Genomic DNA, 72,089 nt, shown 5'->3' with positions numbered 1-72,089 from the left:
CATACTTAGCCAAATTTTGCCCTACTTAACCTTGCTTAACTACATCTTTACCTATTACCCGTGTGCTTGATAACCCTTAAAGTATTTTCCTCCTTCTTCCACCATCCTCAAGCTTCTCCTTATAATCTTAACTCATAGTTAGACCTCTTTAATCTTAATTTCAAAGTTTGGCTTGATTTTCCTTTAACAAAACACGAGAGTTTATAGAGAGGCACCCTCAATGCATCATGTGGGGGAAGTTTTTCATCATATCTATACAAAAATTTAATACATGCAGGAACAACGAATTGTTAGAAAAATCAGGTTTGATTGTTGGAACTAGTTTAGGGTCCTATAAATTATGCTAGATCATTATAATCATGAATATGTGTTAATCTAATAGCAACATATTTAGACATTTTTGTTTTTTCAGAAATATACCTTGTCTTTTCTGGATTGAACAAGACTACGAGGCCATGCAACCAACATGCTAGTAGCTTTAGACATCTTCTTAATCTTACCTTTAACTGGTATTGGGATAGGCATGTCCTCTCCAAATGAGAGTTCGAAAAATACCTTTACGTTTTCTTATCCTAAAGGAAATCCATTAACCTTTTCATTCCCTTCACTTTCAAACACATTGCCAATTGCAACAATGTTCGAAAGCGAACCTACAGTAAATTGACATGCTTTAAAAGGTAGGTATGATTCTTAACCAGCTACAAGCAGTTTTTCCTTTTCAACTCTTTGCTCTAATAAAATTTCTAACTTCTCTTCTTTAACAACACCTTTATTTTTTTGTTCAACTGGTGGCAATGACTCTGTTGTGTTGTATGTCCTAAAACTTTCAGTTTGTAATTTTAAACATATTCTATTTGTAATAAAGTTGTTATTGAGGTTTATTCAATAAAATTATAATTGTTATTAAACATGTAAATTGTAGTTGTAAAGCCTAAATTTAATAAACTAAACGAACCTCTGGCTATAGCATGAATACTTAAACTTTATATAGAGACATAAAAGTTTGAGTATATAGTTAAAACAGTCTATAAGTGTAAGGATAAGGTTGGGTACTTATCTTGAGGATACTATGGATGCGACCCGCTTTGTACTTGATACAAATGATGTGATCCCAAAATTTTTCATGTGGAGACATACGAGAAAGGGCATCCTATGCAAAAGAGATTTGCATAAGACTGTACCACGAAATAATCACTTTTCTTTATAACGCCATTTACTGTTAAAGCTCACTATTTCAATTGATGATCTAAGGTAACTCAATTTTAATCCTGCACTAACTATGAACTCCTATTTATTTGGAATTATCCTTTAATCTGCATGGGTTAGAGTAGCTCAACATTGCCGTTCAATAAGCTTCCTATTTTAGGAGTAAGATCAGTAGATAGCTGGGGACATAGTCCTGCAAGAAGAAATTATCTCCTACCCACTTTAGGGGTAGTAGATAGGTTGTTCCCTTAAGTACTGACTCCTAGTCTTAAACAAGGGGCCCACCCTCTCTATGACTCAGAGGGACTCGGTTTATTGGTAAGATCTTAAACAATTGTTCATTGGTGGATCAGTGGAGACTTAGGGAGCAAGATGTATTACAGGGGTAAAACTGTAATTTTTATCCAGCTATAAATACAATAACCTGTGAAGGATCGACTTACTGATCATGGTTAAATCAAGTGGATAGAAATATATCTACAGTGAGAAGAGTGCAACTACTGGGCTTTAGTGGAGTGACCCCACTACTGGGCTTTAGTGGAGTGACCCCATAATTAAATGAATGTTGGTTAATTCGGTTGAAAGAGTATAGCCAATTAATCTCATATCGTTGGAGCTCATGATCTGTAGGTTCATTAGGTCCCTTTACTAGCTCGCAAATGGATTAAGCCTTAGAATAGTGTGTTGAGAGAATTTGAAATGTTCGAATTCGGATTAAGGATTGGAATATTATATACGATATAATTAATGTTTAATTATTGAATTAAACAAATTTGGAATGTTGAAAATATTTAAATTTGATTTAAATATTACATATATGAATACGGATTCATATTTGGATTAGTTGTTTTATTAATTTCATATTTGATATTAAATTAATTTTAATTAATTAAATTATTTATTTATTAAAAATGAATTTTATGGAAATTTGAATTTCTGAAATTCAAATTTAAAATTAATTTTATTAACATGATTCCGTTTAATTATTTTTTAAATAAATAAATAAATAAATGGAAAGCGGGATTATCCCACATTTCCAATTTAATCCACTAATCAAAGTTATTAGTGCAAAAATATGTGTCAATTTGTGGTGTTTTTAATTTGCATGATATTTTTCTATAAAATAGTAAGTTTTAATTAGATTAAAATCTCATGCAAATTCACAAATTGATTTTTTTTTTCTCTTTCTTCCTGAAATTTTTGCACATCTCACTCTCTAACTCCAAAATATCCAAAATCCCTACTCAATTTATATTCCACCATCCAATTTAAGGGCAAGAGGATAGTAAAAAAGTCCTTGTGGTAGTCTACAACTAGTTCATGAGTTGATAACATCGGTAGATTGGAGCAATTTGTGATTTTTTTCTAAGGTTGCCTTTCTAAACCCTAATTTCTGGAAAAATGGACTTGCATGTTTAATCACTAAAATTGATGTAATTAGAGTGCTTAGGATCCCAAATTACTTTCGCATGTTGAATGTCAACACCATCAGGCTCTTTGGTGTTTTTATTTTTCGGGATTATTGAAGGTTAATTTTGTTCTATTTTTACCTTTGGTCACACAATATTGAAATACTTTGTGGGTGACACAAAATCCCCAACTCCACGCACTTCGTCAGCATATTCGAGTGTCCCCAATGCTTGAGTTAAAACATCTTAGCCTTTATGAGTCTTTCGCAACTCTTCCTATAATGTTGCATATGTAATAATATATTTTTGTTTGAAAATATACATATATAACCACATAATATACTATTAATCTAGTTCATGAAACTCACAATTTTGTATGTGGAATCATAAAAAAAATAATTGATTTTCTTATTTTTTTTCTTACATGAAGCCATAAACCTACACGACTGAGAGACTTTCTAGTAGATTTCTGTAAGCAAAAGAATGATTAATGTACTTTATTTAAGTAAAAAACTTTAATCTAAGATCATGTCCTACATCAATAAATAAGACTTACCAACTCTTCAGCCAAATTCGCATACCCTCACACGTTATTTGATGATTATATTTGATTTTTGATTTTCGTTCTCTTTGCACGTTACTTAGTATCTAAAAATAAAAATAATTCACATGAATGTAATTAAAATTTAAAAAATTATGCAAATCAAAGCTTCAAAGAGGAATGTTACCTCAAATTCATCTAAGATTCTGAGTTGAACGAAGACATTTCAATCTACTTGTTCTATGTGGGAATACTTTTTTTGGTGGATTGACCAAACCAAGATAGATCGTCTTTGAATGGAAGAATGTACTTTTGAGTCGATTTATATTTGAATGTTCAGAACTTCTTACCAGCTGATTGTAATATAGAATACTTCAAATGTGGATCTAATTCAAAAGACATCTACAATAATATTGAAATTATGAACAAATCAAAATCACATATATACAACAACATAAATGCATTATTACGTAAAACATTTATCTCTATACACTCAAAGATTTTCTCCTTCATATCCCAGGTACGTGCTTCCATTGTTGGTACATAATAGGATTTAATTCCGCACACAAACCCCTATATAACTTTACATCCTTCTTGCACTCTCTCCAACTGTCTGACCATCCTCACTATAATAATCTCTCTGTTTTCCCCATTGCTTATGCGAATTAATCCGTGCATGGACGTGACACCCCTCCTAGCATGAATGACCTCATTCCCTTCATCGTCACTGCTACTACTAGATGAGGCCATGGTGAAAACCTGCATAGACAAAATAAGAATGATGTTTAGTAGTATGACAAAATAATAATCATATTGAAAAGAGAGCAAGTAATACATAAAGACCACGTACATATATTAATAAAGCTAACTATTGTCAATCCATGTTTCGTCACAAATGACATCATATGGTCAAATTGTCATCGTTTATAAAACGTCAACTGACATCTAAAGCCAAGATTATTGTAATGCAAGTACCAGAGCAAAAATTGGCCCCTCCCCTTCTCGGTCCATACCTAGACCGAGTAAGTACCCACCCCAACCTATCTGATCCATACCCAAACCGGGAAAGTACGTGCAAAAATTGGCCCCTTCCATTTCATCTAGCCTCGACCCTCCCTCCCTCGTTCCCAGCTAGCAGCTTGACCAAGTACAAGACCATGTTTTATGCCCTAAAAATAGTCTAATAGACTTTCAAATTTGAATGAAATCTGTCAAATTCGTTGAAGAAAACCGAAAATTAATGAAACTTGATGAAATCCAATCGAAAGGTTAAAGAAACATTGGAAGGACGGATGTGAAGAGTTTCTACCATTGGGGAGGGAAAAGGGAAATGAAGAAATAAGAAAAAGTTTTGAAACGTTTGACAATAAAATAAAGGGTCTAATGGTCTTTTCATATACCTAGTGAGGTCCAAAAAAACTTTTTTTTCCAAAAGATCCTATTTTCCAAATTAAAACTCAAGAGGTTCAAAAATGTCGACGTCCCCTTAGACTTTGATGTTTTTATTTATTTATTTATTTATTTTTAATTTGATTTTCAAATTGAAATTCTCAACCAACTAAAAGATGTTTCTATTTAATCAACTTAATTAATTATTATCTTGTCCTCTCTCTCAATGACTCTACAGCAGACTCATCACAAAGCCCCAAACGAAATCACTTTCCCTCAAGACCTTCCGACTTGCGCAACACTACGTAGCAGTTTTTTCCTCTCCAAGACATCAAAAAATATCCTCAACAGCAGCAACGACCACACTCACCACCATCTTGCAAAATCCATCTTAGAAAATATGGTTGTTGAGCGAAGTGGAAACATTTACAGATTATAGAATGACGACACTACATTGTTTGTGTACTTATCAACGAAGCTACGTAGGTCTATGCGATTGGAAAAATTACAAGAGTATGTTTGAGCATAGAAGAGTGCAGAGACTAGAAAATAAAAAGGGTTGACAAGATAAAATGTCATCCTCATTTGTCCAGACGTCCCTACTTATAATGCCTGAAATAAAATGTCATCCTCATCAGTGGGTCAGCTTGGCCAACCCAATCCTAGGAAATAAAAAGGGTTTGACAAGATAAATGGCAAAATTTAAGATTTTATTTGGAAAAATAACAATTTTTTTTTCTAAAATTGTGAAAGTGGCAAAATTGAATTAAATAATAAAGAATAATAATGTGAAATTGTCAAAACTACTCTCACTTAAAATAAAAGACCCAACGTTCACATATTAACGTATTACCACGGTAAACGATGCAACCTATCAAACTTCATATCTACATCTACCTGATATGATTGCTACACAATCTAAGGCGTGCATTCAAATTACAAAAAGAAAAAATAAAAAATAAACACAAAGAACTCTGATCTCACTCCTCAGTCAAAATCAAGATGCACCGGAAGCGTGAAGAACAAAATCACTCTGTTTGAGCGACCAACCACAACTTTTCTCCTCGAGCGACACACCACAAAATCTCTCTACCCACTGTGAGGAGATCCCTTCCATTGCCGCGACACTAGCAAATAGATTTGAGAATCCCTTCCATTGTTGCAAGGTAAGTGATTGTAAATCGTGGATGAAACTTTCACGTTCTCATGTATACTGTTCTCTAACCCCTCATTTATCTGTTTAAGGGACATCAAAACCAATCATATTGCGAGGGACTCTGAAACTAATCCACAGGGGTTTTTCACGACAATACCATAGAATTTTTCACGACAGTACCACAAGGTCTTTCAGGTAGGGAAACCAAAACCTTCCTACCATCTTTCTATTCGTCCATGCACAATCTATTCTATACATTTTTTTCACCATTAAAGATAAGAAATAAGTATTGAAAGAAATCTTTGGATATAATATATAGAGATGTTTATTTTTTTTCATAAATAATTAAAGATTTACCAAATTATTTTAAAATAATATTTTATTTTGAATTTGTAGGCAAATCAAATAGATTTTTGAAATACAAATATATTCCCCTACTTTTAGGATTCCAAGATAGAAACGGAACATTATTTGTTTATCATCATTTGTAAAAAATAATTAACCCTTTAAATGCATTTGAAGAAGGATTAAAGTTATGAAAAAGAGAAAACTGAAGGAAGAGCAAGAGTCGGTGAAACATTAAGAGCTGCTGGAATAACTTATAGACCAAAAAAAGCAAATAGAGACCCAATAATTGTCAACAGTAAGGATGAAGTAACTCAGTATTCAAATACACTATATTTTCCAGAAGCTTGGAAACCAATAATTTCAGTATTGCGATCAAACTATTAAATGGAATGGTCTATTCTGGCTTACTAATCACTATCTAAATATACTGTATTTCCAAAAGTATCAGACGGTATGGTATAAACAACTACACATAAATCATTTTGGGAGAAGTTCGTTAAGACTGACATCAACCATCAAACATCCTTATGTTCAACATCCAAATAAGATTCAAATTGTTGGAATCATCCCAATACAATGTTAAACGAGATGCAAAGAGACTGGAAGACGAAAAAAGCTTGTCTTGAATATAATCAATAAATTGTTGGAATGACGAATTTAATGGAATATAAGCCTCAACAACATGATAATCATGATATTGTGAACTTTCATCTCATCTACAGTTGAAAAGAATCTTTACTCGTTGTAGATCCATAGTAAAATCAGAAAGATTGAAACAGTGACTACTTACTTATTTGTAAAAAAGTCCGACTTTGTTTTTAGATACTGACAAAATGAAGTGTATATAAAATTTCTAAAATTATATAATAATACAATAAGATGATGAGTGATAAAACATGATAAGAAAATAAAAATGAGAAAATTTGAATGATTCAGTTTGTTTGATGGTAATATGTATAAGATGATGGATAAAATCTTAGTCGAAATGAAATATATTAATACAAATTTAAAATAATATAAAATTAATAAGGTAATGTAAAATTTGAAGATCTAGTATAAATTAAAATAAAAATAGAGATATACAAATTAGAGATCGATTCATTTTGAATAAATTTGAAAAGTGGCTATATCAAATCAAATATGATATTAAACTGCCAATTTGATATTCAAATTGGTAAAAAATGCACCAACTTTTTCTCTTGAATCTGTTTGGTTGAAATCCCATAACTAACACTTCCCATTTACAAGGTAATTCTATTTGAATTGATCCACATTATAACAATTATATTGTATTCAATAATATTGTTAGCGACCATACTAGGGACAAATTCAGTATTATAAAAGTGGACGTCACGTGAGTGGCACACGTTTTGCTTAAATTCTTATTATTTTTTATTTTTGACATAAATCCAAAGGACCTTCAAATTTTATCATTTTCTCTAATTTCTCAAATAAGAACTCAAGCTTTGCTCAGACTCAGGCTCTAACCCAAAAGCTTATATCAGATTGGATTTGGATCAGGTTAACCCAACCTTCAATTGTCAAGTCCATAGACAAGCCCTTGGACTTTGCTCATTAGATAAAGGTTTAAGTCAAGCTTGAATCTTACTTGAGTTAGCTACTGAATATTAATTATTTAATTTTTTAAAATTATATATATGGATGAAACATGAAAGAAATGAAAGAAATGGACACGTGATGTGTGTGTGGCATGAAGAATATGGAGTAAATGGTATTGGTGGAAGGATGCATGAAGGACACGTGGCAAAGGGAGAGGAGATGGAAAATGGAATGGAGAATTATGATAATGGAATGGAAAATTATGATATGTTATGGAATGGTAAATTATAATTATAGAATGGAAAATTATTATATTTTAATGAATGGAAAATTATGATGATGGGATGGAATGAGTATGTTGGTATGGAATGAGGCAAAGGTTTAATATAATATGTGATTGAAAGGATGATGAAAAGTTCATGTAAATTGACAGTTTAATAAAATAAAACTAAATTAATTGTTGAAATTGATAAAGAAAGATTGATGTAGGAAATATGAATTTACTTGAATTGTTTGGGAGAAATGAAGAACTTCTTTATTTTTCAATATATAGTACAGGTTCTCTAGAATTTCTCTCTCAAGGCAAAAACTAAAAATACAAAAGAAAAAACTTGGGAAGGAAAAACTTGTGTCCCTAGATTCATACTAAGTCTCATTTATAGAGATAGAAAGCTTAACATGCATTACATTGGGTGGACACATTATAAGACACATGACGCCTAAAATCTAAAAACCAACCATGCATTACATTGGGTGGACACTTATAAGACACATGACACCTAAAATCTAAAAACCAAACATTTGTACAATACATTGAAACTTAAGTTTGACGCGCATACAACGTTTTGTCTTCAATTAGAGTTTGTCGTCTACTTATTTGATTGAGTTGGTGTATGGATGTGACGCATAAAATTTGCAAATTCGTTGTCATCCTCTTCTTCTTGAATGTTTGATGTATTTTCTTCTTGGTTGGTAGTGGATGGAGACGAAATTTGTTGAGGAATAATGTTGAGCTCTTCTTCATTTGATACTTGTGTCATTGCAGCCATCAGTCTTGATTTTTGAGTAAAAAATGGTTGATTCTTTTGTAGGTTTGGCTTCATGTTGTGGGGATAGATGAAAAACTATTTTTCCACCACATTTTTTGAAGCAACAACTGTATTGAATTTGTCCCACCACTTGATTCTGTAACAGAATAATTCCAGAAAAAGATCCATGCTAGATGAAAGTAATTTGAAAAATGTAGAGCTAATTCAAAAGAATTTGAGAAAATATTATTTGAAAAGTATCTAGAACTTTCAAGAATTGGATATGGTAGGATAGCCTCATTAAGGCCAAATATATCCCACCAATCATTAAATCATAATGAAAAATTTTGAATACATGTCTTGTCAAATATTATGAACCAAGAATGATTAGAATTGTTTAACCAAAACATATTGTACCAAGCATTTTGATAATCGATGTATGAATAAGTTTGTGGAGAAAATTGATGAAAAAATCTTTTTTTGGTATAAATACTTTGATTCCATTTTGTTGGAGTTAGAACACGAAGAATTCTAACTTTTGGAAAGGCAATTCTATTTGGGTCATCTTTATTCTTGTTATGGGTGATTTCAATTGAGTCAGTATCAACAAGAATAAATTCATAGAATAAATGAATTTTTTTATGATGATTTGGAATATAATGGAAATTTGACGGAAATGTTTTTTGAATTGTTTCAAGCATAGATTTACCTATGAATTCTGGTTCAAGAGTTGTAATGTATGAGGTCTGGATTTTATTATGGTAAGAAGTAGATGAAGATAATTGATAATTAAAAGTTTTGTTTGAAGGTATAATTTCTCAATTTTGAGAGTTTGAATTTGTAATGGCTTGGATATAAGTGGTTAGAGGGGTGGATGACTCTTCAATTTTGATAGGGGAAGAGTTTATTGTTAAGGCAGAAGGCCTTGAAGGGATGGAAGATCCCAAAATTTGAAATTTATTTGATAACGGCAATGTTTGAGGAGTTTTTCCTTTTCGATCCTCCATTACCCGTGATGATTCTCCTTTGATAAATTGATACGCTTGAGAGTACGATGCTTTGGTTTGTGGAGATGTTGATCGTTGTTGTTGGTCTTGATCACGATCATGCTTTTCTTCTTTCTTGCAAGTGGAATTCATTCATTCTTTTCTTTCTCTCTTTCACTCTCTTCTTTAGTCTTGCCTTGAAGAAATTCTCAAGTGAGGTAATCAGGAAGGGAGTTTGCACTTTCTTTTATAACTTCAATTTTGAAATCAAAACAAGAAAGTATTGCTTGTTATCTGGCAAAAATTTGTCGAGAAACTAGGTTTTTAACATCCTTTTGTAAAACACTTTGCAATTTACGCATATTGAAAAACTTTTGTTGATTAAATCACTTTGGAATTTGTTGATACATAAAACGATTGATAAAATCTCGTTTTTTATGGTTGAATAATTTTTTGAGATCTTAGCCAGATACCCGAATGATACCTAACTAGTTACTTGTTACCATTGATGGACTGTTTGAGAATGCCTCCATATCCTATATTTGATGCATCTGTTTCTACAATGAGTGATACATGTGGGTTGATGATGAATAAACATGGAAGACTTTTGACTAGACCTTTGATGATTTTAATGATGCATGTATGTTGATGATTCCATGGAGGGATTTTTTCTGAGTCTTTGGTATAGAGGTTCATATGTTTGTCTTAAATTTGGAATAAAGTCTGATATATAGTTTAAGCAACCTAAGAATCTTTGCAATTGATTTTTATTGGAGATTTCATCTGGAAATTTGTTAACAAATTCTATTGATCTTTGAATTGGTTTTATTTTTCCTTGGAAAATATCTTATCCTAAGAACCTTATGTTTTGTTGAAATAATTTTATTTTGGGTAAAGAAATAACTAAACCATTTTGTTTAATTATTTTGTGAAATATTTTTAAATGTTTAAAGTGTTGTTCTATGGATTGTGAAAAGATTAAAACATCATCAATATAGACAATTATGAATTCTTGATATGGGTTAAAAATGTTATTCATAATATTTTGAAATTCAGAAGGGACAGTTTTTAGTCCAAATGGCATTACATTCCATTCGTATTGTCCAAATGGAATATTGAATGCCGATTTATATTTATCTTTCTCACCAATTTGTATTTGCCAAAATCCATATTTCATATCAAATTTTGAGAAGATTAAGACATTTTGTATTCGGTTAATTAGATCTTTTTTATTTGGTATGGGGGTAATATATCCCTTCTAAAATAGAGTTTAAGGGTTTGTAATTGATGACAAGATGAGGTATTCCACGTTCAATTTCTACTTGATTATTTACATAAAAAGCAACTCCAGGGTGTCGTATGAGTCCTTTTTCTAGAAGTCCTTGAATTTCTTTATGGCAATGTTTTAATAATTCAACATTCATTTGTATAGGTCTTGCTTTTGTAGGAATTTTTTATTCATGAAATTTTTTAATATATGGTAGTCTAACGATGTGTTGCTTTTTTTTCTCAAAAAGCATTAGGAATGGTAGCACATATATCTTTTTCAATTAATTCTTTAAAATGATTAATTTGATTTTGAATATAAGGGTCATCTAATTTTTTTTCGATTACTATTTCTTCTTTTAGAAATTGGATTTGTTAGGTCTTTCTTTTAATGGAGTTAATAGTTTTAAATATTGAGGAATTTTGAATTGAATTTATTAATTTAGTAGATATTGGATTTACAAATTTGAAAGTAATGTTTTGATTTAAAATTTTTGAATTTATTCCTTTCTCATTTACTGAGAATGGATAAAGTTGAGATAGGAATGAGGTTCCTAATATTATTTCTTCATCTAAGTTTTTAACTAATATGAAGGTACTTTTGAAACAATATTCTTGATTGCATATATGTACATTTGAAATTTTGTAATGAATTTTTAATCGTTGACCATTATCACCATGTAATTTTTCGGAGGTTTTTTCAAATTATTTGGTAGGTATTAAGCCTTCTGATCGGCTCCTGAGTCAATTAAAACCTTAGAGGTTAAATGGTATTCCTTATTTATGACAAGATCAATAATAGAGTACCATTTTTGTATTTGAACTTTAATAATAAGATTGATAACGATTCATGTGGAATTTTATCGGCTTCATTATCAATTTCTATGTTTTCAAGATTTTCAAAAGTGGAAGGTTGATCAATTATTTGTTGAGTTTGAAGTGATAAGAGTTCGAATTTTATTTGAGAATTTTCTTTTTTAATGTTAGAAATTTCTTCCTTTATTGTATTTATTTCTCTTTGAAGGTCGGGAATAGTTACTGGTTTTGTTTTTGGTTCGAAGCAAGAAATTATCTCTTTAAGATTGTAATGTTGGAAACTTTGTTGTTGAGGTTTTTCTATAATAAGATTTTTAAGTTTTTCAAAGTATTCTCTTTTAATTTCGAGGTCTTCAATTATCTCTGTCTCTTGAAATAACATTTATAGTTTGCTTGCATGCACATGTCTCGATTTGATTATCACTAGAGGATATTGATATTTCAGAATCAGAATTATCAGTATTTTCTTGAATTTCAAAAATTTGTTCATAGGAGGATTCTTCATTGTCATCTAATAAGGAAGAGGAGTCTGAATGTGTTAACAAATTTAATAATTGAATTTTGAAGTCTTCATCTATTTCTAAACTATTAATTTTTCCTTTCATAGGACAATTTGGAGCTATGTGTTCCTTTTGTCTACATTTATAACAAGTAATTTCATTTCTTTTAGTAGTTTTGTAATTTTTAAATCTTCTTTTTGGTTTATAAGTTTGTTTGTTTAGGTTATTTTGAAAATATCCTTGGGTTCTATAAGGTTTTATGTAAAATTTCTTTTTAAATTACTTGAGTTATTTTCGTGTTGAGGGAGTTTGTATTTTCTCATAACCATATTGAGCACAAAAAGATCCAAGTTCCTGTTTTTGCTTATGAAATTCATTTTTCATTTTTGTTCTCAATTTAAGGTATGTGCATAAAGCTAAACCTTCATTAATGATAAAGTTAATTAATTCACTGTAGGTTAGATTATCAAAAGGAATTGTACTGTGATAAGTTTGTCTTATTGTTTGGTGTACTTTTTCAGCAAATAATTTTGGCAGTCCTGAGAGGAATCTTTCTTTCCAAAATTGATTATTGTGATCTGTGCGGGTGTAGACTTTTCTCAAGAAAACATCTTTATACCATCTGAAATCTTGAAATTTTGGACAGGTAAGGTTGGAAAAAATTTCAGAATTTCGGTCTTGGAATTGAACGGGTTCTCCTATAAAGTTTTTGGTAATAATGTAAATCAAAGTTGCAACGGCGTCTTGTGTTTGACTTATTCCTGAACCACCTTGGTTCAACTTTAATGGCAGTTAGTATTCTTGTTTTGTCATTTGAAGATACACAATTATCCCACCATCCTTTTAAATTGTCAGTTAAACCGAAAATTAGCATTTGAGCAATTTGGTGGTCTGTATTTTGGTGTATTTTGTAAGCAGTGACTGCTAAGGTCATTTCATGCATTAAATTTAGAATTTGTTGTTCAGTCATGTCATTTATATTCCATTCATAGATGTCATTTCCTGTATATTGAGCCTGGGTTAATTGATGTCTCTCTTCCTATTGTATGTTAGGGAGAGATAGTCTGGAATAATAGTTTCTAAATTTTGGATACCTAAAATTTGTTATCTTTTGAAGAGTGAGATTATGAAATTGTTCTTCGTTATTTTGTAAGTCATAGGATTATCTTTTATTTCATATATGTCAGAATGATTTTGACTAGAAATTTCATTTATAGTATTAATTTTTGATGTTGATGTATTAAATTCTTTTGTGGAATTTAAATTCATGTTTTGTAATTGAAGGTTAATTTTATCTAAAATATTATTAGATTCTTTATTTTTTTTAATGAAATACTTTTAAAATTCTGTTCGCTATGTTTTTTTCTTTTTTTCTTTTTTCATTTTTTTTTTCTTTTTTTCTTTTTTTTTTTTTTTTGGTATTCTTATAACTTTTTCTAGATAGAATTATAGCATGAAATGAAACCTCAAAAGAGGATAGGACATTTTTCTAGGGAGAACAAGACAAATAACTAAGTTTAAATATCTATTTTGAAATTAGCTAAATAACTTTTTACTCCCACAACCTAACTAACTAAATCATATTTTAAACCGAAAATCTTGAGAAAAAAAAAAACAAATCTAAAAATCCAATATAAAGATTTGATATTTTTATGTTTCAACAATACAAAATATACAATTAAAAACTGTAAAATAAGACCCTGAAATATAAAATCACACAAGTACACTGAAATTCAAGACTTACAACCATAAAGGAGAGTAATTCAAACGCATCCAAAGGTGGAAAGGGGAGTAATTTCAAACACATCCAACGGCAGAAGGATCTGTTTGAATTGACTTAAGAAAAAAAGTATTTTTTTCAAAAACTAATTTTTATTTAAACATTTTTTATAAAAAAAAATGCTCAAAATACACCTCAAAAACTATTTTAAGTGGTTATCAAACACTTCATTTTTTAAGATGACTTATATTTTAAATTAAACATTTGAAAATGCATTCTAAACACATTCGAATACATAAAGATGATGAAGGATAATGTGTTGGAAATTTCTTATGGGCCCACATGTGTCATGAATGAATGAGTTTTTATTTTTGCTATCTAAATTAATAAATGGGAGTTAGATAATTATACATTTCAAAATAATATGTACTATAAACGGAACATCTCTACCTGAGAACTCACTTGGAAGGTGAATTTGGCAAATATTTTATAAGCATGCAACAGATGATTGATTTTATTAAAGAGGTTAATAAATAAAATCAAATATTGGTAAAACATTCACTATAAATATTATATTGAACAAATTAAGAGGGACTTAGATAGATTCATTAGCCAAAATTTAACTAATTATAGTAAAAGCCTAAATAGTAGAATATTTTAGTGGGAGAAAATTGACATATCATATATATCAATTTTTAGCTCTCACGTCCCTAGGAGTTCACTCTTTGAGATCCATGTTTGGCTTCGTATCGCCCTGGGTGCGACCTTCCTTCAGAAAGTATTTTGCATGGGTCAATATCAAGGTGAATAGAGAAAGTATTCATAGTAAGTGGGAGAAGGACACATGTCAACGTATCCTACGGTCTCCTCCATTAGGTTGCACTCTGAGGTTTCTATGGTTCGCCTGTATGTCGTCCTAGAGCGACTGTCCATTCAGATGGCCTAATCATGATTCGGAACAACGCAAACTCCAGTAATGGATAAGGTTTCTTAGGTTAATCTTCAAAAATTGTCTTGCCTTACGGTTGCTTGTTGAAATGTACCTCTAGGATCCGAAAATGGGAGGGTCATACTTACAGGATGAATTAAGCTAGTTAATAAATCCTTTACCAAAAAACGGTAGCTAAGAATTATAGGAACAAGAGTTATTCTAGTATTAGTAATTAACTGAGATTGTCTCAATTTAGGGGAGAGGTAGCCGATTACTCTTGGATGGCTGTTACTCTAAACATCTGAAGTATCGTTGCAAAAACTAAATCAATAGTTTAGTTAGGGTTATGTGATTGCTTATTTTTGCTGAATTGATTGGATACTTATTTTTGTGTAATGGGTTAAGACAAATATAACTAATACGGTCAATTGTATGTTATTTGTTTCAGCATGTCTTCCACAATAATTTCTTTGCTTAAGAATGAAAAACTAACCAGAAAAAATTATGCGACGTGAAAATCTAACTTGAATACGATTCTAGTTATAGATGAACTACGATTCGTCTTAACGAAGGAATGTCTTCCAATCCCCACACGTAATGCATCTCAAGCATTAAAGGATGTTATGACCGCTTGACGAAGGCCAATGACAAGACCCGAGTCTATTTCTTGGCAAGTTTGTTTGACGTTCTTACCAAGAAACACGAGACCATGATCACTGTACATTAGATCATGGAGTCCCTTCAGGAGATGTTTGGATAACCGTCCACTCAGATCTGGCTTGAGGCCTTTAAGTACGTTTATAATGTATGCATGAAGGAAGCCAGTCAGTAAGAGAACATATTCTCGACCTAATGGTCCACTTCAATATTGTCGAGACGAATGGTGGGGTCATCAACGAGCAAAGTCATGTGTCTTTATTCTAGAATCTCTTCCGAAGAGTTCCATTCAATTCAGCAGTAATGCGGTTATGAATAAAATTGAGTACACCATAACTACCTTCTTGAATGAGTTACAGACTTATCAGTCGCTTATGAAAAGTAAGGGACCGGTAGAAGGAGAGGCAAATGTTACCTATTTTAAGGAGTTCCACAAGGGTTCATCCTTGAAAACTAAGCATGTTCCCTCATCTTCTGGTTCTAAGAAGATCCAGAAAAAGAAAAGAGGGAACAGGGAGAATCTCGCTGCTGAGAAAGGTAAGGGTACGGCCAAGGTGGTCGACAAGAACAAATACTTCCACTGGAAGAAATACGGATGGTTACTGAAAATACAATGGCCTCAAGTAATTAGAATTTAACCGGTAAGAATGTAATCTTGATTTCTTTTATTTTATCTTTACTCCCCGTATTTCTTGTTATTTCTCTTTTATATCATATCTTTGGACATCTATCACTATTTTCCCATATATAATATTCCCTCTGCCTCTAGAAAAATTAGGGATTTTTTTTAAAGTTTTAATGTACCAAAATACCCCTTAGTTTAAAGGGGAGTTTTTAAAAAAATAATAATATAATTTAAATAAATAATGACAAAAATAAAACTATGATCGAGGACCTTATACATGATTTACACGTGTCATAATTTTCAAATATTAAAAATATTTTAAATAATATTTCTTAATTTGGCTCATTTGGCACATATAATTGAAAAAACACTTCAAATAAGGAAGAAATTGTCGCATGAAATTTACGAAATCTTCATAAATCTATTTGCAAAAATATTTCTAAATTTTAGCAATTCAATTTACCTAAATTATTCACATGTTTGAATTTTGAAATTTCCTTTTATGCTTATATGTTCTTCAATTGTTTACATTCATTAAAAAATTAAAAATTTGAAGTAGGATTTCACCATTGTCAACAACAACATTAACAGTTTTGTATAGCAGTATACATTTGTAAAAGATTAATTAAGATAATCTAGTATATATGTTAGATTGTATAAATAAAATAATATCACTTCTATATAATGGTTTATATTTCAAATTAAGTATGATAAATAAAAATGAGTATATGTGACAACAATGAGAAAAAAATTCAAAGTGAATGTAAAGGGTAAAAGAGAACTAGAGAATTGATGAAAATATATTAGAATTTTTTTTTTTTTTACATTTTCGTATATAAGATTTAATGAATTTTTCAGATTAAAATATCCTTAAGTGTGTTGGGTGACTCGAGATAGAATGTGGTATTGAAAAAAATTTTCTATATTTACAAAGCACCCTCAATGTTGGAGAAAGAAAATATATTTATTTGTTGAGATTTTATTCCTTTTGTTTAATTGAAGAGAGAAAATATATTTATTTGTTGAGATTTTATTCTTTAGTTAATTGAAGAGAGAAAATGAATTTAATGAGTTTTTTTTTTCTATTTACGTTGGTTTCACGTATCAATTTATTGGATTTTCTGACGGATACATGCTTATTTTAAATATGCCTTAGAACATAAGTACTTGAAAATATTCTAACAAATATATGAAATATATTACCACTTATAAATTAGAAATTGACTCAATGTTTGTCATAAAATCACAATATATATCATAAATTTCATTTATATCGCAATATATATATATCTTATCTACCATTTAAGTAGTAAAAAATCCCAACAATCAAAATTTGTATATAAATATATCATAATACATGAAGTCTAAATAAATTAAAAAAAAAAAAACCTCTCATTTATATCAAATAAATAAAAAGATATATCACAATATATATATCAAATTTCCTAGAAAAGTCACAAAAAAAAAAAAAAAGCTTCTGGGTTTACGTACGTTAGAACCCCAACTTCATCTCTTTTTCTTCTTCGTGAAACCTTACCACCATTGCCATCACAAACAAAACCATAAAGAGAAGGAACCCGATTGTGAAGAGCAATCCCAAAAACTGAACCTACTTAGAATCGTCCGTCCGCTCAAAAGGACCCTAATTCAGCCATTCATCATCTGTCGTTCGTTGTCAGTCGCCAGCCATTTGCCGTCTGCTTGGAGTCCGTTGTTTGTTCGCCATTGCCATTGGTGTGCTCCGAGTTGTTCGTCTAGTGTGGCTGTCGATGTGGTTGTCATTCGTGTGCTTCGAGTCGTTCGTCCATCCATCACCATTCTTCTGCTCCGAGTCATTCATTTAGAGTCGTCCGTCCAATATGATCGTCAGTGTGGTCATTGGTGGGATGCTGTGAAGATGGAAAGAACGAGAGATAGAGAGAAGAGAGGATGAGTGGGGTTTTGAAAAAAAATTGTTAAAATAAATTTTGCATATGAATCAAGGGAACTTTTGAGTTTCCTTTTTTAAAATATGTATAATTGATTATAAGATGAGGATAAAAAGGTAATTGACCCCAATTTTTGTACAGTTAAGAAATTATTTGGATATTTTCTAAAATAATTGGAAAGTTGGACAAAAATGAAATAGGGCAAAGGCATTGTATGTTGCTATCCTTTTTGTTATGAAAAGGAAATTATTGATAGGGCCCCTGTTACAGAAGTGTTAAGAGTAAATTGGTAAGTGGGCCCAAGGAGGAAGCTGCAGCCCGTGGGCTTTAAGGCCGAAATTATAATGACCCAATTAATTGAAGATTGATCATATAAGGTCCAATTTCCCTTCAAACAACTGGGTTTGTTTCAGCCCCACTTCTATAACAATTCGGGCAGCTCAAATACACTAGACAATAGAAATATAGAATTGTCGAAGAGTAACACTTTTAAGGTTAATAATTAAACGTATAGTAACACTCAAAATTGTAAATATAGAAAAATCTATTAGTGATAAATTGTATTGTTGATAGACTCCTATTTAGTGAAATGGTTTATCAAAAACTTCGAGAGCTAGATCTAAATTATGCTATATTTGAGAATTTTTTTACATTGTACTATATCTATAAATATTTTGAGCTTGATTATTATATTTGCAAGTGTCCTTTACCATACACTCTTATAATCCTATTTGAGAGTTCGTAAATTTAATTTTAATCCCAGCTCTTATGCCTCAATTGGTTCAACTTCAAGCTTTAATCCTTCCAACTTCCAACTTTAGACATCCCATTTTCTATTCATGGCTAAGCATGTGTGATTGCAATTAAAGTTTTCCTTCCTCTTGAGGTTAGACATTTTGTACGCCAGATTGTTCCTATGGAAGCTTACGTTTCATAAAGATGGATTCATCAGCAAAAGGGAAGGCTAAATAATCCCACAACAAAGTAGTTTATCAAAGATTAAACTTTTAGTCATGTAGATACCAATTCATGAATTTAGTTGGGAGGATTCAAACAACTGTGGCTTGAAAGTTACAGATTATAATGTCAGTTGAGGAGCTCTAGAGCTCATAGTATATGTGAATTCTGTTGCTTTAAACTATCACTACTGTTAGGCTTCTCAGCGCTCTGAAATTCGATACCGAATTCAGAGGCAACTAAACATTAACTAGCAACGAATTCCCTTTGGCTTTCTCTCCTGCAGTGCTTCCTCTGGTTTTCTTTTCTTAATTTCACCCACTAGTCTCTTGACATGGGCAATGTAGCCATCCACATCAAATTTCCTCTTGCACCCAGCGAAGTTCATGTATCGTATCTTCCCAAATACTGGTCGCTCTTTCCAACCCTAAACAACGAAAATTGCGAACATGAAACTGTATAATATCAGTTTCTCGTGATCAAACTGAAAAGATGACAAGGTAGTCACTTGAGAAATAATCAAACTTCTCATGTTGGAGAACAGAGAGAATATGCAAGAAAAATAATCCCAGCAACTTAAGGTTCATCAATGAGGACAAGTAACAAATGAAAAGTGAGTATAAACCTGGTCGTGAACGCCGCAGATTGACCACATGCAGCCGACGTATCCATTCGGATCCCTCCCATCGATTTCATACTGCATTTACCATATCGATTAGCAATTTTCACTACTTCAATAAAAGCGCATAAAAGTGTAGATTAGTAATAATAAACCTTATCATTCAAGTATATGCAGATTTCAAGGGCTTCCTCAGGTCCTCTTGTCCACTCCAAGATCTTTTTGGCCCAGTACATTCTGTACAATGAATTGAATTCTACTATGACATTCCAGGGCTTTGGGAGCAGAAAATTAACATAAGGACAAAGAAAGAGAAAACGAGAACAAAAATGTTTCAAGCGGATGATGCAGGATTTTAAATAACATAAGTTGACACAACTAATCACCATTTGACAATTATCATGAATCAATACTATGACTGAAAATGTTGAATGTTTTAAATTTGTTTGTTGGCATTTCAAACAACTAAGTAGAATTTATATTTAACATATTTATTTATTTGTAGTTATTTACGATTATGACTCTAGGGTTTAGAGTAGTGCGCTATATAAACTCTCTAACCCTAAAGGCGCCGTTGGTGTATTCTGAAAACATTCTCTCTAATAATATTGTTCTCCCTCTGCCCATGGACATAGTTAACATACTGTTAGTGAACCACATATATCTGTGTATTAATACTTTTACGTTTTTTGTATTATTTAATTGTCAATTTCAGAACAAACTGGTATCAGAGCCTTGTTAGGATTTTTCGAAATTTCGCATTTGTTCGATAATTGAAGATGTCTGACGAGAACGTAAAAATCGACAAATTTACCAGGAGGAACAATTTAAGTTTATGGCAGATCAAGATGTGATCCCTGCTAAAGCAGCAAGGGTTGTGGGCGTCGCTGATTGGTAAGTCAAAGAAGGTTGTCGTGAATGACGTAAAATGGCAGCCTCTTGAGGAGAAGGCTCATTTGACGATCATGCTATGTTTGGCTGATGACGTCATCATTGAGGTCGCTGATGGAGAAACTGTTGTTAGTCTTTGATTAGAGTTGGAAAATCTTTACATGACGAAATCTTAAACCAAGAAGTTGTTTCTAAAGCAACGTCTGTCTCATCTACATATGCAAGAAGGTACGTCTCAACAAGACCATCTTGATGTATTAAATAAAATCTTATTAGATCTACGTAACGTAGAGGTTAAGGTTGATGATGAGGATGCTATGCCCCCATCGTATCAAACTTTCGTTGACTCGTATATTGGGGGGAAAGAAACTTTGACCTTAGAAGATACAAAGTTCATGTTGCTTATGAGAGAGGACCAGTTCAAGTACAGAAAGTCAAGCATCTAGGTTAGCTGCTAAAGGAAGCAAGGGACATAGGAATTCTGGTAAGCAGAAGTCGAACTAGAATAATAAGTCTTTGAAGTGAAAGAGTTCTAGATCAGATAATGTTCGTCACTATTGTAAAGAAAAATGGGCATTGGACAACGGAATGTCCTTAGATAAAAATGTATCAAGAAAAGAAGAAAAATGAGTGACAAAAAAGGAAGCATCCACCTCTGTTGCACAAGTTGAAATTGATCTTGAAGAAGTCGAGATCGATTTTGAAGGAGATCTAGCTTTCGTTGTGAATGAACATTAACATTCTGATGATGTGTAGGAGTCTTGATTCTAGGACATCTTATCATATGTGCCCAAATAGAGAGTGGTTCTCAACGTATCAGGAAATAGACAGAGGAAATGTTAGCATGGCTAATGGTGTTGTGTGCAAGATAGTTGGAATCGGCTCAAGTCAAGATACGAACACATAATGATGTCTTATACACTTTGAACGAGGTTAGGCATGTTCTATTAATGACGAAGAGTTTGATATCCTTTAGTGTACTCAATATCAAGGGTTACAATTTTAATGGTAAAGGTGGAGCAATGTATGTCTACAAGGGTTCTAAGGTAGTTTTGGAAGGCATAAAACGTGCAACACTGTATTTCCTATCCAGTTCCACAATAACAAGTAATGTTGTTGTTACATCATCTGTCGTTCACAAGGATGATATGACTAAGTTATGGCATATGAGACTTGGTCATATGAGTGAAAAAGGGATGCAAATTTTGTCAAAAAGGAATCTTCTATGTGGGCACAAGGTGCAGGATTTTCAATTCTGTGAACATTGTATATCTGGGAAGCATCATCACATCAAATTTCCAAGAGGTGTTCATCGTACAAAAAGGACATTTAATTATATTCAATCAAACTGTTGGGGACCTTCTAGAGTTGAATCTATTGGAGGCAACAGGTATTTTCTGTCTATAATTGATGATTACTCAAGAATGACTTAGGTTTTTATGATGAAAACATAAAAGTGAAGATCAAAAGACTACGAACAGATAATAGTTTGGAATTCTGTAGATCTAAATTTAATGAGTTCTGTAAAGCTGGGGGATTGTTCGCCATCACACTGTCAGGAATACTCCACAATAAAATGGGGTTACAGAACGTATGAATCAGACGTTGTTGGAGAGAACAAGATGCATGCTCTCTAATGTAGGATTGACTAGAAGGTTTTGGGTAGAAGTAGTAAATACAGCATGTTATTTGATCAACCGTGGACTTCACACAGCTATAGATTGTAAAACACCTTACGAGGTGTGGTCTGGTAAGCCTGTAGATTATATTTATTAAGAATTTTTGGTTGTATTGTCTACTATCATGTTAATGAGGGTAAATCAGAACCGAGAGCTAAAAATGGTATATTTTTGTGGGTTTTAGGGACAAAGTTAAGGGATATAGAGTCTGGTCACCTTCTGATAATAGAGTTATACATAGTAGGAATGTGATATTTGATAAAAAAAATTCATGCTTAACTCAACTGTTAAGCGTTTTGTGATGTCTACTGATATGAGAGAAAGTAGTAGTATTGATAAACAAGTGGAGATAAAATTCACTTCAGTTGTGAATGAATGACAACATCAAGGTGGAGAAGATCAACACGTTACTATAGAAACTGATGTGCAACTAGAAACTAATGTGCCTGAAACATCAGAATTTGTTTTGCCTAAAAATTCTAGCTCACAAATTGATCAACCGAATATAGCTCGTGACAGAGCTAGAAGAGTTGGTGTTGGACCTCCAATGAGGCATGGTTTTGAAGATATGGTTACTTTTGCACTACAAGTTGCAGAAGAGGTGGATCCTCATGAGCCATCCACCTATAGAAAAGTTATGTCATGTAGTGAGTCTGCTCAATAGCTCGTTGCTATGGGGGATGAAATGGAATCTCTCGACAAAAATCAGACTTGGGAATTAGTTAAACAACCTAAGGAGAGAAAAATTGTCACTTGTAAATGAGTCTTCAAGAAAAAAGAAGGAATATCACCTTCAGAGGACATTAAATATAAAACTCGAACATAAGAGGGAAAAGTAACCATATCTATGATCTAAGTTCTAAAGTTCTAAAGCTCGAGTTCTTGTTAGAGGGTTCACATAGAGGAAAGGAATTGATTATAATGAGATCTTCTCACCAGTAGTCAGACATACTTCTATCAGCGTGTTACTAACTATAGTAGCACATCAGAATTTGGAACTTGAGCAACTAGATGTGAAGACAACTTTCTTACATGGAGAGTTGGAGGAAGAGATTTATATGACCAAGCTAGATGGGTTCCAGTGTCCACGTAAAGAAGATTATGTTTGTAAGTTGAACAAATTTTTGCATGGGCTAAAGCAGTCTCCAAGGCAGTGGCACAAACGATTTGACAGCTATATGGTTGGACTTGGCTATAGGAGTCTATATGATTGTTGTGTATAACACAATGAAGCTGATGATGGTTTGATGATTTATCTACTTTTATATGTAGATGATATGCTCATAGCTGCAAAGCCCAAGTCTGACATTCTGAAATTGAAGAACCTTCTCAGTGCTGAGTTTGTTATGAAGGATTTGGGTGTTGTTAAAAAATCTTGGGTATGGAGATTTATAGGGGCAAAGATGAAAATATGCTTTTTTTGTCACAAAAAGGCTATATTCAAAAAATATTGTCCAGGTTTGGTATGTCATCAGCTACGCCTATAGATACTCCCAGTGCTGTAAATGTTCGTTTTTCACCTGTGCTTTCACCACAGTCTGAAGCTGAGAAGGAGTACATGTCTTGAGTTCCTTATGCTAGTGCAGTGGAAAGTTTGATATATGCTATGGTTTATACTAGCCTGATCTTATCTATATTGTTAGTGTTGTCAGCAAATTCATGGGTCAACCTAGGAAGGAGCATTGACAAGCTGTTAAAAGAATTTTTACGTTTTTTGTATTATTTAATTGCCGATTTCGTAATAGGAAAATTCATCAGTACTTACCTCATAAAACCATGCATCTTTCCATGGTAGACCATCTCCAACTGAGAAGCATTCCAGAGCTGAAAAATATTAATCATAGCAAATGTGAGTTATTCAATAGAAATAACAGCAAAAAATTGAAAGCATCAAAGCAACAAGCAGAGAAAAGATAATAGTTCTATAAGTTCTTGTATTAACTGGGTCAGCAGTTTGCGCCTTCTCCAGTTGCTCCCTCCTGAAAATTCAACAGCAGCTTCATAATTTCAATACCAATTACAATTAGATAATGGTATGCCATTACAGCAAAAGCCCACCTACGTGTAAACATGTTCTCGCTTATCCGAAGCATGGTCCATCAAGGTTTTACGTGCCCATTCCCAAGCCCCAAGCAGTGAATCATAGTGAGGTTGGTAGTAGCAGTAATTATCAGCAAGTTCCCTTCTAACAATCAACTCTTCAAGAAACACATCAACTGCCTTAAAAATTATGCAAAAGAGAAGATAACAGAAGGATTAGACAAACTAAACTAATGATTTAAATGAACATATACTTCCAAGCTAACATTTGCCGCCACAGTATTCCATTAAACAATAAAAAGACACACTAACAAATCTTTTCTTTGGATTACCTGTGGATTGAGTTTTCGAACATTCTGTGCTTCCAGGGCACAACGTTGTGCGGATATTTGCCCAAAATGCAAATATGGGGAGAGGCCAGAGAGCCCCTTAGGTTTCAATGGATTGTTCCTATCTATCGCATAGCTCTTCAACCTCTTAGTCAAAAACCCATCTTTACTACCCATCAATACTTCCAGTGCAGCCTTTTCCCCTGGTTTACACCATTCAATTTCAGGAACATCTGCTCCTTTCCTAGTAATAGGGAAATGTCAACTTCAACACATTGGAAAGTCATAATAGAATGCAAAAGAAAACAATGCTCTAACCTCAAGTTATCATCGATAAGTTTATCCCAATCAATAAACTTATCGGAGGAAGGCCATTTTCTAGTTGGTATGACCAGAGGAGGGAAATCAATAAGATAATCCGGGAGCTTTTTATTTATCTTGCCCCTTAAAGTTTTTGCACTGTATTCCAATTTCTCGGATGCAACCCAAATGGGTACCACATTGTGGGCATCAACTTCATGTACTTTAACTGATTCCTCTACCCTCTTACAAATTTCCTCTTTACACTTCCGAACTTCTCTTAAGGGTGAGAAGTCTGTGACTAGAAGTGAAGCGCCACATTCTTTAATGAAATTTGGTATAGTCTGTTCAGCTTCCCCCTTAAGGAATGCAAACCCTGAAAACTATTAGTCATGGTGATACAAAACTGTAGCAATCTTTCAATGCTTTGATATCAAACTTTCAAAATCTCAAGGAAATTAATGACACAAATTTAAAAGTCGTGGTGATTTATAAAGCATAGGTATAAAGTGTGACGACATAAACATTCGACAAGGAAAGAATCAAATAAGAAGACATCGACACACAGATTTACGCAGTTCATCAACGGTGTGTTAACTACATCCACAAGTAGAGAGAGAAACTGTTTCATTATCTCAAGAAGGAACGTCGTACAAAATACAAAGATAACTGCAGGTAAAGATTAGAGGGTATGTATATACCACCCCTAGACTCTAAACATAATACGCCCAAAATGAGAATTGAAATAATAATCTCTATATAACTTAGACTCCGTTTGATAACCATTTGGTTTTTTAAAATTAAGCTTATTTCCTCTCTATTTCTTACAATGATTTGCAAATTTCTTAAGAACAATGATTAAATTCTTAGCCAAATTCTAAAAACAAGAACAAATTTTTAAAACTAATTTTTTTTATTTTTCAAATTTTGGTTTGATTTTTTAAATCATTGTTAAAAAGTAGATAACGAAGGAAGAAATTTGGAAAAGGGAGATAGTATCTATAGGCTTAATTTTCAAAAACAAAAACAAAAAGCCATATAGTTACCAGTTGAGGCCTTAGTCATTCAGAATGTCAGAAAACTCATAACAGATTCAAGACATTTCTACGTGATGCCAGATCCTAGAACCAAAAACTAGCAGGAAGGGAACACTCCACTCTATTCATTCACCAAAATGTAGTTAATGCATCGACAGTTGCACAAAGTGTATATTATGAATTTAAAGTAAATCAAGAATTACGTCTTCTCCAGATTCACTAAAAAAGGATAACGGTAACAGACAACACTAATACCTAAACATTTACAGTAAATTAACTTGCCTGGAACAAGAAGAAACGCATATGAAGCTTTTCTTGAAGATCATGTTGAAGTTGTTGCAGACCCCTAAGCATAAACCCTAATTGCCGAGATTTCGCCCCCAAAAATCGATCGAACAAATTGAAGGCAACAGCAACAGGGACATTGGCTCTGTTGGCTTCATCAACAGCATGTATCAACGCCCAATTATCTTTCACCCTTTGATCCCTAAACATCCAATAAACCACCGGGCCCACAGAACCCGTTCCATCTTTCAGAACCCGAATCCGACCCGACTGAACAGGATTCGAGAGGGTTGAGACCATTTCTGTACGAATTACGGACAGGGCAGGGAACTGGAAGAGGAGACTAAGTTGCCGGTAGTTTGACCGGAAAAATGGAGCGGCGGCGCGACGGAGAGAGAGTTGGGCCAGAATGCAGAAATTTCGAACCTGCGTGAGATCATCGGAGGCGAGGAAAGAGAAGGAAATTGGAGGGAAATTGAGGAGCGAAGGTTGTGGTTTTGATGACAAAACGTGGAGAGTTCACTAAGGAACACGTGTCTGGTGGACGTTTTTATAGTTGAGTTTCATATTTTAAATTATAGAGGATGTGGATTTTTAATTTTTGGATATATCAATAAAATATTGGTATTGATGGATAGTTTTGTAGATAAAAAAAATATAAAATTATTTAAATTAATAAAGAAGTTTTTACTCTCAAGCTAAATTATAAATATTGTTATATGTATTTTTTTTCATATTAAATTAAATAGATGATATGTTTTTATGTTGTATGAACACTTATAAAAGATATCAATGAAATATCAATAGATATTTAATAATATATATTGAACTCTGTGATTTATTGTTATATAGACATATCGATAGATATTTTAATCTATTATTATTTATATGTAAAATTATAGTTTTATCCTAATAAACTATAAAAAAAACTTGAAAAAGTAAAATGACTAGATCGGTTTGGAGTTATGGTATATTTGAATTTTTCTTTTTCTTTATTCATAAACAATGACAAAATAGAGGATTGAGTCTTCAACCTTTTGAGATTGTAACGATAGTCTTCTCCACTAATTTATGTTCAAATTTAAATAATATCTTTTGTCATTACATTTTTAAATATTTGATAAGTTTTGCTAAATTGAAGTTTCATTTTGGAGAAATAATGAGAAAGTTTTAATTCTGAAAGATGAAAACATATTTGGTTGAATGTTATACAAATTCCCATTTATTATATAGTAAATTCTACATCTATAATTTTACTATAAATAGGTCTGCCACTCTGCCCAAAAAACCACACCCATTAATATTCAATATATCTTTATCTTACTTTCTCTCATTTGTCTTTAGCAATTGGCCAAAAAGGATGGTGTTTTAGTTATAGAGCTTTGAGTTCAACCTTTCAGTGTAAAGTGGTTTGAACTACACAACGAATCAGTTGGGTTGTTGTATCTTGGAGGGAATAGGCCAGAGAATATTTGCTACACCGATAGTTGATATAAAGAAATTCAATACACACTGCAGAAGGCTTGAATCTCCTTAAAGACAATGAGGTTTTCGTGCCTCGACCTAATTGTTTATGTGTTTATTTCTTAATGTTTACTCCATTTTCCTCTGTTGTTTATAATTCTCCCATCAATTTAAGGAGATTCCAAGATGGAGTCTACTATTGAGAAACCAAATGAGAATGTAGGAGATCTCAATAAGTCATTTTGATTTAAGGAAGCACACTTTAGGAGATGGAAAGGAAAAGTGTTGTTCTACTTTAATCTTCTCAAAATGACCTATGTTCTCACATAAAGAAACCCAAAGAAGATTGATATTAAAAGTATGGACCTTAAAGAGTTCATAGGACACCGAAAGAAAATTGAAGTATGAGACAGATGAGTAAAAATGTCTGTATTATCTTTTAAATTGTCTTGTTGATCATTTTTATGATTATGATGATACAACATGCACATCTATCTGCCAAGAATATATGAAAAAATTTGCTGAGTAAATATGATACTATAGAAGCAGACGCAAAAAAAAAGAAAAAAAAATATTGCAAGTCATTTCTTTCGTTTTCAAATGGTGAATGAAAATTTTGTAGTAGAGCCAACACAAGACTTTCAGATGATAGTGGCTGGAGTAGAATCGCAAATAATTAAGATTGGAGATAATCTTATTCTTGCCGGCATAATTAATAAACTTCCACCATCATGGAGAGAATTTAAAAAAAAAATGTGTCATAAGCAAAATTGAAATCTATTTGGAAGTATTAATTACTTGCATTTGTGTGGAAGAAGAGACAAGGGAGCAAGATACTTTGATTCAAGAAGGCAATGAAAATCTAAGATAAACCTAATATCTTATAATGATAAATAACGGTCAAATTCCTAAGAGTAGTCATTTAAAGCCAAAAAATAATAATGTGAAAAGAAAATTATAAATCTGAATGTTCTAATAAAAGATATTCAAACCAAATGAATAAGAACCAAACATATCTTCAACGCTCCAAACTAATTTGTTTTGTTTGTGGCCGAAGTGGCCATATTGCTCGAGTTTGCAGACTTCAAAAACAAGAATTTCTGCCGTAGGCCAATGTTACTGAAGAGCCAATTGTGGTTATGAGAAGTGATATATGTATGGTTCAAAATGTTGAAGGATCATGGGTTGACTTTGAAGCCAATAGACATGTTTGTTATGACAAAAATTGGTTCAAAGTTTATACTCCTTTTGAGGAGCCTAAAATAATAATGTTTGAAGGTTCTTATACCACCCTGGTGAGGTTGGGTTAAAATTCACGTCTGGAAGGATTCTAATTTTGAAAGACGTGCTTTACACACCCACCATGAAGAAGAACTTAATGTCAAGTTATCTTCTTAATAAAGTTGGTTTTAAACAGACTATGAAATCTAACCGGTATGTGACAACAAAAAAGGAAATTGTTGTTGAGAAAGGTTATGCCTATGATGGAATGTTCAAATTTAACATAGAGAATATCAATAAAGCATCTACCAGTTCAGTTTATATGCTCTCTTCTTTAAATTTTTTGCATGCTCGTTTATGTCCTATAAATTGTAAATATATGGGGATAATGAGTAGCTTTGGATTAAATCCTAGCTTAAAAAATAATGTTAAGAAATGTGAAACATGCCATAAAGCTAAGATCTCAAAAGGACCTCATAAAAGTTTTGAAAGAAATAATAAATTAGTAGAATTAATTTACACATATTTGTGTGAATTTGAAGGATTTTTAACTAGAGGAGGAATAGATATTTTATCACTTTTATTAATGATTTCTCAAAATATACTTATGTTTATTTATTTAAAATAAAAGTGATGCTTTTGAGAATTTTAAAAAATTTCTCTTCAAAGTTGAAAATCAATTTGGTAGAAAAATTAAAAAAAAAAAATAGAAGTGATAGAGGTTGAGAATATGAATCATTTGAATTCAATTTATTTGTTGAATCATTAAAAATAATTCATGAAACTACTCTCCCATATTCACCTGCTTCAAATGGGGTAGCAAAAAGGAAAAATAGAACCTTAATTGGTTTGACAAATGTTATGCTACTAAAATCAAGTACATCTTTTAATATTTGGGGTGAAGCGGTTTTGACTGCTTGTCATATGTTAAATAGAGTGTGCCACATAAAAAGATAAAAATTACACATTTTTAATTATGGAAAGGGTATAAGCCAACGTTGGGATATTTAAAAGTTTAGCGATGTTTAGCTTTTGTAAGACTAATAGATCCTAAAAGACCAAAATTAGGATCTAAAACTACCACTTTTTTGTTTCTTGGATACGCAATTAATAGTACAACCTATAGATTAATTGATATAGAATATAATGTGATTTTTGAATCAATGCAATTTTTCATGAAGGAAAATTTCTTTTCAAGTCAAGAAATAGTGGGGTCAAAGAAGTGAACAAATTTTTAAGTTTGGTTCCTCGACTCTTAGTGATACTAATGACAACAATTCTCCAATTGACTTGAAGAGGAGTAAAAAAGCTAGAATTGTGAAAGATTTTGGTTCTGATTTTTATGTTTATAATGTTCAGGAAACATCAATTTCTTTGCAAAAAGTTTTAAAACCTTCATATGTACTTTTTTTAGAAAGAGGCTGTAAATAATGAGATGGAATCATTCATTTCTTTTCTAATAAAACCTGGAAATTAGTTGATTTACCACTAAATTATAAAACTGTTGGGTGTAAATGATTCTTGAGAAAAAAGTTGAAATCAGATGATAGTATAAATAAGTATAAAGCTAGACTTTTTGCAAAAGGGTTTAAATAAAAGGAAGATTTAGACTTGTTTGATACTTTTTCTCCAGTAACAAAAATCACATCCATTAAATTGTTATTGCAATTGCTGCAATTTTTTATATAAATATTCATCAAATTGATGTGAAAATAGCTTTTCTAAATGGTGACTTAGAAGAAGAAATTTATATAGACCAACCTGAAGGTTTTATAGAGCCTGGATAAGAGAGCAAAGTGTGTAGGCTTACTAAATCCCTATATGGTTTAAAGCAAGCTCCAAAGCAGTGACATGAAAAATTTTATTCTTGCAAGCTAAATATTGGTTATAAACCAAATGAATGTGACTGCATCTATCATAAATCATGGAAAGATTCTGATCATGTTATTATTAGCCTATATGTTGATTATTTGTTGAACTTTGGCTCAGATAATTTTGTTATTAAGAAAACAAAAAAAAAAAAAAAAAAATTGAGCAGTCATTTTGATATTGGTGAGGAAACCTGGCTAAAAGATTTATTATATGAAATTCCAATGTGGGAGAAACCAATACCTCCAATCTTGATAAATTGTGATAGCATTGCAAGAACTAGTAGAGTAAAAAATTATTTTTACAATGGTAAACTCAAACCTATAAGAAGAAAATACAGTACTTAGAGATCTTATTTGAGTAATGGGATCGTTAATGTAAATTATATTAAAATCTTGTGATAATCTTGCAGATCCATTAACAAAAGCCTTAACTAGAGATAGGGTCTAGAACACATTGAGGAGAATGGGGTATATTATGTTATAGGAACACATTTGATAAATTTTACCTATATGAGTGTGAGAGTGGGGGTCGCTCTCTATGAGAATATGAGGCTTATTTTCTAACACATTCATGAAATACTAGGATCAACACAAGACCTTAAAGTACTAACCAATAAAGCTCATGTCAATACCTGGAGAATTATGTGTGGATAATAAGTTTTTTATTTCCCTTTAACGTTATAATTCAAGTCAGAGACCACTACTAACGTTGGAATAGAGATTATTATTTCATTAGTAATGGTTCAATGCAGAGTCACACCTTCATGATGTAAATTATTATTTTGCTCTAAAAAACACACCAACCAAAACTCAGTATATCTCTCTCTTTTAGTTTCTCATTAGCTCTTGTAAGTGCAATTGACCAAAAAGAAGGGTGTTTTAGTTGTGGAGTTTTGAGCACAATCTTTCAGTACAAAGTAGTTTGAGCTACACAACGTATCAGTTGGGTGGTTGTATCCTAGAGGAGACAAGTCAAAGAATATCTGTTGCAAGGGTACTTGATATAAAGAAATTCAATACACACTGCAGACGACTTGAATCTCCTTAAAGAGAGCGAGATACAGTGCTTCAACCTAATCGTTTAGGTGTCTATTTCTTAATATTTGCTCCATTTTCCTCTAATATTTGTAATTCTCCCATCATCTTTGAATTTAAAAGTAAGAATATTGAACTCTTTTTTTATTATTTAAATTTATATGTATTTCATTCTAATCAAATCAACCCCTAAATAACACTTGTACATATTTTGTAGCCAATAATTTAGAGGATAACTTTTTTCATCTTATTTAGTGTATACACATATATAACATGGATATAATAGGACGAAAAATCTCCAACTTCATTTTCTAAAAACGTGGTAGTTACAAGTCCAAAGAGTAAAACATTCTTAGCCATTTTTCAAGTTAGTTTTTTTTTCTTTTAATTATTATTCTCAATTTCCCTAGAAGTTTTTCCTTCCCAATGAAAGATGACCCAACAAATCAAAATTCAAGTTTAAGAATGTTCAGAAAAGGGAAATTATGAGAAATATATGTTCAGAAAAGGGAAATTATGAGAAATATATCTAAATAAGGCATTCTAATGAGAAATACTCATTTTGAAAGTTAAATTGTGAAAATGCTCAACACATTTGTAGGGGATGAGAATGATTATTTTAGTTTTGGATTATATACACCCCTTAAATATTTATGTAATTACACTCAAGTCATTGCGAATCATTTTTAGGTTTTATTCTCTGTTATAAAAAAATATCTTTTGTAGACTAAATAATTATTATTTTGTTTTCTGGAGTTTTCTTTCTTTTTTTCTTTCTTTTTTTTTTCTAAGAAAAAGGGATAAATCTCGTTTGAATTTTGTTGTAGATAATTCGTGCTATTGTATCTTAATACAATTAGGGGTCGTTTAGTTTAAAGTTTTAAATATGCCTAGAAATTAAGTATGTCTGGAAATAAAAAAAATTATTGTTGAAAATCAAGATAACTGTGTTTAGTTGTACATGAGAATGTTATCAAAATTGTATGGTAGCAAATTAAGTTTGTATTTTATTTATAAAATTAATCATGGAAACCTCTATAAAATTTTGATAGATTAATTGATAAACAATAAATTCAATTCAAGGTCTTGAGCAAAATTAATTATTTAACTATCAAATAATAATATTAATTAAATTATTAATTATAAATATTTATAAATGAGTATTTTAGAATTAAAATTATTTTGATTACATAATTTATGTATTAATTTGATTAATTTATATAAATATGATGTATTAATTAAAAAAACAATCTAACATTTTGTGAATAAAAGACAATGAATTATAATTAATTAATGATAAACTAATTATAATTACTAAAAAACAATCTCATAAAATATTGATCATAATGACAATTAGTTAACTACATATATAATTTATTAATGAATTAATAGTATTAATGTTCTCGATTCTTTATGGTTTGTTATATAATTAATTAATTAATTTTTAAATATGGATTAGTTAAATTCAAATATTATAAAATATAAATTTAATGTAATTTTCTAAATTATAAATTTAATATTCATTATATAATTAATTTTAATAATATAAAATAAAAGAATAAATTCATGTGTTAAAAGAAAGAGAGGCTGGGCATTAAAAAAAACTGTCCTTTTGGATGGGTATGATCTATGGGTATAAGTAATACATGGGAATAGCTTACTCTCATTCCTAAAGCTTCATAACTTGTACCAAAGGGATGTATATCTCTTACCCATTTCTACTTTTACTCCCATCCTAATTCCTTCAATCAAACACTCCTTAAAAGACATTTTTGCGACTAATTAATTATTATATTTTGTTTTCAAAGTTGTTTTTATTATAAAATAAAATTATAATAAGAAAAAAAAAAAAGAAAAGGATCTCGTTTAGTTTTTCTTCTCTATAATTTGTGAGTCTCATTTTTACTCCCCATATATCTTAATATTTTTAGATGAACACTCTTTAATAAAAAATTATATATTTTGTATTAAGATAGTACTTTTACGCAGGCATAAAATTTCTATCTCATTACTATTTCCTAATATGTTTATTTTTAATTTAGCAAAATCTCCAATCATATTGTTCCAGCGTAATTTTTCCTAAATAACAATACTCAAATCTCAATTGAATTAATAATTTGTATTTTTTTTTAAGTCATTGCTACATAAATATATGTTTTGTTTTTTTAGGTTTGGTTATGCACCATTTGAAACTCTTGTAGCCATCTATTCCATGATCAACAATTTTAGCAATGAGTTCTCGATAGACTTTCATTGCATTCGATGGTGTATGCAAATGTACAAATTTGTGATGTCCTCATTGTCGGTTGTAAGCGCTAGCTAGAGAGTTGTGGGTGCATTTCTATCTCAACGAAGAAGGATGCAAATGAAACAAGTGAGAGATTTTCTGTTTCGATTGGGGATTTTAGATGAAGAGTTTTACGACAGAACTCAAAATGATGGGGTTCGATGATAATGATGGTTGAAGGAGGTGGTAGAGTGATTTTTTTTTTTTTTTTTTTTGTTAGGTATTCGAAGAAGATTGTACACTTCACAAAGCTAGGGAAATTAAGCATTTTAATTTTGCATGAAAACTCATCATTATTTTTGCATTGAAAATCATATTTTTCCTTATATTCTTTCCTTTGTTAAGATAGGTCTCATAGACTCCATGCATATACTCAAGAGCACTCAAATTATTTATTGAATACTAGTATCAATTTACATGTAATCCGTATATTGTTGAGAAAATGGTATATATCGAACTGAATACACTAGCAAACTGATTATACCTCAATTACTAGAAACAATACATTCAATATATAATATTCAAACTCAAAGAAAGCCATATGATGTGACAATGCTTAAACATGAAAATAACCAAAAACTTCAAAGAACCTCAAAACCTTTGGAGACTCAAACCATAATCTAGGCACACGTCTGGTAAGCAATGTCTTAAAGACAACTATTCACTTTACACATGTTGCAAGCATACTACAGCGATCGTCTCAGCAAGATACAACGACTAACTCCAGTAAAAATGCAACTTCAAATTACTCGAATCTAGCAGAACTTTTTGGATAATTGCCTTCAACTCAATTCAACTCAAGAACAAAAGAAAGAATAAAGAAAGAAAGAAGAGACCTCTTCACTTTGGAATGAGATGTTTCAAATGAAGAACCAAGCTGCTATTTACATACTAGCAACTTAGCAACTCACTAAAATACAACATAAAATCAAATAAATACAAAAATTGAAACATTCGTCAATATTAACTCAATTGAGTTGTTACTTGAATAAAATCAAACATAACTCATTCAAAGTGAAGAACCTACAAATTCAACTTTTATACATGTTAAATGTGTACATGAAACATAGTTTTAATTGGAAGTTTCAATCCAATTTGAAAGTTTCTAAACTATGAATTTAATCTACACATCTAAATCCAATTTTATGTTTCAATATTCAATTGCTTTGCTTTATTGAGATTTACTGTTATATTGTAGTTAGCTGAGTGTTTTCTACTGTAATTAGTGGCTCGCACTCACAACAGTCGCANAATCCCCCACATGAAAGAAAGTGAGAAAAATCAAACAAAAACCATTGAGAGCAAATAAACCAAATTATGCATCAGGAGAGGTGACTTCTGGACTTGAATCTTCCTTAATGAATATCTATCGATTCTACTAAAGAAATAGTGAGATTGAGCTCTGAACTATCCCTCTCATCGATGAATTGAGACAAAAAATATCACAAACAACTCGTCTTGTATTTTTGAGCTCTATACGTTTGTGTCTATTTTGGTCCTGGACAAAATCCTGAATTCATGAGAGCTTTAAAGAACATAAGTTATTTGAATGGTTCTCAGAGAAGTCACCCCACTTCTACTCTTATATAGGTGATATTGATTAAGAGCATTTTGTCACTACTCCTCTTGTAAAACAAGATATCAATATAACCTTAACATCAACAGATCACAGACTCTATAACATCATAGAAATAGGAAGAAACTATAAGTTTGTTAGTGTGTCAACTATGAATTATCAACTAGTTCGTCTATTGAACCTAGATATTGGGATCTCTAATCAATTAAGTTAGGTTATCATCAAATAACTCATTTCATAGGCTTTAGCCTCATTTTTCTCGATGTATATGTGATTTGCTCTCTTGACAACCTTTTCGATAAAGGATCTACAATATTCTCTTTCAACTTCACATAATCAGTGGAAATTATTCCATTAGAGAGCTGCCTTATCAAATTATGTCTACGTCTAATATGTCGTGAGATGCCATTATAGACATTATTCTTGGTTTTCATAGAAGCCGCTAGATTGTCACAATAAATATATATTGCACTTGTAAGCTTTGGCCATAATGGAATATCTTTAAGAAAATTTGAGTGTTTTTCAACTTCTTCTACTACTTTATCAAGAGCTATAAACTTTGATACGATAGTAGATTATGCTATACACGTCTATTGTGAAGATTTCGAAGATACAGTAGCTTCACCTAAGGTAAAAATATACCCACTGCTTGATTTAGTCTCCATGCTATTAGAAATAAAATTAGCATCACTAAATCCTTCTAGACATGTGGATATGTCGTATAATGCAATCCATAGTCTAGAGTGTACTTCAAGCACCTTAGAACTCTGACTAACCCATTCTAATGATCATGCCTAGGATTGCTGGTGTATCTTACTAACCTTCCTATTGAATAGGCAATATCAGGTCTTGTACAATTCCTTATCTACATTAAGTTACTAATAACTTTAGAATATTCTAGAAAAGATATACCATCATCATTATTTTTCTTCAACTTACAATTTAGATCAAATGGAACAACTGGCCTACTCTCAAAATCATCAAATTTTCTCAGCACCTTCTCTATATGGACTTCCAATTCCAGAACTATATGATAGAACATGGGATTGCGTCCCAACTCTCAGCCTTTGGTACACCTCAGCAGAATGGTGTATCTGAAAGGAGAAACAGAACCTTGTTGGACATGGTTCGGTCTATGATGAGTTATGTTCATCTTCCAGACTCGTTTTGGGGTTTTGCAGTGGAGACTGCATGCTATATCCTGAACAACGTTTCCTCGAAAAATGTTTCTGAAACACCTTTGAGTTATGGAGAGTCCATAAAGGTAGTTTAGGCTACTTTAGGATTTGGGGTTGTCCAGCACATGTGCTAGCAAATAACCCAAAGAAGTTGGAACCACGTTCGAAGATTTGCCTCTTTGTAGGTTACCCCAAAGAAACGAGAGGTAGATACTTCTATGATCCGAGTGAGAACAAAGTGTTTATTTCTACAAATGTTATCTTCTTGGAAGAAGGCCACATGAGGGATCATAAGCTACGGAGTAAGCTTGTTTTACATGAGATCTCTAGTGAGAATGAGACTGCTGAGGGTTCAACAAGACTTGTTGAACAGGCCGACAGATCAACAAGAGTTGTTGAGGTCAAAATGTCTAGTCAACCAGCTCAAGAGTTGAGACTGCCTCGACATAGTGGGAGGGTTCTGAACCCATCGGATCGCTACATGGGTTTGACTGAAGCCCAAAACATCATTACAAATGATGGGGTCGAGGATCCATTGTCTTTTAAGAAACAATGGAGGATGTTGACAAAGATGAATGGGTTAAAGCCATGAATCAAGAAATTGAGTCTATGTGCTTCAATAATGTCTGATAGCTTATTGATCCACCTGATGGGGTAAGATCTGTTGGGTGTAAGTGGATCTATAAGTGAAATAAAGGTGTAGATGGAAAGGTGCAAACCTTTAAGGCTAGACTCATGGCAAAGGGTTATACCCAGGTTAAAGAAGTTGACTATGAGGAAACATTCTCACCTTGCTCAAGTCTATCAGGATTCTCCTGTCCATAACCACATTTTATGATTATGAAATATGGAAAATGGATGTCAAGACTACCTTTCTTAATGGTAATCTTGAGGAGACCATCTATATGACTCAACCAGAGGGGTTCGTAGTTCCAGATCAAGAGTAAAGAGTTTGCAAGCTTAATAGGTCCATTTATGGGCTGAAACAAGCATCTAGATCTTGGAACATCAGATTTGACACTGTTGTCAAGTCATTTGGATTTGATCAAAACATTGATGAGCCTTGATCAGAAGTTGTCAAGTAAATCGGATTTACTAAGCGACAACTTGATTTAGTAAACGATCATGTAGTGTCTTGTAAGCGACAAACACGGAACTAAGCGATGAGCTAAACGATCGCTTAGCTTTTGCTAGATGATCGTTTAGCTTTTACTAGACGATTGGGCATCAACCTATACAATAGTTTTCAACCGTCTTCCACTTGCTCAATCGTTTGCACGATAGTGGAATCCTCCATCTACTGCCTCAAACCAAGTCCAAACAGAGAATACCAAGGTAGCCTTCTTGGTGGTGTCATACTCAACTTGACGCCGTCGAGGTTCTATGGAGGCCGTTCGTGCTATTGAGGTGTTCATGACCGAGGCGATCGCTAAGTTCAAGTTTGCGGTGTACGTGCTGCGGAGCGGTTGTGTTGTTCGAGCGTTCGAGGTTGCTGTGTTCAAGAGTTCGTGAGCAAGGAGCGTGGAGATGAGTCGATAAATGTTTGTAGAATTTGTCCTTGTTTATTTGTATTTTCATGCTGTAATTTCTGTAATGAATGCATAACCGTCTGTTTTGTTTTTTACTGTAATTTATAATGATCTATTCCGCTGCTCATGTAAATCCTCGTGTTCGATTTCCTTGATCCAGGACTTGAACAAAGAGCCTTACTCTCTTATTGGCTCGAAAGGGATTTCTGTTTATTGGTTGAACTATAAATAAGTTCTTCATTAGAGGAGCACTAGTACTTACGGAGTCAGAGGTAACCCAAGGGTAAAATGGTAATTTAGCCTAATTGGAGTTACGAACATTCATGAAGCACTAAGTTATTGTTATTTGTCTATATCCATGGATAGAGAAATATATCTGTAGTGAGAAGAGTGCAGTTGTGGATCTTTAGTGGAGTGTACCCACAATTAATGAATATTAAATAACTTGGTTGATGAGTTTAGCTAATTAATCTCATATCATTGGAGCTTTTAATCTACAGGTCCACCAGGTCCCTTTGTTAGCTCATTAGAGGATATTTAAGATAGATGATTTGAATTGTTCAAATTAATTTGAGGAAACCATATATTAATGTGATTAGTATATAATTGATCATGGTTATGATTATAAATCAAATTAAATTGGAAAGTAATATTTGAATAAGATTGAATTAATTAATTCAAGAGAATTAGGTTCACAAAGAATTAATCAATAGTGGGGTATTGCACATATACATACGATGTTTAATTGATGTGCAAATTAAATTAAATAAGTGTTATTTAATTAATTAATTGTGGAAAAGGAAAATAAGAAATGGATGAGGAAAATGGCTTGGCACTTATCTATATAGAAACCTCCCTATAGCCCCTTTAGGAGACACGGACATTGACAATACATAACATACAAGTGTTATTGTGCAAAATTTTCCCTGAGCTACAAAGAGAATCCTCTCTACTCTTCAAAACCCTTTTCTCCTCTCCCTCTCCAAATTGTTGGATAGCATCTATCTCTCTATTGGAGTCCTAGAGATAACAAGGTTACTCTCATGGTAGTGTTTGAGATTGTTCAAGAGATCATTTGTAATCAAGGTCGTTGGAGATTCATTCGTTGGAACTTAAAGAGTATTGTTCGTGAAGCTTGGGAATCTACAAAGGTAAGAGTAGTTCTAATCTTTTTCCCTAAAGTATGCTAGTTTACATGTTTATATTCTGTTTTAGTATAATAAATTTTCTTATGTTAAAATCGAATTGTGGGATGCAAGGCATTCTCACATAAACACTTCCTCTTTGGGATTCGATAGCTTCCATTAGTATCAGAGCCAATTTCTTGCATTTTCGTTCTTCATATTTTTTGAAACAAAATCCGATTAGAGGTGTGTTTAATATTCTGCACTTGGAATGTTTGAATGTCAATTATCAAGATTGGATGTTTTCGATTTTGTATCAGAGCCCAAGATTTTAGGAGGAATAGAGAATTCATGCATTAGTTTAGGTCCTTAAAGTGAGTCCCTAACATGTGTACTTATTAAATAGGTAAAATGTCGAGGAGAAGTGGCAGGCTGAGTAAAAAGATAGTAGAGGGGGATTTTGACCACTAGAGACCTTGAAATTAAAAGGGATCCAGACTCCAGTAGAAGAATACGTAAAGGTTCAATGATTCCAGAAATGACCTCAGAGAGTGACTCGAGTACCCCATAGGTGGGAACAAATCTTCATCTAGAGGATAGGGTGTTTGATAGAATCGCTCAGAGGTTGACGGCAAGTGTGGGTTTGGTTCAGCCAGACCTGGAGAAGAAGAACGACATTGAAACGCTAAAAACCTTAGGTGCAACGACATTTGATGGTGCCACTGATCCAGTGGATGCTGAGGTCTAGTTAGATCTGATCGAGAAATTTTTTAGTGTCATGAGATGCCTAGATGACCGTAAAGTCGGGTTAGTGGTGTTCCTATTATAGAAAGAAGCCGAGAGAAGATAGAAAGTAGTAGAGGCCAGGAGGGGTAGTTCAGAGGCTATATCTTGGCCGAAGTTCAAGAAAGTTTTCAAAGATAAGTACTATCCAAGTTCTTTTAGGGAAGCTAAGAAGGACGAGTTTCTCAGGTTAGTTAAGGGATGGATGATGGTCGCTGAATATGAGTAGAGATTCACGGAGTTATCACAGTACGCTATTCCAATCATAGTGAAAGAGAATGAGAGATGCAGAAGATTTGACAATGGAGTTATCACAGTACGCTCTTCCGTACTCTAGTTATTTCTACAACTAATTGGGTGGACTTCACTCAATTAGTTGAGACGACTACTAGGGTCGAATGAAGTCTAGCTGATGTAGACCAGTCACAGAAAGGTAAGGATGAGTAGCAGAGGATTCCAGTAGAATCGAGAGGTAGAAGTTTTAAACATCCATTCTCTAGACAGTTAGCTCTAAGAGGTCAGGGTGGTGCGAGTAGAAAGAGATCGAGACCTGTAACAGGATCAGCTAGTAGATCAGTAACTAGACATACTGACGAGTCAGTGCCCAGTAAAGGTAGGAAGCCACTTTGTGTGAGTTATGGTAAGATTACTCAGGGATATATTACAGCAGAAGGAATGTCTATTTTCAATGAGGACAGACGGGACATTTGAAGAGGGATTATCCCCAGTTAGCCCGTAAGGCTCAGACAGAGCAAAGAATAGTCTCCTAGACTGTAGATCAGCCTAGAGCAACCAGAGTGAAAGGTGAGGGTTTCAGTGGAGCCAAGTAGAAAGGCGTAGCAGGACGACCCCAACAATAGGGTAAAGTATATACAGTGACCCATCAGAAAGCTGAGGAATCTCCATATGTCATGACTGGTATAGTAACTTTATGTAAACAGTTTTCTTATGTATTATTTGATCTTGGTGCTACACACTCATTCGTATCTAGCATGTTTGCATTGCATATAGATAGAACGCTTGAGAGTATGCCTGATGACTTGTTTACCTCTACGTCTGTTGGTGATGTTCTATTAGTGTATGAATACTACACGAATTGTGAGTTGGTTATTGGAAATAAGAGTTTATGGGTTGACCTGATTTCATTAGAGTTATTGGAGTTCGATGTTACTCTAGGAATTGATTTCCTAAATAAGTATTATGTTGTTGTTAATTGTTTCAAAAGGGAGATAATATTCAAGAGACCAGATGAATAGGAAATATTATTTGTAGGAAGTAAAAGAGCACTTCTACGAAGCTTAATATCAGGAGTGAATGCTAGGAAGCTGTTAAGCAAAGGATGTAAAGCCTATCTAGGCCATGTATTAGTTTCACAGGATAAGAAGCTGAAACCCGAGGAAGTACTAGTTGTACACGAGTTCTTGGATGTATTCCCTGAAGAGTTATTGGGTTTGTCGTCTGACAGGGAGGTTGAGTTTACTATTGATTTAATTCCATAAATAACTTCTATTTCCCAGGCACCATAAAGGATCGTGCTAGTAGTGCTGAAGGAATTTAAAGTTCAGTTAGAGGAACTAGTAGATGAGGGGTATATTAGACCTAGTGTGTCACCTTGCGGAACACCGGTCATGTTTGTCAAGAAGAAAGACGGTTTGTATTGATTGTAGATAATTGAATAAGGTGAAAATTAGAAATAAGTATCCATTGTCCCTATAGATGACATCTTTGACCAACTGAAGGGAGCCACGGTGTTCTCTAAGATAGACTTGAGATTGGGCTACCATCAGTTGAAGGTAAATGAAGCGAATGTTCTGAAAACCACGTTCAAGACTAGGTATGGGCATTATGAGTTTCTGGTGATACCATTTGGTTTGACGAATGCCCTTGTGGAATTCATGGACCTTATGAATAGGGTATTCCTCCCTACTCGGATCGGTTTGTGATAGTCTTCATTGATGATATTCTAGTATATTCTAGTAGTAGGGAGGAACATGTGGAACATCTAAGAGTAGTATTGCAAATGTTTCAAGAGAATAAATTATATGCTAAGTTTAGCAAATGTGATTTCTGCTTGAATCAGGTGGTTTTCTAGGGCATATAGTAGTAAAAGCAGAAGTTAGTGTGAATCCCTAAAAGACGAAAGCAATAGTTAAGTGGGAACGACCCATTACTGTATTAGAGATACATAGTTTTCTGGGTTTGGCAGGTTATTACGGGAGATTTGTGGAAGGTTTCTCCAAGATAGCCCTTCTGTTGGCGTACCTAGCCAGAAAAGATGTGAAGTTTGAGTGGTCGTCGAAGTGTGAGCATAACTTCCAAGAGCTGAAGCAGAGACTAGTATCAACATTAATGCTTACTTTACCTACTTAAGGTAAAGAGTTTGAGATCTATTGTGATGCATCCCGACAGGGGTTAAGATGTGTGCTGATGTAGGAAGGAAAAGTAATAGCTTATGCTTCACGTCAGTTAAAGAAGCATAAGTGCAACTATCTTACACATGACCTAGAATTAGCAGTGATTGTTTTAGCCTTGAAGCTGTGGATATATTACCTGTTTGGAGAGCTTTGCCATATATTCACTAATCATAAGAGTCTTAAGCATATCTTTGATCCGAAAGAATTGAATATGAGACAGAGAAGGTGGATCGAGTTGATCAAGAACTATGATTTTACGATTGAGTATCACCTAGGTAAGGCGAACGTGGTGGAATATGCTCTAAGCTGGAAGTCAGGAACAACTAAGGTTGTTATCTGTTCAGTAAGAGGTTTGTTATTACATGAATTTTGAAGTGCCAAGGCGACTCTAATTCTTGGCCAGTCAGGAGGTTTATTAGCTTCATTCCAGGTATGACCTACCCTAGTTGATGACACTTTACGTGAGCAGTTAGGAGATTATGATCTCCGAAGGGTAACAGTAGAGGTAGGAAAAGGCCTAGGACTGATTATCAGGGAGAGCGGATGGAGTGCTACTCAAGGAAGGCAGGGTATGTATACCTAATGCCTTAGCACTTAAGCAGACAAGTCTGTAAGAGGTGAATAGTTAAGCTTATGCTGTACATCCAGGCAGTACGAAGATGTATAGATCATTGAAGAAGTCATACTGGTGGCCTTAGCACTTAAGCAGAGTATGTCAATTCATGTTTAATATGTCAGCAGGTTAAACCTGAGCGACAGAGGCAAGTAGGATTATTTAATCCACTCTCGGTACCAGAATGGAAATGGGAGCATGTCACGATGGATTTCTTGTTTGGGTTACCCAGGACACCAGCAGGTTATGATGGTATATGGGTGATTTTTGATAGATTGACAAAGATAGATAAGTTTTTACCAGTTAAGATTACTTTCACCCTATACAGGTTAGCCTATATGTTGAAAAATAGTGAGCTATCCAGATTTGAGGTTTACATCAAAGTTCTGGACTAGTATACAAAAAGCTTTAGGCACCAAGTTATATTTCAGTATAGCTTTTCATCCGAAGATAGATGGACAGTCGAAGCGAACGATACAGACGTTAGAAGACATGCTGAGAGCATATGTATTGCAGTTCAAGGGTAGTTGAGATACACATCTATCAGTGATTGAATTTGCGTATAACAATAGTTATCATTCGAGTATCGAGATGGCTCCATACGAAGCTCTATATAGAAGGCCGTGCAAGACTCCAGTTTGTTGGAATGAAGTAGGAGAAGGGAAGCTATTAGGCTCAGAACTCATTCAGCAGACGTTTGATAGTGTTATGTGTATCAGAGAAAATATTAAAACAGTTCGAGACACGTAAAAGAGTTATGTTGATAAGCAGAGAAGAGAGTTAGAATTCGAAGTTGGTGATAAAGTATTCTTTATGTTATCTCCATGGAAAGGAAAACTTAGATTTGGAAGGAAAGGAAAGTTAATCCCGAGGTATATCAAACCTTACGACATAGTTTAGCGTGTTGGTCCAATGACTTATAGACTAGAGTTACCTCCACAGTTATCTTGTATCCATGATGTTTTTCATGTATCGATGTTGAAGAAGTATGTGTCATTCCTACCCATGTGTTACCTGAACAATCAGTGTGATTGAAGGAAAATCTATCAGATAAGGAAGAACCAGTAGAAATTCTTGACGGAAAAGAGCAAGTGCTGAGAAACAAGACAATACCCTTAGTAAAGGTGTTATGGAAGAATCATGGCATTGAGAAAGGGAAGCAGCAAAGCAAATGAGAATTAGATATCCCCAGTTATTCAGTTAATATCCTTGTAGCAAAGTTTGAGGACGAAATTTCTGAAAAGGGAGGTAATTGTAAACCCCGAACCCTACTTTCCCTACTTAAATATGTTTTATTGATGTGATTGTATGATAAATGGGTTAACTTATGAGTTAATGTCAGATTGTAGGGAAATGGATGAAGAATAAGGAAGTAAAGAAGGAAAAATTAAGTATTGAAACATGACTCTCAGGTGAGGTTGTGTTAGCCTTTCAAGAGGGAAAATTTTGGTTAAGTGTTACCATGGGCGTTGATGAGGCTAGGACAGTGAGCGTTGGCTTTTCTTATTCAGGTTAGGTAAGCTATTGTGGTGACCAAGTGTGGTCGAGTGTTGTCTGCTAGACGTTGGAACTGTGCAAACCATGGTGGTCGAGATGGGCGCATGTGACCCCATGCGTTGATAAGGGTGAGCAGTAACCAAGGGATTTTTTAGGTTAATAAAGCATGCGATCAAGAGGATGCTAAGCGTTGGCAAGACAAAAATGCAAGGCAAGGCAGGCTGTCCAGGCATTGGCATAAGGCTAAGCGAAGATCTTAGTGCATACGTTCAAGAGAAAGTGTTGGACGAGGGCTTATTGCTTGTGGGCAACACGCGAAGAGAAAAAGCCTTGAAGGTAAGCATGCGATGTGGGCGTGTGAAAGCCTTAGGCATTAGCATGAGGAGGCATTGGCCTAATCACTAGCTAGGTGTTGTGCAACGGCCAATGGCTTGACGTGAAATGATGAGGGGCTGCGTTGTTCGACTCTTGCAAGGCTAGGAGCTAGGTGATGCGTTCGTGTTACAGACTAAGAGGCCAAGGCGTCAACCTTAAGCAAGATGTTGAATGAGGCATGATATGGCAAAAATGTTGGTCTTAATGTATGCGTCATTGGGATGGCATGGTTGTAGGGCTATTGTGTGTTGAAGCTAGTTGAATTCAATGCTTGTGTTGATGACAAATGAAAGGTAATCAAAATTAAGCATCAGTTTAGGAGGCCAACTGTCCTAATTTAGTGGATTAAGCCCCCTTACAGCTTAATGTGGCAGCCTATTAAGTGACACGTGGTTTGCAAACTCAAGTATAAAAGGAAATGCTAACTTCAAGCACTTGTTTTAAGCAGACTACTCGAGTAATTGAAGAATTCCAAAGCCATCTAAAAGTTGAAGGAGTAGTTGATTAGGTAGGGCTGCTGGAAGAAGAACCAACAGAAACGAGTTCAGAATTTTAAGAAATTGCAAAAAGGTTGAACTTTTGGGTAATCCAGGCCAGCGCTAAAAATTTGAAGTTTCCGACCAAACCACAAAGAATTATGAGCTCAAATTTTAAGATAAGAATGCTAAGACGATTTTGAACAAGTTTATAGAAGGAAATTTCTTAAGAAAACTCTAGAAAATGAGTTGTTTAACGAGTAAATCAAATCTGGAATTCTTTGAATAAGCAGGCAGCTACTTGAGTTGAACAAGCTAGCAGCTCAAGGTTGGATGCGTGCGCTCGGGCAAAAGCAAGCCTCAACGTGCGTTGGGCTGTGCGTGGGGCTGTGTTGGTGACCATAGGTGTCTTAAACGCCCAAGGGAAGACATAAGTGTTGGTATGAAGCAAGTGGGACTCCTAAGACAAGACAAGGTCGAGTGAGGCATGCATTGACAATATGTGATGCTGCCTAGTCAAGCTTGAAATCTAGAAATTTTTCTAAGTGTTCAACACCTAGGAGATGCGTTGGGAGGATTGACACCAATAGGGGAAGCTTATCATCCATTAAGAAGTTGTCAAAATTCGTGAGTGACTAAGAGTTTATGATGTTTTTAGAATTTCATGTTTTAAATTAAAGATTAATCTCATGCTAGTTATTTTACAAAGAGTTTTCGAAGCAAACTTATGAACTTATGATTCCAACATATGCTAGTTAAAGAAGTTATGAAGCATGAAGTATTTAAACGCATACTAGCTTTTTAGGAGAAGTTTTATAACATTATTTAGTTAGAAACTATTTCAAAAAACTGAAGCATGCATTGGTAGTTATGTTTAGAGCATGAATGTTGAACTTAGCTCATGTTATTATGATTTAAGCATACATGATTTAGTGAAAGAGATTTTTTATACATCAAGCTCGATACTAAAGGACTTGGAGAAGGTATAAAACCAGTACTACCTAAAGTATGACAGTATTTAGTTATAACCACGTGCACGTAAGTAATTTGGTGTCGAGGGATTGAGCAAAAAGGTTCTCTCCCGACTAAGACTTGATGTTAAGGGTTTGAGCAAAAAGGTTCACTCTCAACTAAGGATCAATTTAAGCTATGTGGCCAAACATGTTATGTTTAAAAGTTTTTCATGTATAGCTGCTTGGAAAGATTTTGTATTTCACTATACAGTCTTCTAGTACAATTTCAAGCATGAGAACTATGTTTAATTATGTCACTCACTAGGCAAGTAGCTCACCCCATTTTAAATGTTTTTCTTTCCTCAGGTAGCAGTCAACTCCCCAAAAGCTAACTCTACTACTGCTCTGCCACTCAAAGACAAAGACTCTAGTATCTTAACAATTTAGGTGGTTTTCTGTAAATGTATGTACACATGTTTGTGCATATAGGGACTAGGTTAACTAGTTAGGGCCCACAAGACGTTGTGATAAGTACATTATGTATATGTTAGTTTTGTGTGAAACCTGATGGTGAGCACAAGTGTACAATCAAATTATAATATAGTAAAACAATCAAGAGACCAAGTATCGTCCTCTGAGGAATCGGCTTGACTTTTTTAGCTATTCGGAGATTCTTCTGATTTTACTTAAGGGACCGGACCATGATGAGAACCTACCTAATCTAATCCTAAAAAGAAAGAAAAGATAAAACTAGGGTGAAACTAGACAAAGACACGTCCTAGGGTATGATATCGTCAAACAGATTAACTAAATTAATTATTTTGACCTTAGATTGATTCATGCAAATTATAGATCTAGGAGTCTTTTATCTAGGAATCCTCTCTCCAGCTCAACCCTTTCTAATGACTAACCATCGATCTAAATCTTTTCTATAGCTTGGCTAGCCACAACATTAAGTTCCTCCGTCGACAATCTCTATTAATCTCTGATCACTCTCGTGCATACTCACTTAAAAGTTTAACATGCTAGATCCAACTCAACACCTTCTCTCTCGAGACAGACATTCAGTAAAGAACATTTAATTAGTGATCAGTTAGTCAAAAGCATTAAGAACAAACGTGCTAAAATAATTACGCATAAATTCAATCCAAGATATAACCAAATTAGTTTTCACAATCCATAAAACTAGATCAACACCCTAGAAACACAAATCAGGCACTCGTGGCTACAACACAAACATTGACCATTCATGAGGTTTCCAAACACAAAGGATAGAAAATAAAAGAGGGAAAAAATTACAAGTCGTGTTCTTGACTCTCATCCTCGACTCCGGAATCGCAACTCAATGATCTTTTCAAATCTCTGATCCTCTGAAGCTCCGAGATGCCGCCTCTTTTCAGAATTACACTCCCCAGGAAGGCCTCACCGAAATATTCCTTTAGGCTCTCAAAATAGCCCTAAAAGTGCCTCAATATGCCTCCAATCGTCCTCTAATCGGCCCCCAATTGGCCTCTAATTGGCCTCCCTTAATCATTTTGGCCATAAACTACTTATATAGGTGGTAGTCGCAACGTTGCAACGCTCCAAGGCACTGTTGCAATGCTGAAGTTAAATCATCCATAGCACGCCTTTTCTAATCATAACGTTGTAATGCTGCAAGCAACAATAAACTACTTCTAGCGTTGTAACATTGGCATATTTCCATGAGCTCTCTGCCTTACAGCATCATAGGGTAGCGTTGCAATGCTTGTTCAACACTGCCCTGCCCTCGAATTTCGAATTCTTTCCTTTTTCTCCATTGATCAATGCACTAGGTCGAAACTTTGACCTTCTTAGGGTATTTTGGTCATTAATCTATCAAAATTTCTTGCTCTCATCCAATTGCTCAATTTCCTACAATCAAACAATAAAAGCATCAAAGATCTCAAATTAAGCATAAAACTAACTAAATTCTAAGTGCAGAAAATGCACTTGTTGAGTATTATATACATGTTTGTTGTTATTAGGGTTTCTAGACAAGTTAAAGAGGTTAATAGGCAGTAAGGTGCCAACAAAAGTGTTGGTAACTATCGTAGTCATATCTTTTTTCAGGTTAAGTGGGTAGTTCAAGAGGGGATATGACATTTTGACACTAGATTTACTTTTAATTTAATTAAATTATAAGGGTTTGTTGTATTTTTTGGGAAATGTAAGTCTTGCTTCAAGTTTGTAAGTCCGTGTTGATCAAAAGAGCAATGGTTGCTGAAGAGATCGGGAAGAAACGAAGGTGTTCAAGGAAAGTTTGAAGCCAAAAATAATGCAGAACAGAAGCATTCTGCTAGTCAGCATCGCGACGCTTTTATCGCATCATTGCAACGTTGAAAGGCAGACGCATCTCGGAGCAATCGCAGCGTTTCAACGCTCCGAGGTTTGATAGGGTGCAGGCGGCACACACGAGGACCTTCTGCTACATGTATTATTTAATGTATTATTAATTAATTGAGTTAATATAATATTTGTATTAATTTAATCAATTAGTTTTGCATTAGGATGCCAAAATTGGTCAATTTTTTTACTGTTTATTAATTTAAATATGCATTGGATAGATGTTTAAATTAATATTTGAATTCATATTACATAATGTAGTCATTTAGATTAAAAAATACTCACCTTAGATAAACATGTACATACATCATAAACAAATATAAAGGGTTATATTTTATAGATGCATGCTCATATATCATGATATAAGTGTTATGTTAATGATGTATGATTAACCTAAGCATGTCCATGCATCATACTATATATTAAAATTATTATAATAAATAATGGAATGATGTACGTGAATACTTGTTTTTCATGTATGATATATATAAGTGTTATATTTATGAAATGAAAATCAAATCTACATTAAGCATGACATTATTGTTGGGAATGTCCTAAACTCACAGTTCATAAATATTGTTAACATATTCTATTTTTCAATGAAAGTATTATTGACTATTTTATTCAATCAATTGTTGTTGATATTACTTTCTATTATAATAATCCAATAAATTAATTCATGGCTATAATATGAATACTTTAACTTTATGTGGTGACATAAAAGAGGATCAAGTTTTAGTATACAGCCAAAATAGTCTATAAGTATATGGATGAGATTGGGTACCTCATCCTGGTAACACTATTGTAGCGACCCATTTTGTAAACTGATACAAATGATGTGATCCCAAAATCATTCATATGGAGACATATGAATGAGACATCCTATGGAATGACTTTCATAAGACTGAACCTCGAAATAGTCACTTTTCTTATAACAACTGTTTAATGTTCAAACTGACAAATCTAGGGTATTCGATCTTATTCGGGATTATCTTTTGATGTGCGTAGGTGAGAGTAGTCCAACAACAATACTTAATAAGCCTCCCATTTTGGGGATAAGACCAGATAGATAGCTAGGGACATAGTTTTTCAAGACGAAATTCACTTCTACTCAACTTAGGGTTAGCAGATAGGTTGTTCTCTTAAGAGCTTATTCCTGGTCTTGAACAACAGGGCCCCGCCCTCTCGTGATAGAGAGGGACATGGTTTATAAGTTGGACTATAAACCAATTGTTCAAATGGAGGATCAGTGGGAGCTTAAGGAGCAAGATGTATTTACAAGGGTAAAATGGTAACCTTGACCTAGGTATAAATATGAACGACCTGTGAAGGATCGACTTACTAAATATGGTTAAAAATAGATAGAAATATATCTATAGTGAGAAGAGTGCAACTATCGAGCTATAGTGTTGTGTCTCGCTAGTTAACAAATAATGATTAATTCGGTCAAAGAATTTAGCCAATTAATATCAAATCGTTGGATCTCATGATCTATAGGTATATAACATCTCTCTACTAGCTCATAATTCATCTCCTGGATTAATGAATTGAACCGATTTGAAATGTTGAGATTTGAAATTAGCGTTTTGAATTTGAAGTGTTCAAATTCAATTTGGGTTTTTTAATTAATTGTATTTGATGCAATTAAAACGTTGGATTTCATTTCAATTAAACGAAATTGGACAGTTAAAAAATATTCCAATAATGATTTAAATATTTGGTGAGGTGAAATATAATATTTAATATTTGATATTAAATTTAATTAGTTTAATTAATTATCCAATTTTATCAAATTTTTGAAATTGTTCAAAATTGATAATTTGATTAATTAAAATTTGAATTTATTTAAATTAAAAATTATAAAATTGAAGTTAAAGTTGATTTTTAAAATCAAGCTTTAATTAAAATTAATTAATCAAATTAAATTGATTAATTGATTAAATATATTTTTTTGGATTTTTCCGTTTAAATAACACCTCATGCTACTGGAAATTGAAGTGACATAAGCTATATTAATCCTTAATGCACAGTTTTTAACTATGATTGAAGTATTGTTGTCAATTATTAGCCAATGCAATTAGATTTTGTGCTGAAAGTTTTGTTGTACCAAAAACCCTTCCAACCCTCTTCACTTTCATCAAATTCAACTCAAATTATGAGATTCCACCTCTCAATTTAAGTTAGAGAATAGAAGAGAAGGTCTTTATGGTGATCCATATCTGATTTGAAGACTTAATTCATGCAGAGAAGTTCGGATTGAAGAGAATCATCAGAGGTTGTAGTTCATGAAACCCTTATCTCTGAATCTTTGATTTATAGCATGTTTTGAACTCAAATTATGTGTAATTAGAATGCTTATTGATTTTGATTTCTTCCACTGTATGTTAGTTTACTTTATCAATTACTTAGATAAATATAATTATTGTATTTAATAGAAATCATTAGATGTAAATTTATAAGTTTTAATAAAACATTAAAATATAAAGAGTTATAGTTTTAATGAGATAGATTAAAATCTATAATTACGAGTTGCATGTAAACATAGGTCCAAATTTAAGTTTAAATAGTTTAAAATTGATCAACCTAGACTTATGTTTTTTCTGATGGGATTAGAAATAGGTTAATATTTTTAATTTGTAAAAGATTAAAATGAATTTAATTACAAGATTAAATTTATAAAATAATTGTCCATAAGGGATCTTTGTCTAAGGAAGATTCTATCTATGATGGGGTATTTAAACTGACAGAAACAGAACACCTCAACTTGGGAATTGACTTGAAAGGTAAATTCGGCAAATGTTTTATAAGCATACAAAAAATGATTGATTTTATTAAAAGAATTAGTATTGTTAAATTATTCAATATAAATGTTACATTGAGCAAATTTAAAATGACTTAGATAAATTCATTAGTCGGGTTTTAACTAAGTATAATACAATCCTAAAAATATTAGAATACTTTAGTGGGAGGATATTGGTATATGTGATATTTCAAATCTCAGCTCTCACATCCCTAAGATTTCACACTGTGAGATTCATGCTCGATTTTGTGTTGCCCTGGGTGTAACCTCCCTTCAAAAATTGTTTGCATGGGTCAATAACAAGGTGAATGGAGAAAGTGTTCACCTTCATTAGATTCTTGATAACATGCAGAAATGCATGCCATCTTAGTCCTTTTACTTAGAATTATGAAGGTTGTTAGGCAGAAATTGCGTCGATCATGCTAGGAATTCATGAGAAAAAAAGTTTGCGTCGATCAGCATGTCGAATCTCAGCAAACCCATTACTTTGCGTTAATTGTGCGTTCAATATTCTATTTTTGTAGCCAATATAGGAAATGAATGCAAATGCGAAAATCGGACCATCGCATAGACGACCGCATTCCAAGAAACACTCCATCACAAGGCAAACGCATCGATCAACACATGGATAATGCGGTAAGAAGCCATATGCGTCCATCACATGGGAGTTGTGCTCGTCAAGCGATTACGGTCATCATGTAGAGTTGCAGTGCTAAGCGAATGCGGCCATTGAATGATTGTGGCTACGGGACAACGTATTCTAATGGGATCAACGCAAGGTTGGTGGAATGAATGCATCAATGCATCTACCTCGAGAAAATCCAAAGCTGATGCTGACATTTCACTTACCGCATCGTTGGTGGAAGAGATTCAGAACGGACTGAAGCGCCGAACGTTAGACTCAGAGCTGTCCAATTAATGCTTTCGATGGTCCAAACTCTATAAATAGAAGCCGGTGAGCAAAATTCCATGTCATCCGGAGATTATCCCTGAATCGGGGATTTTTCCCATGATCTAGACAAACTGCGTGAGAAGATGGCTAAGAGTTCTTCACTTCCTTCATCCATTCCGAGTGACAAGCGCAGTCTTTGATCGGAGCTAGATCTAAAGAGAGTCAGTTCCTCCGCCCATCCATGGCACCACTGGCAGCCTTGACACACATCCGCTGGAAGTAAAGTTTTGCTTCCAGCCGGTCATTTCTTTTTCCTTTATTTTTCTATATTGTATTGTATGACATTCTAGAATTAAGAAATTAATACAATGTGTTTTTCAATGCATTTCTCTATTCCTTCGACTTCATCTCTATCTTCTTGCTTAGCATCTTTACTTTCATTCCAACACTTAGTGGGATTACTAGGGTATTGCATACTTAGTCATGTGGATTAGGAATATGAAGCATGAAGCAACCCACCGAGAAGTATGCGTTGCGCGAGTATGTGAGTAATCTTATTTGCTTGGTGTGAAGCTCCTGCAACGCCTGTCTATAGGCTAATGCATTGCTTGTCTATGAGTGATGTAAGCTACAATCAACTGCCCGGGAGGGTAAGTGGTTAGACACAATAAGCAAGGTATGCATTGTTCACTAAAGATAGTAACAATCTTAGGTCAGCAAAGTTTATGTGATTGTCTTATATTATGTATGCTTCATTCGTCCATTAGGGATACTCGGGAGGGTAGTCTAAGGACAGGATCTAGGCTTGAGAAGGTTAGATCAGAATCAAGGCTCGGGAGAGCCAGAATAGAGCTCATAATACAAGAGATAAATGTTTAGGAATGAGCAATTTTTGTTATTAACGCATCACATGCATCCTAGAGATAGGATACGATTGAATGTGGTCACCTTGCTTTCGTGCATTTTGCATCATCGCATAGGACAAGAATAAAGACTTAGGAATAAGCTCTATGGACACATTGTGTTCAACACATGCGTCCTAGAATTAGGAGCACCGCATTTCCATTGGAGAATGACTTGCCATGTATGGTTGTCGCATGATTGCATGGATTGCATTGACTAGGGTTGCCCTTGCGACCACTCTTAAGTTTTGCAATGAAAACATCTCCGCATTTTATCTACTTTCCCATATATTTATTTCATGTCAAGGTTTGTCGCATCTCTACCTTTCATGCATATTCTTATTGCGTTGTCTGACAGATAGGAGTAGGAGTAGGATTAACTTAGCAATATCCCCTCCACTCTTTTATTTATACCACCGCATGCACATCACTGTAAACATATAGTTACAAGTCCCTGTGTTCGACATCAGATTACTCGAGAAACATGCTTCATGTTATACTTGGCATGAATGCAAGAAAACTTGTGGTAGGACGCATGGTCATCGCATACATTCATGAACGCAATTTTCATTCCAACGCATGACCATCGACGCATGACTATCAACGCATATCTTAGGAACATGCATTGCATAATGTGTCCACGAGATTTTGGTTGTCGAGTAAAAATTGACTTCCAATTTTCGTGTACCAGTTGCACCATGGGATTCCAATGGTTTGCCTACATATCGTCCTGGAGTAACCATCCCTTCAGAGGGCCTGATCATAGAAGTTGGAACAACGCAAACTCCAACAATGGATAAAGTTTCTTAGGTTAATCTTCAACAGTTGTCTTTCCTTTCGATAGCCTGTTGAAGCGTACCTCTAGGATTCGAAAATGATAGGGTCACACTTCCGGGATGAATTAATCTAATTAATGAATCCTCGACCAAAAAAATGGTAGCTAAAATTATAGGAATAAGAGTTATTCTAGTATTAGTGATTGACTGAGATTGTCTCAATTCAGGAGGAGAGTAGCTGATCACTCTTCATTGGTTATTGCACTAAACCTCTAAAGTATTGTTGCAAAAGCTAAAATCAATAGTTTAATTAGTGTTTTATGATTACATGTATTTTTGCTAAATTGATTGGATAATTATGCAATGGGTTAAGACAAATATAACTAATACGGTCAATTGATTATTATTTGTTTCAGCATGTCTTCCAGAATCATATCTTTGCTTAAAAACGAAAAATTAACCAATAAAAATTATGTGACGTGGAAATGTAACCTTAATACGATTCTGGTTATTGATGCTTTGCAATTCGTCTTGACGAAGGATGTCCTCTAGTCCCTGCTCGAAATACATCCCAAGCTTTGAAGGATGCTTATGACCGTTGGACAAAAGCCAATAACAAGGCGCAAGTCTACATCTCGGCAAGTCTATCTAACGGTCTTACAAAGAAGCTTGAGACTATGATGGCTGTGCATTAGATCATGGAGTCCCGCAGGAGATGTTTAAACAACCGTCCATTCAGATCCGGCACAAGGCCCTCAAGTACATTTACCATGTGTACAAGAAAGAAAGTCAATCGGTGAGAGAAAATTTTCTCAACTTGATGGTCCAATTCAACATTGCTGAATTGAATGGTGCAGTCATCAACGAATAGAGTTAGGTGTTCTTTAATTTAGAATATCTTCTTAAAATTTTTCTTCAATTCCGCAGCAATATGATTATGAACAAAATACAGTATAATCTGACTACCCTTCTAAATGAGTTAGAGATTTTGAGTCCCTTATGAAAGGTAAGGGACAATAGAAGGAGAGGCAAATATTTTCCATTTCAGAAATATCCATAACAATTCATCTTTTGGAACTAAGTCTATTTTTTCAACCACTGGTTCTAAAAAGATCCAGAAAAAGAAAAGAGGGAAGGGGAAAGGTCCCACTGTTGGGAAAGGCAACGGAAAAGCTAAGGCTGATAAGGGTAAATAAGATTACTAAATTCTGGAAACCTATTTAGTAGAAAATTACCGTAATGTCTAGATACTTCTTTTAGGAGCCACTAATCACGTTTGTTCTTCTTTACATGGAATTAGTTCCTTCCAACAACTCAAAGAGAGTGAAATAAAGATTAAAGTTGGAACTGAAGATGTCATTTCAGCTCGTGTAGTGGGAGCTGCTAAGTTGTTTTTTGGAAATAGATTTTTGTTTTTAGATATCTTATACATTGTTACCAAAATAAAGAGAAATCTTGTTTCTATTTCTTGTTTAATTGAACACTCATAATCTGTTTCTTTTAATTCACATGAAGCATTCATAGTGCTAAACCCTTAAACAATGTTGGATTGCGTTAATGAAATATGTTAAATTGCGTCCATTAAACATAAATTCTCTAATATTGCGGTCGCATGCATCCAACGCATTAGAGCAGTTGATCTTTATATTTTTGGGCAAAATAATGCGTTAACGCAATGCAAAGAATGTGATCATAGGAATACATTGGTCGAGTGCAACTTCACCGCAAGACTTTGCGTTGATCGTGCTCGCAAACATTCACCCAAGAAGAATCACCACAACATGGTGGGCGCATTCGGAAGAAAGGACAATTAAGATCGATGGGATAGAAAGCCAACGGCAGTCAGATCCAAATTAAGTTGACAGCCAATAATAGTCACAAAGTACATCCAGCTTTATCGATGACAATTATCCGGCGCATCAGCCAGGAATTAAAGTTGTCCCATCTGTACAATGAGGAGAGAGAAGCCACCTTTCACCTTTGATGCCCTATAAATACTAAATGTATTCTTCAAAGAGGGGGTTAAGCAGTCGATTATTTCATTATTTTACAAGTTCGCGTCTCTGTCCATAGTCTTCTTTCATTTTACGGCGGAGGAAGGTGTGCCAGTAGATCATTCCGGCAAGCTTGGGAAAGCACCAAAAGCTCCAAGACAGAGAGATGGCCAACTTCTGCGGAAGCGGGAACATCTTTATTTCAGAATAGAGATTCAAGTGTAAAAAGCCTCAGTCAGCATGGAATTGCTACAAGGCTCTCTACCTAAAACTTCCATTAGTCTTTTGTACTTAACTTATTTATAAGAATGGACTTTCTTTCTCTATATCTATTCATTCTCTGTGATTCACACATGAGTAGCTAAATTAATTGAATGGGGTGAAAAATATATAGCTAACACAACGAGGGAATCTTCAATCTGTGTGATTATCTTGTTTATGTATGCTTCATTCGTCTATTAGAGATACTCGGAAGGGTAGTCTAAGGATAGGATCTAGACTTGGAAAGGTCAGGTCAGAATCTAGGTTTGGGAAAACCACATTAGAACGCATAAACGAGAGATAGACACATAGGGATTAGCACTATTTGTTATCAACGCATCGCATGCATCTTAACAATAAAATATGATTGTATGCGGTCACCTTGCTTTCATGCATTTTGCATCAACGCATAGGACAAGAGTAGAGACTTAGGAATAAGCTCTATGAACATTTTGCATGCAACACTTGTGTTCTAGATTTAGGAGCATCGAATTTACATTAGAAATTATTTGCTGTGCATGGTAGTAACATGATCGCATAGTTTGACGCATTCCCAAGTAACGCTAGCTAAAGATCTTCTTAACCCGTTCATCGCATACTCATTATATCTATCAACGTAACTTTCGTTTCTAAAATTCGTTGCATTTATTTATTTCTTTTAACAATGAAACAACAAACCAAACACTCTATTTGTTTTACCGGTTACTGCAAAGTTTTCATAAGAAAATTATCAATGCAAACTATTTTCACAAGTCTCTGGGTTCGACCCTAGACTTACCAGGAAATTCAGCAGAATTTACACTTGAATTCCACTGGGGACACTTGAATTCACAACGCAATTCCATTAATGCATATTATCCATATCTCCAATTAATAAAATAACGCATCATTATTCGAGGTAAGGTTACTTAAACCTAATGGAACATAAGTCTAAAGCCGTTGAAAAGTTGAAAGAGTATAAAACTAAAGTTGAAAACCTATTAGGAAAAACAATTAAAACACTTCGATCTAATCAGGGTGGAGAGTATATGAGTTTAAAACTTTAGGACTATATGATAGAACATGGAATTCAATCCCAACTCTCAGCACCGGGTACACCTCGACAGAACAGTGTTTCAGAAAGGAGAAATAGAACCTTATTAGATATGGTTTGTTTTAAGATGAGCTATGCTCAATTGCCTAACTCGTTTTGGGGGTATGCAGTAGAGACTACAGTTCACATCTTGAACAATGTTCCCTCAAAAAGTGTTTCTGAAACACCTTTCGAGTTATGGAGGAGGCGTAAACCAAGTTTATGTTACTTTAGAATCTGGGATTGTTCTGCACATGTGTTAGTGACAAACCTTATGAAGTTGAGACTTCGTTCATGATTTTTCCAATTTGTTGGTTACCCTAAGAAAAAGAGAGGTAGTTTGCTCTATGACCCTTAAGAAAATAAAGTATTTGTAACGACAAACGTTACTTTTTCAGAGCAAGAAGCAAAATAGTATTAAGTGAAACTACTAAAGAATATATAAGGGTCATTGATGCAGCTGATTCTTCATCAAGAGTTAATGAAGAAGCCAACACTTTAGGTCAATCTCATCCTTCTTGATTTTTAAAAGTGCCTTACGCAGTGTCTCACATGTATAATAAAAAAAAATTGATGAACAAGGTCGAATTGCCACAAAATTAAAGCTAACTATTACAAAGCCATGGAGTCTCTGGTTCAAATAGGAATACTGGGTCTTGAATCGCTTGGGCGAAGAACAATGTCTCCAACCATCGTGTACTTATCTCCCCGCGATTGTCTATACGATAAAACAAATAGTTTGCTCTATCGTTTACCAATGCTCTCAGAGCTAAACGATCGTTTACCTTTTACTAAGTGATGAAGCTTGACATACGCGATCGCCTAGTGCACTCCGTACAACACACGTCTTACGTGGCCATCTAAATGATTACGATGCGGCAAAGCACCATCACCTACATGATTACTTAACTAGCGCCTTCATATCGTATATTGCGCGATCATGTAGGTAGTAACTAAGCGATGAGGCTTGCTAACTACACGATCGTCTAGTACGCATCTTTTACTAAACAATGAGCATCATATGCTTACACTATGATCGTCTACCTTCAGCACCTACGCGATCAAGCAACCAACCAACACTTATTTAATTTAATTTGCACATTAGCTAAACAATCGTTAAGTAAATACTAAACGATTGTTTAGAAAAATCCCAAAGATCGTTTACCTTAGGCTACACGATACGACCAACTTTTGGTCTTCTTCCTCATTGAGGACCGCATCTCCATCCTTCGAAACTTTATCACGAACAACTCGACTAACTCAAACCCTTTGATTTACAGATTCGATTGCAAGTTAATTACACTCAATAACACAGTGGCCCTTACAAATTAACACTTTGTAATTGAAGAAAACTTTAAACAAAGGCAATTAAACTCGAAAACATTCATCAACTCCATCTACAAATGCACTTAACAATTAAATACAAATACAGAAAATCCACCAAGACTGTAAAAGAAGTTCAAAACTGAATTGAAATTTGGAATATCAGAACAACCTGGCTCTAATACCAATTGAAGTAAATCGAACACGAGGATTTCCATGAGCAGCAGAAAGATCATTCGAAATTAAAATTGTATATGAACTTTACACTTACAATCGCAAACAAAAACATACGGTTATGCAAAATATATAAATTGCAGCATGTTATACAAAATGATCAAGGACTAGAATAATACAATTTGAAGACTCATCACAAAGCTCCTTGATCACTAACGCTCGATCATAGCTACACAACAACACACAAACGCTCATCCAACACAATCGCTACACAACACGAACACCGTGCACTCGAATAAGCAATTGCCTAGGTCATTAACACCCCGAATACCACGAACGGCCTCCACAGCACCTCGACAGTGTTGAGTTGAGTAGGACACCACCAAGAAGGCTTCCTTGGTATTCTCGGTGTGAGAATCTAAAGGTTGGACTCTGTATGAAATTGGTTTGAGGCAGAATGAAGGACGAAACACAATCTTGTAAACGATTGAGCAAGTGGGAGATGGAAGAACCTATCGTATAGATCGATGTCCAATCGTTTAGGAAAAGCTAAGCGATCATCTAGAAGAAGCTATTTGATCGTTTAGCTCATCACTTAGCTGAGTGTTTATCACCTACTAACACTCCACGATCGTTTACCTTACTCAAGGTTGTCGCTTAGTAAATCCAATTTACTTGACAACTTCCCATGAGTATTTTTCTCAGATAGGAAATCTAAAAAAAAAACAATTTTCAACATTACTAAAATTAGGAAAACATTTTTCCCTTTTTCTCACGATTACCATGAAAGCACCAATAACCTCCCGCTCAATTGGTTATTAGAGAAAAAGAGATAATTATCTAATAGTTAATATTATTATAAATATAAATTATAACCAACTTATCATACTATATTTATACCTATAGTTTTAATATTTCATCTCATGAAACATATAAATCATAACTCTTTTTCTATTTCATGGCACTTAATGTAAATCTCATTTACATTAATCCTCCACTTGATGTATCTCATACATTATACCGGTCATATCATATATAATCGAAATATCTCTTGTCTATTTGAACATTCCAAATCAACACCAAAAACTGATCCTCAACTAAATCCATTGAGCTACTAAGGAGACCTTATGGACCTGTAGCTCGAAGCTCTAACGGTATGTGAATAACTGACTAAACTCTTTAGTCATGGCATCCATCATCCGTTAACTGCCAGGCAATCCACTAAAAACCGACAGCTAAACTCTCCTTACTACAAATATATTATTTATCCATCTTAACCAATCAATAGTGCAACAACCCTTCACAGATCGGCCAATAATCGTTATGCCCCTGTAGTTACATCTAATTTCTTAAGTACCACTGACCCCTCTAATGAACATAAGTCTTAGTTCTATTATGACTAAGTTCTCTCTTTTAAAGAGAAGTTGTGGCCACTATATTCAAGCCCCGAAATCAGTCCTTAAGGGAGCAATCTCTTTACTTACCCCTGCTTCCGGGAAGGAGCGAATTCCATTTTGTGTATTGAGTTCCCAGCTCCTAAATCAGACAAGTCACCAAAAAGGTAGGCATGTTGAGTTGGCAGTCTAGCCACTCTTACACATACTAATCAAAGCACCGCCCTCAAAGGCAGGAATTTACAAACACTTAGGATTGAGGTTGTGTCACCTATGGTCGTTTAGGTGAGATGTAAGTCTCTAGTATCAACGACGTACGACGTTATATACAGAGTCTAGTCATCTCGTGGTCCGATCTTATACAAACTCTTGTTATAGGACACCTCCGCTTGCATGTCTCTACATGAATGGTCAGGATCTACCATCTGTAATAGTATACTACATACTTATTTAGGTTATCACTTAAGGCATGACCCACTTTTATAATACATATACATGCTTAAGTTTACATAAGATAACCATGGAGCTTTGTTTATTAAATATGAGTAAATGTCAGGATGAAATAACAGTTAGTTTTTTCATCAAACAATGTGTATCATTACAAACACCGAGACTCCAGGAGAATTAGGACACCAATCCCAACAATATATATATATATATACACATAAAATTAGATTTAATGTATAAGTAGTTATTTAATTAATGTGAAAAATAAGTTAAATAAGTATTATTTAATTAATTGGGCTAATTAATTAATGCCATTTAATTAATTAATCGTAGAAAAGGGAAATAAGAAAAGGATTAGGAAAAAGGTTTGACCCTTCTCTATATAAAGACCTCTCTAAGGTCCCTTTGCGAGACACAGACACTGACAATACACAACATTCAAGTTTTATTGTGCAAAATTTTCCTTAAACCACAAAGAGAATCCTCTCTACTCTCTAAAATCATTTTCTCCTCTCCCTTTCCCAATAGTTGGATACCACCAATCCCTTTATTGGAATCCTAGAGAATAACGAGTTTACTCTCGTGGTATTGTTCAATAAATCGTTTGTGATCAAGATCATTGGAACTTAAAGAGGATTGTTCGTGAAGCTTGGGAATCTAAAAACGTCAGAATGGTTCTAATATTTTTCCATAAAGTATGCTAATTTACAAGTTTATACTCTGTTTTAGTTTAATAAATTTGTTAATGTAAAAATCAAATTGAGGGATGCAAGGCGTTTTCATATAAACGCTTCCACTGTGGGATTCGATCACTTCAAGTAATACCAAGGTCCTTCATATCAAAGTTGGATTTCAACATTTGGATTTTAACATCCTTTTAGTGGAATCAATGACACTTCTATTTGTGCCTATTATTAACATATCACCCACATACAAGCAAACAATGATACACTCTTGATCTATGGTTGTAACATAGACATATTTTTCCCACTCATTTATCTAAAATCCATCTAATAACAAAGTGTGGTCAAACTTTTCATATCCTTGTTAAGGTGCTTAATAAAACCCATAATGAGACTTAACAAGTTTACAAACTTTGTTTTCAAGTCCTTTAACAACAAACCCTTCAGGTTGTTCCATATAAATTTCTTCATCTAAATCTCCATTTAAAAATGTAATTTTTACACCCATTTAATGTATTTCCAAATTTTGTATAGTTTTTATTGCAATTAAAATCCTTATAGATGGAATCCTCGTCACAAGAGAATAGGTATCAAAGAAATCTAGCCCTTCTTTATGGAAAAAGCCTTTAGCTACCAAACGGGTTTTATACTTATCAATAGTGTTGTCAGCCTTAAACTTTCTCTTAAAAATTCATTTCGTCCCATTTGGTGTACTTCCAGGAGGTAAATCAACAAATACCTAGATATTTTTCTGTAAAATGGATTCTAGCTCACTATTGATAGCTTCCTTTCAATAAGGTGCATCAGGAGATGATTCAAGCCCTTGAAAAGTATGAGGCTCACCTTCTATCATATAAGTTATGAAATCAAGTCCAAAAGAATTAACTTTCTTAGCTCTTTTGTTTCTTCTAGGTTCATATTCAATATTCGCATCGTTTTTACCTTTCAAAGAGCTAGTCTCAATAATTTTCTATCCTTCTTCTTAAGAAATATATCCTCAAAGAATTTAGCTTCAATAGATTCCACTATGGTATGATTATTAATATCAGATATTTTCATTCAATTACCATGCTAGACGTAGCACTATGCATTGCATAGTCTATAAAGACACAATCAATTCTCATAGATCCAAGTTTGGTCCTTTTTTGTAAAGGGGTTTATACCTTTGCCAAACACCTCCACACTTTCAGCATTTTATATAAGGATAACTTTCCCTTCCATACTTCATAAGTCGACTTATTAATCTTCTTATGTGGAATTCTATTTAATATAAAATTTGTTGTAAGCAAAGCTTCCCCCCACAAATTATGAGGTAAACCTAAACTATCTAACATATAATTAACCATGTCCTTTAAAGTTTGATTCTTTCATTCAGTTACACCATTTTTTTTTTTTGTGGTGTTTAAGGTGTTGTAGAATGTTGGATTATACAATTAACTTCACAGAATTCAAAAAGTGATGATGATTCATATTACCACCTCTATTTGATCTAAGCATCTTTACTTTCTTCTCAAATTAATTTTCAACTTATGCCTTATATGTTTTAAAAATAATAAAGATTTCATCTTTAATATGTAATAAATATACATAACAATATTTACTACAATCATCAATGAATATGTTAACAAAGTACCTCTTACCACATCGTATGGGAGCACTTTTCATGTCACATATATCACTGTGGATTAAATCAAGTAACTCATTACTTCTTTTCACATATGAAAATGACTTTTTAGCAAACTATGATTCAACACAAATTTAACATTTGTGTCTATTATCAATGTTAAAATTCGGCAATAGTCCTAAACTTACTAATCTAGAATGTCATACATCAAACAACTCAACAAAATAAGCAAAATAATTGATATTATTATTATTCTTTGGAATTTTTGTAAAAACATTCAATTTGAACAAGCCATCACTCAGATAGTCTTTCCCTAAATTACATATCCCCTTTGTCATAATAAATTTATCTGACATAAGTACAAGCTTGAACCCATTTTATTAAGTTGAATTCCTGACGCTATATTCTTTCGAATCTCTGACACATACCATATATCATTGAAGGTAAGTATCTTTTTAGAAGTCCATTTCAGTAGGATCTTCCTTTTTCCTTCCATAGAGGCGGTTGAAGCATTTCCCATGTACAGTTTATCGCTGCCATCTAGCTTTTCATATGCAACGGACAATGACTTGTCCTTACAAATATGTCTAGTAACACCAGTATCAATCCATCAACCTTTGGTGTCTGAAGCCAAATTTAACTTAGAAATGATGATAACCAAATCGTTGTTTTCCACGACGTTGGCTTGTTAGAACTTTGTCCTTTCTCATGTTTGCCCATTGCAGCAGTATGCCACTCTTGCCACAATCCTAGCAAAACACGTTTGCTAGCATCATTTCTCGACCCACGATTCATATTTTCATCTTAAAATTCTGCTTCTTGGCTTTATGTTTTCAAGCTTCAGCAATGTGAGCCTTGGGTTCAACTTCTAGCAGAGTTTTATCCCATTTTCTATTTTCCTCTTTTATATGGAGTTTTACCGCGTGGTTCTCCATGGATAAGTCCTTTGGCTTGTGTTTGAGATTGCATTTGAAGTCCTTCTAGGAATGAGGCAACTTCTCAATCATAAGAGCAACTGGGAATGGCTCGCTGATGTCCAATCCTTCACTTTGCAAATCACTGATGATAATTTGCAATTCTTCCATTTGATTGACTACCAACTTGGTATTAATCATCTTATAATCTCAATATTTTTTCACAAGGAATTTATTAGTACTAGTATCTTTCAGCTTGTACTTCCTGTCTAATGTCTTCCACAATAATTTTGATGTATTGTAGACAATGAAATAGAAACTATATAAAGTGCCCTCAAGAACACTAGGTATATAATTACGGCATAGGAAGTCCCAATGCATCCATGCTTACTTTGCAGCTTCCGTTTCAGGAGTTATAGCATCTTATGAGGGTAATTGGGCAATTTTCCTTCAAAATGTGAGCAAGATTCAGTGTGGTGAGATAGAAGATCATCTTCTGTTGTCATCTCTTGAAGTTGTCTCCCTTGAACTTCTCTGATTTTTCAGTATAAGGTTTAACAATGGACGATCCCATCATGGTAAAAGTAGAAACATTAGTGGAAGAGTTTTTAGCCATCAGTTCAAATTCTAATTGTCTTCACATTATTGGAGAAACATTGTATATATCGAACTGAATAAACCAGAAAATTGATTACACCTCATTACTAGAAACAATAATGTATAATATTCAAACTCAAATGAAAGCTAAATGGTATGACAATGCTTAGATATGAAAATAACCAAAAAACTTGAAAGAACCTCAAAACCTTTATAGACTCAAACCGTAGTCATGGCATGCTTCTGATAAGCGCTGTTTTGAAGACAATTATTCACTCCACATGGGTTGCAAACAGATTACAACGATCATCTCAATAGGATACAACGACTAGCTCCAGTTGAACTGTAACCTCGAACTACTCGAATCTGGCACAACACTTAGATATTTGCTATCAACTGAAATAAACTCAAGAAAAAAAGAGAAATAGAAAGAGATGAGAGAACTATTCACTTTGGAGTGGGATGCTTCAAATGAATAACCAAATTGCTATTTACAGGTTTACAACTTAGTAACTCTCCCAAATACAAAATAAAATCAAATAAATAAAAATTTTGAAACATTTGTCAATTTTAACTCAATTGAGTTATTACTTGACAACAATCAAACATAATTCATTCAAGTTAAAGAAACAATAAATTTAACTTGAATAATTGTTAAATTTGTATATGAAACATCATTTTAATTGGAAGTTTCAATCCAATTTGAAAGTTTCTAAACAATGAATTTAATCTACACAATTAAATCCAATTTTATGTTTGAATATTTAATTGTCTCACTTTCCTTCACTATATATATATCCAACATATATATGTCATGAAATTCATTCCTACGATTAGAGATGTCCAATAAATCTATGGGGTCGAGACCCTGTGGGGACCATCCTCAAACAGGGCGGGGAATCCCAAAATACATAAGGAATGGGGAAGGGAGTGGGGATTTTTTTTCTCGTTTACAATTCAGGGTCGGGGACAAGAATATACTCCACGACCTCGACCCTCGTCGACTTTTGTATATAGATTATATATATTATATATATATATTATTATATATTATATATATATATATATATATATATATATATATATATATATATATATATGTAGACTTTGTTAGGAAAATTATGGAGGTTTGAATTATTTAAAGCTTAAGACATTATTACTTTAATACCTTAGATGTTGTAATATTTAAGATAGGATGTTCTCATTGTTGAATTTTAGTTTATAAAAATTTCGAGAATTTAACATTTTAAGATCTTTTTAAATTGAATGTGTATTATTATTTCTATTACCAAAATTGATAATATAGTATTTAAATGAAAGTTGTATTGCATATATTTAAGGAATTGTTAAAAATATGTATTTATTTGAAATAAAAAAATTTGTTAAAATAATGATGGTACGGAAAATTTTCCCGCAGGGAACCCAATCCCCACGAAAACACCGCCCCGTTCCCCCACGGTGAAATTCGTGGAGATGAGGAATGAAATAAGGGGCGGGGAAAGAGACGGGGATGGCTTCCCCGTCCCCGCCCCGACCCCATGGACATCTCTACCTACGAAAAGTTTTGAGTCCTTGTGTTTGGGCATGAGTGGATAAAATTGATAATTGTTTCTCTTTTTATCTAACCCTTGAATTTATTTTTTTACCCTGGAAAACTTTCCACATTTAAGCCACAATCTATGTCCTGTACAGTTCTTGTATGTATGTACATTTGAAAAACAAACATATTTTTACTTTAGTATCATATATGCATAGTTTGTGGATAGTAGAAGCTTTAGCTAGATTTTTAAAAAAATGTAATTTATATATATGGTGCATAAGATTATTTTTGTAATTTGGTTAAATTTGTTGTTTAGGTGCCCTTAACAAATTCTCCAGTTAGATTTAGGTATTCTTAAAATAAAACTTTGTTTTAGGTTTTTTTTTTTTTAGCACTCTAGCTACTTATGTGTTTCTTCAAAAAAATACTCGAGGGCTCTAAAAAATCAATCAACTCAATCTAATTTGTAAGACTTTTAGGTTGGGTTATAACCCTACTTATTTGGGTTAAATTTTGTTCAAATAATTATATGAAGAGTTATTGAGTCTGTCGATGGATGGCCCAAAACTTAGGCAAAAAAAAAGAAATGAAATGACTCGAATTTTGAAAAAAAATATCGAATGACCCTTTGCTGACATCAAATTCTAATGAAATTATCAAAATATACTTGTACGCACAAGGAAAAGTAATCTCGCTCATCTCGCTCTCTCTTCTTTTTTCCACTCACAAATCACTATGTCTCTCGCTCTCGCTTGTCTCGCTCGTCTTGCTCTATCTTCTTTTTTCACTCACAAATCACTATGTATCTCACTCTCGCTTGTCTCGCTCGTCTTGCTCTATCTTCTTTTTTCACTCACAAATCACTATGTATCTCATTCTCTCTCTCTCTTGTTTTTTCACTCACAAATTACTATGTCTCTCGCTCTCGCTCATCTCGCTCTCTCTTCATTTGCTCACTCACAAAATCACTTCTCTATCTTGTTGTTACTCACTGGAGTTGGTCGTCTTAGAGCGGCTCGCATTGATTCGTCGTATCGGAGAAAAAGAAGAAGACGTACATAGGAGAAGAAGTCGGAAAAGAAGGAGACAACGTGCAGAGGAAGATTTCTCGCACCAAAGAAGAAGAAGAAAAATAAAAAAGAATGGTAATACCGTAACTTCACGTGGTCATGACATCAACAAAGAGGTATTTGACATTTTTTACAAAAATTGAGTCATTTGCCATTTTAGATCTTTAAAATGAGTCTTTTGGACAATTATCTCAGAGTTATTAGAGAAAATAGCTGACTGGGATATATTATTATTATTTTCTTTTTAAGAAAATATGTAGAATAAATAAATAAACAATCCAAACAATCTAAATCAATCAAAGAAAATTATTTAAGATTGTTTATGTGATGATGAAATTTACAATTCCATTAATTTGAGATTAAAAAGTACCTAAACCTTAAATCAACCAAACTCAAATTTTTTATTGTTAATTAAAGTTGTTTATATGTTGAAATTTACAATTCGAACCGAATCCAACCCACCCATGAGCATTCCTATTCAAGATACAACCGAACTAAAAGTATCTAATAATCTAGTTTTCAAGAATTAGTGATTAGTTAGCACATACAAATACAATAACTTTATCATCTTCTCCCAATTCTTTAAAAGTTATGTTTTCATATGTGTATTGTGGGTTTTATACAGGCTAAAGGGCATAATCAATATCGAGCAAGGATAAAATCAACAAAGATAAAAAGACTACGAAAATCAAGTTAAAAGTGATACCCTAGGACCAAATTGGGCCAAGAAAATGAGGATAACGTAGGGTCAAGGCTCATGCTAGTATGCTCAGTCACAACCAAGGCCAAGGTTATTCCTAATAAATACTCAAAGTGTAAGCCCTTGTCCTATTTTTCTCTTGTTTATGCTTAGCATAACCTAGATAAGTGAGATTACGTACTTAAATGAATAACTTGGATTGTATGACCTAAGAAAGTTCTAATTCTAAGTGTTGGAATTAAAGTTGGAAATTACTTAACAAATGCAACTTCTTTTAGAAATATACTAATACATGTTATTATTGGAACAATTTTTCATGATTGGGTACCTGTATAGTGAACATGATTTGTTATTGGCTAAGGGTTACAAGGAAAGAAAGAACAAAATTTGTAGGAAATGCAAGTTGGCCGAGAGGGGTATTGGAGTTGTTTGTTTTTTTTAAAAAAAAAATTCTTGGATTAATTTGCTAAAATCTAAAATTAATTTAACTTGATAAGTCTTATAAGGCTACAAAGGATAAGAAAAATAAATAAAAAGCCACGTAGTAGGGCAAACAAGCAGCTGGGTGGAGGACTTTGATTGGAGGAAAAAGTGTGTAGCTTCGGCCAAAAACTTGGGGTCTGAAGAATGTGATGTTCTCCCAAAATACTCGTGCAAAAGCTTCCATATTTAAACCAGATTAAATCTTATTGAGTTGTGAGTCTATTCTAGGGCTGCTCGAGAGATTTGGGATTGAAAAATTAAAGAAATCGTGAAGAGAGTGAAGGTTGCCCGGAAAATTGGAAAATCCAAGTAAGGTGTAGTCCAAGAGAGATTATAAGCCCTGGAATATGAGTTAAGAGCTATAATTTTGAGATTAGTTAGCTTAAATGTTTCTTAACATATTTCATGAAGGAAGTATGTGAAACTTTTCACTTTAAGTTGAGTTAAAAGTTGGTTAAAGTGGAACCAGTGTTTTCTCGACGTGGGTAGCAGCAGGCCAGCCACACCCCTAAGAATGCCAGACCCACCTGCGCGCCTTCTTCTGTGCCAGCGCCCCTCAGCACGCCTCAGCCCGTCCAGCCCTACCCACTCACGGCCAGCCTCGCCCACCCACGCCCACAGCCCACGACCATGCCCATTTCTAGTGCCCAATTGCTTGTTTTTTAGCATTTTGGGTGTTGGTGAGCATTTTTGAATCCTAATTAAAATTTTCTAGATATTTCGACCCTAGAATGAATAATTTAGGATTAAAAACTGGTTTTTGGGCCATTTTGGGTAATATGAGGAAAATGGACTTAAGGAGCAAAATGTGAATGTTTAGGTGTTAAAATGAGTTCAAGTGGTTACATTGAATCACTATGGGCTATTTAAAGTTGATTTGACCTCTTATGAGTGTCTAGTAACCTTTGGACTTTATTTCAGGCCAAGTTGAGGTTGGAAAGACTTACAACCCAAGGAGCTCGCGCCAGTGATAATGAGTGGTTTATTTTCGAATGTTTTGATACAGAAAGTAATTTTATATGATTGTATGCTATGATTTATGAAATGTGATGGCATGATCTATTTTACTTGACTGATATTTCAAAAATGTTTAAATCATGATTTCTAAACCCTCGATGGTTTTATACAATCTTGATTTATCAAAATGTAGTTTGAAATCATAGTTTACATACTTATGATTTGTATGGTTTTTATGAAAACTTCTTGATGGTGGAATCAAAGTTGTTGAATTATTGTGGATATGGTTTCAAACTACTAATTCTTGTACCCGAGAGATGGTTATGTTCCCGTGCTACTTGAATGTGTTTCAGTAGTACTGCTCAGGCGATCAGGGGCTACCGGGGTCAGATGTGGCCAGAGTATACCGGAAAGTCCAGAGGAACCTGTACCTGTAGCACCACCCAGGCTATCAAAGGGCTACCACCGAGGTCAGATGTAGCCAGAGTATACCGGGGAGTCCAGAATAACCTGGGCCTGTGGTGTGTATCTATGCTTAGCCTTGGGGCAGCAATCCGTGCACGTATGGCCATCTGATTTGGTTTACATTGCGGGGGGCATTCTTTGTCCAGAGTAACCCACTGTTGTAAACGAGTATTTGGGTATAGAGTTCGTGTGGTTTTTTGCTAACGATTGAATGCTTTAAAATGTGCTTATGAGAGATGATCATGCCACTGTTTTACTAGCACTATTTGAGATACTATTGAATCTTTTATACTTGGCTAATGTTTTATTGAACGATTTAATTACTTTTATTGATGATTTAGAAAGCGATAACTTATGTTTATATTCAATTACCACTCACTGGGCATTAGCTTATGCTTTCGATATTTTATGTTTCCCCCCCCCCCCAGGTAGCGTTAAAAGTTCCGAAAACACATTGAGCTGTTTACTGGCACACACAAGAGTCTCCTGCTACATTGTAGATCTTGCATTGTTGTAAATAGATTGCATATCACGAACCTTACGTGTCATGGTTTTGGGAGTATGGGATAAGAGGATTTGTTTTGTTCCGTTGTGTCTAAATTTTGTTCATGGTTGGTATATAACAGGAGATAGAAATTTAGGAAATTAAATGTACTAAAGGATTATTGTGTAACTGTTCAGATTTAAGTACAGGTAAAGTTAGTTAGTAAGATGCTAAATGTCATTGGGGGAGGTGATGTTTAGCATCTTTACACCTCTTTCTAGATTAGGTGGGTAGTCTGAGAGGGGAGGTGATGTTTAGCATCTTCACACCTCTTTCTAGATTAGGTGGGTAATCTGAGAGGGGGTGTGACACAAAGGGACATACCTCGCGAATGCCCGAGCCCTAAATAGTACTAAAGAACATGCTTGGTCAAGGATGAACTTACTAAAATGCCAAATGTGGCATGCCTTTCGCACGCTCCAACCTAGTGAGTTAAAGGATAACTTCGATAAAATTGCGAAACACTTGGTCAATTACAACTATAAATACATCATAAAACCTTTAGGGAGAAGTAATTCCATTATAATAATCGAGTTCTCTACTTGTTGTAGATATACTCGTTCTAACTTAAGCATTGGACATGTGTAGCAAACACCACACCAATGTGCATATCTTTCTATCCAGCAGATCATATTCTTCCCCAAATTACAAATTTACCATTATTTTCATGTGAATGTCAGATTCATATTCCCCTTTATGGATTTTGGCATCCTCAAGAAGAATTGTGAACACTCTTGATGAAGGGGTGAAAGTCGGTTCGATTTTATCAGTTTAGAGGCCGACCAAGAATCAGACCAAATCAACTGATTTTATAAAGAAGGGAATCAAACCGATGTCTAATAAAGAACAAAACCAATAAATCAGGGTTTATTGGTTCAGTTTATTATCGATTTGGTTCTTCATTTTTTGACATGTTATTTTTTCTTTTAACTTTCATTTTTATTTCCTCCTTTATTTTCAAATTAAAATTGAGCCTCTTTGTTAAAGATTAATATTGAAACTTTTTTTTTCCTATTTTTCAAATAACAAACATATATGCAATATACACCATAATAATTGATCAGTGTTCTAAACAACGATAAATATATATACACCATAATAATTAAAATATTAATTGAGCTTACTTTTAAGGATATATATACACTCAGTTCGGTTTAGTTTTGATTATTTTTTTTAATTAAAATCAATCTAAAATTAAAAAAATTATTTTTTCACGGTACAAATCAAGATGTTCAAGTTTATTCTAAAAAATAAAACTAAACTAGTAGATCGATTTGATTTTTCGATCTTTTAGCTTTTAGTTCCAGTCCTATTAATATATATATGAAGGTAGAGAGTCTCATTATCCTTGCACAAATCTGGGATGTAATAAATTTATTACTTGAGAACAAATTTTATAACTTTAGTTTAAGTCTAAAACTAATAATTATATTGGTGAAAAATGAAAAGAAATGAGTAAAAAGCAATTAATGCTTGAAAGATGAATCACATACTAATTCGGTATACAAAGTTTA

At 33.7% G+C, this 72,089-nt stretch overlaps 1 protein-coding gene across 1 annotated transcript; it reads right to left on the bottom strand.

Annotated features, from left to right (window-relative positions):
• Nucleotides 1-19,054: 19,054 nt before the first annotated feature.
• Nucleotides 19,055-26,683, bottom strand: LOC120068198 (deoxyribodipyrimidine photo-lyase). The gene is made up of 9 exons (XM_039019909.1): nucleotides 26,201-26,683; nucleotides 24,900-25,240; nucleotides 24,585-24,825; nucleotides 24,275-24,432; nucleotides 24,155-24,191; nucleotides 23,978-24,036; nucleotides 19,798-19,879; nucleotides 19,649-19,720; nucleotides 19,055-19,450 (listed from the first exon to the last, which is right to left on the bottom strand). Exons 1-9 carry the CDS (start codon nucleotides 26,501-26,503, stop codon nucleotides 19,274-19,276), a joined length of 1,470 nt encoding a protein of 489 aa, XP_038875837.1. The 5' UTR covers nucleotides 26,504-26,683; the 3' UTR covers nucleotides 19,055-19,273.
• Between the last annotated feature and the right edge of the window lie 45,406 nt (nucleotides 26,684-72,089).

This window comes from Benincasa hispida, chromosome 12, assembly GCF_009727055.1.
Source record: "Benincasa hispida cultivar B227 chromosome 12, ASM972705v1, whole genome shotgun sequence".
NCBI classification, from domain to species: Eukaryota; Viridiplantae; Streptophyta; class Magnoliopsida; order Cucurbitales; family Cucurbitaceae; genus Benincasa; species Benincasa hispida.
This window is presented reverse-complemented; position numbering and strand designations above follow the sequence as displayed.

Coding starts and splice junctions, on each gene's coding strand:
- LOC120068198 (XM_039019909.1), bottom strand. CDS start 26,503: ATGGTCTCAACCCTCTCGAATCCTGTTCAGTCGGGTCGGATTCGGGTT. Junction 19,721..19,797: donor GCATATACTTGAATGATAAG/GTTTATTATTAC, acceptor TGGTAAATGCAG/TATGAAATCGATGGGAGGGA. Junction 19,451..19,648: donor TCTGCGGCGTTCACGACCAG/GTTTATACTCAC, acceptor TTCGTTGTTTAG/GGTTGGAAAGAGCGACCAGT.